Source organism: Paramacrobiotus metropolitanus, unplaced genomic scaffold, assembly GCF_019649055.1.
Source record: "Paramacrobiotus metropolitanus isolate TYO unplaced genomic scaffold, Prichtersi_v1.0 Parri_scaffold0000261, whole genome shotgun sequence".
Classification (NCBI taxonomy): domain Eukaryota; kingdom Metazoa; phylum Tardigrada; class Eutardigrada; order Parachela; family Macrobiotidae; genus Paramacrobiotus; species Paramacrobiotus metropolitanus.
In genome coordinates this window covers 2,129-72,110 of record NW_026570481.1, presented here as the reverse complement: position 1 = coordinate 72,110, position 69,982 = coordinate 2,129, and the positions used below count along the sequence as shown (strand labels likewise).

At 44.6% G+C, this 69,982-nt stretch overlaps 8 protein-coding genes and 1 long non-coding RNA gene across 10 annotated transcripts in view; 4 read left to right on the top strand and 5 right to left on the bottom strand.

Moving 5' to 3' along the window:
* LOC129601666 (uncharacterized) overlaps positions 1–13 on the bottom strand; it is a 1,024-nt gene extending 1,011 nt beyond the window's left edge. The window contains exon 1 of the mRNA XM_055500525.1: positions 1–13. This exon is cut by the window's left edge and continues 270 nt beyond it. Coding sequence (XP_055356500.1) covers positions 1–13 — 13 coding nt within the window.
* A 3,155-nt stretch (positions 14–3,168) lies between these two features.
* LOC129601662 (uncharacterized) lies at positions 3,169–3,944 on the top strand. Its single transcript, XM_055500522.1, has 2 exons — positions 3,169–3,580; positions 3,685–3,944. Exons 1-2 carry the CDS (start codon positions 3,179–3,181, stop codon positions 3,913–3,915), a joined length of 633 nt encoding a protein of 210 aa, XP_055356497.1. The 5' UTR covers positions 3,169–3,178; the 3' UTR covers positions 3,916–3,944.
* A 1,497-nt stretch (positions 3,945–5,441) lies between these two features.
* On the bottom strand, positions 5,442–7,643 carry LOC129601661 (uncharacterized). The gene is made up of 3 exons (XM_055500521.1): positions 6,699–7,643; positions 5,750–6,631; positions 5,442–5,688 (listed from the first exon to the last, which is right to left on the bottom strand). The coding sequence occupies exons 1-3, from the start codon at positions 7,431–7,433 to the stop codon at positions 5,449–5,451; spliced, it is 1,857 nt and encodes a 618-aa protein (XP_055356496.1). The 5' UTR covers positions 7,434–7,643; the 3' UTR covers positions 5,442–5,448.
* An 868-nt stretch (positions 7,644–8,511) lies between these two features.
* On the top strand, positions 8,512–26,524 carry LOC129601663 (uncharacterized). The gene is made up of 2 exons (XM_055500523.1): positions 8,512–8,700; positions 22,339–26,524. Exon 2 carries the CDS (start codon positions 22,355–22,357, stop codon positions 26,522–26,524), a length of 4,170 nt encoding a protein of 1,389 aa, XP_055356498.1. The 5' UTR covers positions 8,512–8,700; positions 22,339–22,354.
* On the top strand, positions 10,139–11,095 carry LOC129601664 (filamin-A-interacting protein 1-like). Its single transcript, XM_055500524.1, has one exon. The coding sequence runs from the start codon at positions 10,139–10,141 to the stop codon at positions 11,093–11,095; it is 957 nt and encodes a 318-aa protein (XP_055356499.1).
* A 5,563-nt stretch (positions 26,525–32,087) lies between the features above and the next one.
* Positions 32,088–37,260, bottom strand: LOC129601658 (endoplasmic reticulum-Golgi intermediate compartment protein 2-like). Its single transcript, XM_055500519.1, has 10 exons — positions 36,990–37,260; positions 36,888–36,930; positions 36,593–36,748; positions 35,381–35,699; positions 34,853–34,908; positions 34,313–34,411; positions 34,219–34,248; positions 33,725–33,792; positions 33,268–33,324; positions 32,088–32,588 (listed from the first exon to the last, which is right to left on the bottom strand). The coding sequence occupies exons 1-10, from the start codon at positions 37,089–37,091 to the stop codon at positions 32,289–32,291; spliced, it is 1,230 nt and encodes a 409-aa protein (XP_055356494.1). The 5' UTR covers positions 37,092–37,260; the 3' UTR covers positions 32,088–32,288.
* Positions 37,261–37,711: 451 nt separating this feature from the next.
* Positions 37,712–43,797, bottom strand: LOC129601657 (cation channel sperm-associated auxiliary subunit beta-like). 2 transcript variants are annotated; one of them, XM_055500515.1, is made up of 5 exons: positions 43,579–43,797; positions 42,307–42,825; positions 41,085–41,541; positions 39,962–40,697; positions 37,712–39,581 (listed from the first exon to the last, which is right to left on the bottom strand). In XM_055500515.1, exons 1-5 carry the CDS (start codon positions 43,698–43,700, stop codon positions 37,957–37,959), a joined length of 3,459 nt encoding a protein of 1,152 aa, XP_055356490.1. In that variant the 5' UTR covers positions 43,701–43,797; the 3' UTR covers positions 37,712–37,956. The 2 variants fall into 2 exon arrangements, with proteins under 2 accessions (XP_055356490.1, XP_055356491.1); XM_055500516.1 differs by having other exon boundaries at positions 37,715–39,581; positions 42,307–42,849.
* Positions 43,798–44,401: 604 nt separating this feature from the next.
* Positions 44,402–45,225, bottom strand: LOC129601660 (uncharacterized). Its single transcript, XR_008692266.1, has 2 exons — positions 45,063–45,225; positions 44,402–44,917 (listed from the first exon to the last, which is right to left on the bottom strand). It is a non-coding gene; the product is annotated as an uncharacterized LOC129601660 (long non-coding RNA).
* Positions 45,226–58,609: 13,384 nt separating this feature from the next.
* LOC129601659 (uncharacterized) lies at positions 58,610–60,725 on the top strand. The gene is made up of 4 exons (XM_055500520.1): positions 58,610–58,985; positions 59,091–59,228; positions 59,349–59,580; positions 59,946–60,725. Exons 1-4 carry the CDS (start codon positions 58,690–58,692, stop codon positions 60,441–60,443), a joined length of 1,164 nt encoding a protein of 387 aa, XP_055356495.1. The 5' UTR covers positions 58,610–58,689; the 3' UTR covers positions 60,444–60,725.
* The last annotated feature ends 9,257 nt before the right edge of the window (positions 60,726–69,982 follow it).

Sequence of the window (69,982 nt, the reverse complement as noted above, 5' to 3'; positions counted from 1 at the left end):
TGGTCTCTCGCATCAGCACGTCGACGGCGATGCTAAAATTCCCATGGTGGAACGCATGAGCCACGTGGCACTCATCTAGTGTATCGTCAGCAAATGGGTCCGACAAGAAAATTCGGTTGAACGGCGTTAACTCGCGTCGTCGATGGTTACACAGAAAGTCGACAAGGAGGCCAGTGTCCGTAACGTCCACGACGCGTCCGTAACGCAGCAATCCATCATCACCCAGAACATCGACACTGTTCCAGCGTAAAACTGCGTCCGGCATGGCTGACGTTGGCCACAATCGACGAAGGGTTTGCCGCTAGAATGCTTGGTTGATGCTCTCTAACGCGTCTGCCAAAAAAAGATGCAAACGTCGGTTAGAGGACATCTGAATGAAAAACACAAATATCCAGATGATACAGGCATTACAGGGCGTCGCATTTCTTACCTGATTTCTATAAAGTCGGAAGTTCTTGGGTCCCCTAACCTACAGCAAAATATAGGGAGAATGGCGCAGTAATTCAGATTTAGAAACTACGGCAAGCATCAGCACGATAATCAAAACTGATGTCTCTTCTCTTGGGAGTGAGTTGGGACTGATTAACATAATGGACAAGATTGACACTAAGTACTCCAACCGACTCCTGTAGAAATACTGATAGTACTTCTGTTAAGCCAGAATACAACTTGCTGTACGTTACGTAACGTAAGGCATGCTTTATACCCTGAGAATGCTTTGTAGAACGTACGTACGGGATGTGCCGTACGTCTGGTCTGTTTTATGTATTCTACTACTACTTCGAAGTAGTCGTTGTTTCTATCTCTCGCTAAACCTGCAGTTAGTGTGGACGGATTAACTGCCAAAGTAAAAAAAGAAAAACAGCGAAAGATAATAAATGAGCAACACGTCGTATCAACAGCACATCACGTACGCACATCGTACATTAATATCCCCAGGGTTAAAATGCATAGCACTAGCGCTTCACTACGTATCGTAGAGTCGTACAGTACGTTGTATTCTGGCAGATTATTAATTTTCCGTAAAAGTCGGTGGAACAACTTCATCTTCGATTCTTCGTTATGCACCACGTTCAGCCTTTTCCATCATTGGTTAGTCAGTCGCAGAAGAGGGATCATGACTACAAGTCTAAAACGTTCTCATGCTTGCCGTGGTTCCTTATTTGAATCACTGCACGATTTTCTATTTTGCTTAGGCCAACCAAGAACTTTGTGACGTTACAAAAATCCGGTAAGAAATGCGACGCCCTCTAAGGTCTGTATCATCTGGACAATTGCTTTTTATCTCGACGTAATCTGATTGAGGTTTACACCGTTTGATGGCAGTAACGTGACAGCATTAACCAAGCATTCCACTATTCCAGTTCCAGACCTTCGTTGTCCGTAGTCGACTTCAGCCATGTCGGACGCAGTTTCCCGCTGGAACAGTGTTGATGTTTTGGGAGACGACGGCATGCTTCGCTACGGGCGTGTAGTGGACGTCGCCGATACGGGGCTCTTCTTCGATTTCTTATGTCCCAAGCGACGACACGAATTAATTCCATTCAATCGACTTTTTCTGTCTGATCAACTTGCTGCCGGTCCACTAAATGTGTACGGTGTGGCTCATGTTTTTGAATTTCGCGATTTCTGCTCTGCTGTCGAAGTACTGCTACCAGGCATCCCTGCCGGACCATGGACGTGGTTTCCGGCCGAACTGCTCAGTTTGAAGCAGTTCGTTCACGAGACGGACAACATGGTGTCACATATTGACTTCCTCCGCACTGATAGTCCACTGTTACAACACGTAGCCGTACTGCGATGGTGGGAGAGCGGACGCTGCTGCACGGACATTTTTCCGCTGAATCGGATCCGCTACAGAACACCGAACAGGTGGTGGGAGACCATCGGTCGGTCGACTCCAACAGTATACTCGTTCCCTGGTTCAGGTGAGAAGCTGTTTAAGCAGGCTGTATGCCAGCCTGTCCCGTAATTTTTTACGTAATGGCATTGTTGAAAGCGCCTTTTGTAAAGCGAAGCTTGCGCTATAAACGATTGCTACTGTACTACGTCTACCGCAATGGCAATTTTGTCCAGTCAATATTTATGGTAATAGTTAGCATCAAAAGAGAAAAAAATAAACGTTTTATAATTTACATTGATAGTTTATACTCTTGCTCGAAGTGTACTGTTTGGCCTGCATCAGCCACGCCAATGCAGCAAGCGTGCATAATGTGGCTTCGCGCGCCGTAGTATATAGTTTGGCGTAACTCTTGAACTGGTATTTGTCGGTGTGTCAATGTGTTAGATATTACGGGACAAGCTTGTACGTGAGCCTTGTAACTTGTTAGGCATTTAGTATCGTGAATCAGACAGTGTGCCCCGGAATCGTTACCGTAACCCCACATTTCAGGGCCCAACTTTTCTCGCGGACCTCGAAGCGTGGATGAGTGGACGTATACGAAGAAATGCGTGGCGTTGCCGAAAGATGGCAGTTCAGTGTCGGCTGAAGAACTCGTTAAAAGCTTGAACGGAGGTTTGGGAAAGTGGGTAAAGGACAGGGAACTGCAAATAGCGTTTCTGGAGGCTGCTGATGGATGCTTGTGGTACATTCGTCGGCAATATACGAAAACCGCAGACTCGCGCTTCTGGGTTAGACAATAAATAAGCAGTGAAGCATGTTGCTTTTGAATTTAAAAACTTTTAATTTACCCTATGCACCTATGGACAGGGGGCCGGTGAGCAGTTTGAAAAAGAGCTCATTGGTCGTCTTTCGCGGATGGTTGCGGCGATTGGGGAGTCCGGCCCTAACCAGATCCTGGGTGATGTCAGCGTCCTACCCGTAGAGCTATTACTGGATGTGTTTTCTTGCTTGGATACTCAGAAGCACACACAATTGGGCGGCGTGTGTGCCGCCTGGAACTCCATCTTGCAATCACCGCAGCTCACCCATAGCATTGCTGTGAAAATCCACGGACGCGATTCTTATGAGACATATTCCGGGTTTGTGTATTCGGTGATCTCTCCCATCTTCAAATGTCTTCGCTCGACCACCAAGCGCATTATTGTGGCGACCCAGGAAGGACAGTTAACTGCCGGTGGCTATCGTGAGATTTTCGACCTGGTCGACTTTGTTGCGCGGTGCACTACCGACGTTCATTTGCGAGCCATCTATTTGGTTGGCGCACGGTTCCGGCTTATGATGGGAGCGACCGTAGAAACGTGCCGCTACACCGAGTGCGTGTGGCATCTGTCGGAGGAGCAGCGATTGAAAGAGCTGAGAAAGAGACCCAACGGATCGCAGATTCGTCTCTGTGATTTCGTAGCTATGCGTACTGGTCCGTATGATTGGATCAACTTGGTCGGTTGTGAAGTTGAACTGAAGTATTTCGGCGATGATATAATGGGGATTGCGCCCATCGTGCTGGTTAATGTTCCTGTCGGGCGACTGAGGACGCTCGATTTGGGCTGCGCGATGTGGGATGTTCTGGAGGCGGCGCTGCCGGCGTTAAGCGGTGAAGAGACCCACATGTTGGCTAAATGGCTGGCTTTACTGGCAAGCAATAGGAGCCCCAGTACTGATCTGAAGCAGATCCACAAGGTAAAGGCGTAAATTACTGATTAATCGAATAAAAAATAATGGTGTTGTTCCATGGAATCTCATTAAAATTCTTCTTTTGATTAAATTGATGAACGTTTTTGCAGATGTTGTGCGCGGTGCAGACGGCTGATCCGCGACCGACATCACACTATCGAGGGAAGAAGTGGTGCATGGATGGGCTGGGAGATTCGCAGTTGGGGATGGTGTCCCGCATCGCGCAGCACTTCTTGCTGGAGTTTGCGAAATGCCACTGCCAGCTTATTCCAGATGATGGGCGACTTGCACAGGATCGCAATTTTGACTGCGTGAAATACTTTTGCCGCAAGAAGATGTGATGCACTCTTTAGAAATACGTGGGCGTAATCCTGGGTGATGGACGTGTGTAACCGTCCAAAACGTCCGGACGTCTGAGACGCCCGGCGGACCTTTTGGCGCCTAAACCGTCCAAAGCGTCCGGGGGCCGCCAAAACGTCCGCCGTAAATTTTGCCCGTCTCATTTTTTTTGTTTTTTCGTAGGTTTATAGCCGGACGTTTTGGCCTGACCGGTAATTCGTAGCCGGACGTTTCAGCCTGTCAACGGTCAGACAGAAACGTCCGGCTACGAATTACCGGTCAGGCAGAAACGTCCGGCTACAAACCTACGACGAAAAAACAAAAAAAACGAGGCGGGCAAAATTTACGGCGGACGTTTTGGCGGCCCCCGGACGTTTTGGACGGTTTAGGCGCCAAAAGGTCCGCCGGACGTCTCAGACGTCCGGACGTTTTGGACGGTTACAGACGTGTTTTAGAATGTTTATTCTCTCGCGTTGAGTGCTTCAAAGTTTCGAACTGTTCTCTTGCTTCCTTGATGCAATAATTTGATAATAATGTCGTGCAATGGTGTTTCATGCTAAAACGTGCATTGGCGAGAAGAATTCTGGAAAACAGAAATGAATAGAAATGAACATCGGCGCATAGAACCAGATTTGTGGCTATTCAATCAACCGACTGGATTTATTGAACAGATGAGCGGAAGGTGGCAGGATGGCACCGTTCCGTTCGATCAGGTTGCTACTTAAGCCGCACTAGATCAACGGAAAAGCTGTAAAGCTCTTGATATGATTATGTGTTATACAGCGCCGTGCTGCGCTGTACAACCACTAAGTGGGCGGTAAGGAACATGTAGCACAATACTCATACGCCACATTAATAACAATTAAACATGTTAAATTGGAATTTGGACACCAACAATAATCCCATTTCCCATGATGGTTCGGTACGAGTACGATTATCAAGATAAAACCGACACTGTAAATCCGGTTGTTCATCAAGGCACAAAAAGGTCAGCCGAAAATTCAGAAGCTCTCAAAGCATGAAACAACATTCTAAGACATTCTCATCGAATTGGTAAACCAAGACAACACAAGAACACCTTAAACCTGCGATGTTCTCCATGCATGACAAACTAAAACATTCCCATCACTCAAGGATTACCCTCTTCATTTATTAAAGAGAACGGCAAAAGTATTTAACACAGTCAGCATTGCGATCCTGTGCAAGATCCCCATCATCCCGAATACACCGACACTGGCATCTTGCCATCTCCATTAAAAGGGCTGCGTGATGCGGGACACCTTCCCCATCTGCAGATGTAAGTTGTTGATCGTCAGCGGTGTACCCTTTGCATAAGAGCCCTTTCTCTTTTAATAATATTGCTTTAATTAGGAAAATGACACTATCGTCGATCGCTCCCGATTCAGTCTGGTTGGAGCCGGTTTGACGATATCATTAGATCGGTTAAACACTGGCTTCATTCAATTCTCGAAAATCAAACGAAATTCTAAAAAATTCTCCACCACCATAGTGTAGAAAAAGCTCCAGTTTTCCCATCAAAAACTGCGGAAATACGCGACGACATCAGGCCAATCAGCGATCTGCAGACCACGTAAAGCACGATGGACACAGCCTGGCCAGAACCGACACTGCAATCGCGCCATTTGCATCAGAAAGTGCAGCGTGATTCGGGACACTTTCTCCAGCTCCAAATCCTGCAGTCCATCCACGCACCAATGCTTTCCGCGACAATACACGGTCTCCCGCGGATCAGCGGTCTGCACAGTACACAACATCTGCAACAAGAATCTCAATTATTTTGTTCACCCGAAGATTTGAGAGACCTTTTCGTTTCACCTGGCGGTTTGAATTTGCGCCCCGTTGCAAGAAATCATCAGCGTTCCCGTGGACGGCCAGCACAGTTAGATATCGTCCCAGCATCTGAAACTGCTCGTCAGTCACCGCCGGCAGTGCATCCTCCAGAACATTCCACATCGCGCTACCCACATCATCCGTCGTTGACGCCCGCCCCGCGATAACACTGATCAGCAGCTTGGGCCGTGAAAATTCATAGTTACTGATTGGACTTCGGTACTCCAGCTGCACTACACACTTGACCAAGGAGATGACATCACACGGACTGCCGCGCAAAGTTCCCACGAAATCGATCAAGCGAAAGTGGCGCTCCGTGAATTTGTACTTGTCAGAGGACAGGTTTTCCGGCAGATGTGAATAGCATTCGGCGTAGTGTACGTTGTCCTTCCCTGATCCCATCAGCAGTTCGAAACGTCCGCCCACCAAATGGATGGCGGTCAGATGAATGCCGGCGTTATGGCGCGCAACAAAACCGATCATGGCGAAAATTGTACAGTAATCACGTTCGTGCAGGATCCGTCCCCGGGATGCCACAATGATCCGCCTGGTCGTGGAACGAAGGCATTTAAAAATAGGAGACGTCAGCAGGTAGACGCGCATGGAATGGCCACATCCCTCCAACAGATTTCGTCCATAGCTCTTCACAATTATAGTACTGGTCAGCTGCGGCGATTGCAAGAGGGCGTCCCACTTAGCACACACGGCGCGCAATTCGGTTTGCTTCAGGGTTTCCAGTACCGAAAACGCGTTCAGCAACAAATCCAGTGATAGTGCGCCGATGTCACCCTCGATGTTTCCATCCGTCGTTGCCATTATCAGTGGAAGACGCTGAATCAGTTCTATTCCGAACCATTCACAAGATTTCTGTAAATATCAAAGGTTTTTTAGCGGCCTTCGCGAAGTATATTAGTGGTCTCCGCACTGCTCTTACCGCGAAAGACACGCCATCCTTTTCCTTGTTCCGTCGAACAATGTACCACAAATGTCCGTTGGCGATCTCAACGCAAGCCGCTATCCTCTCGTGCTCTAGTAGCACCCATTTATCGCTTTGCACGCGTTTAAGTACATCTTCGACGGAGAGACGGCCGTTAGTTTCCGGCAACTGCACGCTCCACATTTGATAATCCTCTTCGCCCACCATCACAGGCTGCTTATCGCGAACGTCAGATCCCATAGAATCGGACAGATACGCAGCTGGAATCGGCCGACCGATTTTCGTCCACCATTGCATCCCCGTTCGGGAACGAGTCCGATTCCGTGGGAAAATATCTACGCACCAGCGTCCGTTGTTCCACCATTTAGCGACGGCCACGTCATCCTGGGAGTTTGGAATACCGTCCGTCAAGTTGAGAACTTCGGCCGGTAACCACATCCATGATCCGGACGCAGTCTCCCGTACCAGTAGCTCCACAGGTTTGGTCAGACCGCGAAGTTTGGAAAAACCGCAAGGTCCGTGACCGTGAGTTATAAGAGAATCGATAAGCGCAGCAACTGATGTATCACGTAAGAAAACCTGACTGAATGGCGTGAACTCGCGTCGTCGTTGGGGACAGAGGAAGTCGATGAAGAGCCCGGTCTTGGCCACGTCCACGACGCGCCCGTAGCGCAGCAGGCTGTCGTCTCCCAGAACATCCACACTGTTGCTGAAGCATACTGCGTCCACCATGGCTGACACTGGAGTGCTCCGTTTGCTGGTGATGGTTCTAAGCAGCTACAGTACTGTAATTTTAAAGTGTGAAATAACTTTTTTTACCACCACTGCTGTCTATCTCAATTAGCGCAAATGACTTTACGGGAGTTCTAGATTGTCCGTTCTCGGATAACGTAAGCGGTTCCGTAAGCAGCGAGTGAATTAAACTGGAGCACTGTAGAAACACTTAAAGGTAAGTACAGCAGCAAAGAATACACGACTCGATCTTCGCCTTCGACCGTTCAACGTGTCACCGAATGCCAAAAACTGATTCAGCATATCGAAGCCGTGAATCCAGCGGGCAAAGTTAAAGTAGAATGGTGACCGAATACGATTGGCCGTGTGAGACCGGGATCACTAGCGTTCACGTCAGTGGCGCTACGCCTGTGGCGCTACGCCTTAGGATTACGTGTCTGTGTTGTGTCTCTTCTGATTGGCTTGAGTTGTGTTAGTGGGCGCGGCATAGCACGTGCTGCACAGTGTTACACACTGTTGAATGGGCTCCACGCTTTACGATCGAGCTGCGCCGATCATTATTGATTTTCTGTTGTCGGAATTTCCAATTAAAAGTCAGCTATTAGCGGTGCGACGTTTCGTGATTACGCGTAGTTCGCTATACTAATCGCATAGCTCACTCCACGGGATCTATTCCGTTTAGGTCTCCGTATCTGGATCACAGTTGGATCTAGCATTAGATGGTAGCAGAGCCGACAGCGGTTCTCTGATTTGATTTGTGTCAGGCAAAGTTGGCCTGTTATTTGACGTGAAACCCGACCAGTAAGGCACAGGTCTATCCGACAGCAAAGCGCAACACCACAAGCGGTGCAAGTTCCTCATCGGACGGGATTACCAGCCTTGGTTTCGGTGCAGTGTCTTCAGCGAAGACCTGTGCTGTTCCACTGCTGTGAAAGAGTTCAAGAGTTCAGTCGGCGGTGTTCTCGGTGCGAGTCTTCAGCGAAGACCTGCACTGGTGTCACCGTTACTCGGCAAGGATTCAGCGAATCCTAAGCCGTGGGCCACAGGAGGCGAAGCGCTGAAAGGGGCGCACGGAAAAGACAGATCAGACTCCTCCAAACTGGAGTAGAGCACCACTACCGTTGCTACGGCAGTCAGCCGGCACAGTAACCGACCAAAAGCGTGCGGCACAACCGTTACGGTAAAACCGGCGGCAGCGCGGGAACGGACAGTGGAAGAAGAATCTGGATCATCTGGATCGATTCTCGTGGAACGGACGAGGAAACAGGTAGAAAACCCGTTATTAATTACGGGATTGGTTAGATGGTAAAATTCTCATTTTTAATTGGTCCGTACTGAGCTGAGCGTAGAAGTAGGCGGAGTTTTGCACGCGGCGCGCATGTCTGGCCGTTGACCGTGACGTCAGGCAGATAAAAATTTTTAACGGAATAACGTGATTGGTCAGTTATCTGAGCTGTGATTGGCCGAAATTTGAACTGAATATTTTGAGCTAGCGGACCAATCAGAAAGAAGTAAACAACCCGAATGGGGATTTTCCGCTGAACTCTAGCTGTAATGGGAAATTTGATTTGAGATAAGATAATTGAGACGAAAAGTGACCTTTTGAGTGGAGACAAAGGAAAAGTGACCTTTGATCGAATTGAGCTTAAAAGTGACCTTTAACTGGAATTGAGCGGAAAGTGACCTTTTAACAGAAATTGAACTGGAAAGTGACCCTTTGAGTTGAGTTGAGTCGGAAAGTGACCTTTGAGACCAGAAGTTGACTTTTGACTTTGAAAAGTGACCTTTACCAAAAAGCTCGAATTGATCAAATTGACCTAATTTTAGTGACCTTTATGATCTGAAAGTGATCAACGGTGACCTTTAACGGAGTTGGAATTGAGTTGATTAATAGTACAGCGATATCAGTAGCTGTAGGATTTCATTCGCTAACGTATTCTGAGCTGTAAAAGCGGTTTCGAAGTTTTGTCCGAAAGTGACCTTTTAGGGCAAATCTCTCGAACTTTTTACCGAAAAAGTGACCTTTACAAAGGACTTAGTCGAAATTTTTCAGTCGAAAAGTGACCTTTAATAAGGACTTAGAAAAATTTCGGAGGTTCAGAGTGACCTTTAGGATTATTGAATAAACCATACAATAACGTGTGTGTGAGAACAATTGACAGGAGCGTCCAAGTTATCCGATCAACATGGACAGAGAACAAGAGGAACCGACATCTAACAGCAGTCAGGGAAGCAAAAGCTCCCGTAGCTCACAGCAAAGCGCACCAAATCCATACAAAAAGGATCTGTACCCGTACTCACGTCCAGTTGGACATGAGCGGAACACTCGAGCGCCCAAGGCATTCGAGAAGAAGGATTCACGAGGCTCTGATAGCACTTATCAGAAGGCGCTCGAGGCGGTCGCCAATCAGGAAAGTTCAAGCGACGACCAGAAGCACACTCCCGCGTCTACGGCGGGAAGCGATCCGATGAACCAGAAAAAGGTCACCGGGGAGGAAATACCCACAGGGAAAGGAGTGGAACTAGTTGGAGCATCACAGTCGGATGCTACCACTATCGGAACTACTGAACAGGATAAAAATGTAAACCTGGTTCAGTCGGAAGCTGGCAGGACAAAGGTCACAGAAATGGAATTGGCTGAACTGGGATTGGATGACCTTTCACTGCACGATAAGACTGTCGGTGATGATTTTTGGGCAACTCCGATGGTCTCAGACGAATCGAACGAGTCATACTTCACGGATGATGAAGCGACAATGAATATGTCCTTCCAGACCGCGATGAAAGAAGCTGACCGTGCTGAAGGGATGACACCGTTTAAGGACATACCCGAGCACCTTATTGAAAGGACACAAACTGGAAAGGTCATCAATGTTAGACCGCCATCACCGAACAGCCCCACGTCAACTCTCAAGAGACGCGTGAAGGAGTTGGAAGAAGAACTCGAAGCCAAGGAAGGCCTAGTGACGAAGAAGAAACAGGAATATCAAAATCGGATAGGATCTCTGGATGCTCGTATTTATGAGCTGGAACAACAACAGGTGGATTTGGAAAGTGCAGCGGACGAATGGAAGATCAAATACGAGCGTCAAAAAGAACTCGCTGAAGAGTACTTGAAAATGGTGGATGACAGAGAAATGGAAGGTCATCTTGCAGTCAGTGACCTCAACGAGAGCATGTCAGAGGAATCAGCCGAAAGGTCACGGCACTTAGCGGAATTGAAGGACGAATGTGACTCACTTAAACTTAAGGTCACCGAAGCGGAAGCCAAGCGAGACGAATACGCGGCCAAACTCGTCGACGTGACCCAACGATTGCTGACAAACACCAACGAAGTGTTTAAGTTGAGAAATGAATTGAAGTTACGGGACGAGAACATTGGAACCCTTCAGAAAGAATCACAAGATCATCAGAAGAGAGCCGATGACGCTGTCAAAGTGGCTAAGGACCTGAGGGAGCTCACAGCCACTGAAGGTGTGAGGCTGAAGAATGAAATTAAGCAGGTGATGGAAGAGAACAAGTCGTTGAAAGAAGATGTTCGAAAGGTCACCGAAGAGAATACCGAGTTGAAAAAGACTGCTAAGACAATTGCCGAGCAAGGCATGAAGTGGGAACATGAGACACACCTTTTGGACGAAAAGGTCACAGTGCTCGAGTTTTGAAGGATAAAGAGTGGCAACAAACGGTCCATCAGAAGACACAGGAGATTATCAGACTGAATACGGAGCTGATTGATATGACACAAACGGCGATGACAAGAGAAGATGAGGTCACCGTGACGAAAAATCAGCTGAAAGCAGCAGCCGAAGAATACATGACGTTGGAAAGGGATGTGACCCAGTTGGCGGGACACATCAGGAAAGTGGAAAATGATACTGAAAAGGTCATTCAAGACAAAACGCTTCAACTGCATCAGCAGATGTCGAAGGTCAACCAAGAGAATCAGAACCTGAAGAATGAGAAAGAACAATTCGATTTAAGGATTAAGCGCCTTGAAGATGAGAATAAAGCTCTTCAAATGTCCAACAAACACAAAGATGAACAGCTCCTACAACACGGAGTTAGAACATCAACGGTGGAATCGCCCCCGCCCAGTTACAGCAAGGCGCATGAAACGGGCACGGGTAAAGCTTCCACTTCGATATGCCGCTACGAACTGGTACTGGCAGAGGAAGTGTCAAAAACGAAAAGGACGGGGAAAAGGCTAAAGATGACAAAGAACCACCATCGGAAAGTTACCCGCATATGAGTCGAGGTGACCCTTCACAATTTCCCCCGCACATGGAAACAAATGTGTTCATCGATGAAGGGCGACGGGACAGACCACCCAGCCGGCAGGAGCGTCCTAGGAAATCCCGGTATGGAAAGGCGAAACGAAATCAAAGTGATGATGGAAGTAGCGAAGAAGACGATGACCAGAGAGCAGAAAATACAGCGGTGCAATTGACAAAAGCACTTAACTCGATGGCCAGGAAAACACCACTCATGACCTTTGACGGCAGTCGTGACACAGTGAGTGGGTGGACACGATTAGTGAAAGAAACACAAAGGACTTACCAGCTCACGGACGATCAGATCATGATTGAGATAGCAAGTGCGGTGAAAGGTCCTGCAAAAACATGGTTTGAAGGGGAAAAGGACATCGCAGCCGAAGATGGAATTGAATACTCAATAACAGAGTGGATGGACAAATTCAAAGATGAATATGGTGATCGAGATGAAGAAGTCTTAGGCTTACGTGAGGCCTATGCAAGGAAATTTGAACTCGGAAAGGAATCGCTGGACCAGTATTATCAGGCGATGATGCAATTTAAAGCAAAAAGAATCATCACGGAGAAACAAGCAGTCGGATTCTTAATTGAAGGATGTAGAGGAGACAATGAACTCTACAAGGCATTGCGGATACAAAAGTGCAAGACGCCAACGGACGTGAAGGACTTCTTCCGACATTGGGCCACCGGCGAAGAGAAATATAAGGCGCCTAAAGGTCAACGTAATCAGGAATACGTGACCATTCGCCAAGGCAAGTCGAAAATGTACCGCAACAGAGAATGGCAGCTGCGCCAAGTCCAGCAGCCGGTTGAGTACCGTGGAGACTCCGGTCAGAGGGTCACCGAAAAGGTGACCTTTATCGACAGTCAGACGGGACAACCGATAACATATGCAATGGTGGCGGCGATACAGGCAGCAGCTCAGTGAGGTACAGAAGGTCAGAATGGTGCACCACAGAAATGGATGAATACCACAGGAGGGAATCAACAGGTCAGGGAACTTCCATCAGGGTCAACAAGGGAACAGAGATTCACGAACTGAGTTTAAGTTCCAGATGATTGACGGATGGGTGGCGAACAATGTGCAGATGTGCCAGTACTGTATGTATGGCAACCACCAGACCCAGGGATGCAAATTCGCCAATACACCACCGGAACAGAACCCAAACCTGTTTGCCTTCAACGAGTGGCAACGACTGTGGGCTCGGTGGTTGGCGCCAAGCAGTCGCAAATGGATATGACCTGATCACGCAATGGTACCAGGCGAAAGCGAACTTTCAGCAAGGTAACGGAACTATGGAAATGGAAATGGGGGCGGCCAAGGCGGCTATCGCGGCGGTGGCTTTGGCCGCGGCGGCTTCAGAGGAAGGAACAGAGGCTATGGCCGCGGAAATTACAGAGGCGGTGGAAATGGCGGAGGCGGAAACTACCAACAGGGTGGTGGCCAGCCAAACGGAGGTGGCCCGGTGAATGAACAACAAGGAAATGTGCAAGGCGCGCAACAAGGCGGGGCGCCGGTTCAGGGAAACGGGCAAGATCAGTAGGCACCGGTGAGCCTACTGATCGACCCGACCCTAAACCACCGGATAAAAGGGAAAGGTCACCACTGCAGAATGGTACTGCAGTGAATGTGACCACTGCGACGGCTATATGGATGCCGTCAGCGAAAAAGCAAAATGGACCGGCTATATGGATGCCGCAACCACAAGAAACGGCTAGATGGATGCCGCCACAGCAAAGAGAAACGGCTATATGGATGCCGTCATCGCAAAAAGAAAATGGAACGGTTATAAGGATACCGTCACAGAATCAAAGGTCACCGCAGAATGGTACTGCGAGTGGAAATTGTCGTGACGGTAGCGCGACACTGCAAAAAGTGCAGCAAAATGAAAGGTCACCGTATTGCAGCGAGAAAGTGCTAGCTGAACGTCGTGCATTACGTAATGCCAAGATTCAACAAGCGCTGTTAAACCAGAAGAAACCACAAACTGATACCGCAGAAGAAGTGGAAATGCACCACGAATGGTTCCGGAAACAGATAAATGGCAAATCGAAAGACCAAAATTCACCACCGCAGAACGATACTGCGCAAGAGGGAAATGAGCAACACGCGAAATTCCGGAAATACTTGGCAGAAAACGACAAGGCGAATGAGCCAAGGTGCGATTGTTACGGGGAACCAAAGCCAAAGTTTTGGAATTGTTCAGAAGACGAAGAAGAGAAGCGAATAAGGCAAGAATGGATTAAGCAGAATATCACCGTCATTAGTAAAGATGAAAGGTCACCTTCTGTTGGAAAAGTCCACGTTAAAGGTCAAGGAGCGAGTGCGAATGCGAAAGGTCACGGCGACAGCGTCGTGTTAAAAGGTCAAGAAACAGACTTGACACTGCGAACAGCGCAGCAAAAGAATGGCGAATTGGCACAACAGAACTCCGATGACTCACTTGTAGATGCAATAACGCTGCAACAGAAGGAAAAGTGGCAAAAAGTGGCCTACAGACCGAACGGCAATCACGGGATGTGGATACCCGTAACGCCGAAGGCAAAGCAGAAAGCGAAAATGTCACAAGACGACTACTGGGACATGCAACAGTTGCGAACGCAATGTGAAAGAAAGCGACTAGAAGAGTTGGTTACCGGGAAACCAGCGCAAGGGTCACCGAACCCAATCCCAGTATTCAATCCAGAGGAATATAAGAAGACATTCGCTGACTGGAATCATTCACGCAATGCTCCACCACAGGATAAACCGCCGAATTATGGAGAAAAAGTCCCCATACAAAAGCTGACAGGTGGCGGATTTGTCATGAAGCGCAACGAAAGGTCACAGGACTTAGCGCAAAATGAACAAAAAGGACGGTCAAATGAGATAGCGCAAACGCAACAGAGTAGCGCAGTTGAAAGGTCACGGGACTTATCACAAGCACTGCAAAAGGATGCCAATGACAAGTCACCAGCCCGAACAGACGGGATGTCTTCGCAAATTGACCCAACGAAAACGAACAATGAAGTATCTGCAAAAGTGATGCAATGGATGACCGAAAAGGGATATGACATGGTTACATATGAAAGGTCACCAGATGAGAAGAAAGATAGCGAAGAAGACGAACTGAAGCGAGCGGACCAAATAACAAGTGAAGTCATTGAGAAGTTGAGAGATAAACGAAATGAAAATCGCAAAGAGGAACTGATCCATCAAACGATAAATGAAGTGACTAAAGGTCACATGGAGAGCACAAAAGCAAATGAGCAAGTGCAGAACGTGGAAAAGGTCATCGGTGATAAAATGGCTACAGAGAAGCGAACAAATAAAGAAAAGCCGCGAAAATATTACGACGTTCGGACTAATGTTCCACATAGGATTGATAAGCTGAGCGAGATACTGAAAGGTCACAGCACTCCAGCAAAAGGACAAGTGCTTCCCGATATGGACCCGGGACCAGTATCGCTTATCCCTGTGAAATGTAAGATTCACACCTTGAAGATTCAAAACGGAAAATTGCCCAAAAGAATTGAAGCATACACACATGAAGTGAAAGTGGGAGATATAAAGGTCAACGCAATGCTGGACACCGGCGCTGAGACGTCGCTGATCAGCAAACCGTTTTGCGAGAAGAATGGACTTCATATGCTCCCATTGCCACCAGATAGACTGGTGAAAATAAACGGAATTAGCGGAACGTCAGGATTCCTGGTGACGCATTACTGCGTAGCACCAGTGACCTTACGAAAGAAGACAAGCGAACATTCCTTCTACGTCCGACCGAAGTGCGACGACGTACAAGTGCTACTGGGATTCGACTTCTTAGAGAAGAAGTTCGTACTGATGGATAATGAAGGCGAAGAAGAGAAAGAAGATGACCCCAAACCAGTCGCCAAAGTTCAAGTCGGAAAGGTCACCGAACTTGTAAAACAGACGGGAAATTCTCAAACGGTTAATAAACGCTAATCCCAGTACCAGAGGCACCGGGAAACGAAAAGAAAAAGATGACGCGAAAAGATTTGTCACCATTTGAGCAGTTGCAAATGATTCAGCAGGAGATCGAAAACACATTAAATCGGACAATGCCGACACAAAAGGGAAGAGAAAAGGTCATCCCAGTACCAGAGGCACCGGGAATGACGAGAGTGCAGCCGAACGAGATTAGCCAACGGATAATCCCGGTACCAGAGGCACCGGAGAAGAAAAGTGAAAGTGGAAAGCTCAAAGAAGTTAACGAAAAGAAAAAGGAACCGCTTGCGCCAGATACCGATGAGGCGATCATATTTCTCCCGGACGGGAGAAGTATGATCGCAGATGAATGTAAGCAAGGAGACACAGAAAAAGGTGTTGCAAGCTATCCCAGTACCAGAGGCACTGGAAATAAAGACGGCTAAAGTGGGGAAGGATAAAAAGAGCGAAAGGTTACGAGTTTTGAAACGAATAGTTGAAGAAGAACAGATGTTTACAAGCGAAATCCGCGACAAGGCACTCGAACAATTGAAAGGTCAACGAACAGAAAAAGAACCAGAGGTCATTGAAATATCCTCTGAGGATAAAAGCGTGACTCCAATCGAATGTGAGGAAGATACCACAGTACAGGAACAGGTTAAACCTGAAGCGAGTCAAAGGACATTAACTCCAGAAGAACGAGCCGGGAGCTGTCACCACGGTTACTTTGAGGATCCGTGCAGAGTGCAACCACAATGGGAATGCGCGGAATGTTGTGAAAATGCCTCTCAAGATGACCCTTCAGAATGGCTAAGATGTAATGCCGCATTAGCAGACCTTAAAGGTCATGCCCAAAAGAAAGCGAAAAGCATCATGCGGACAAACGAAATGTGGAAACCACACATCGAACGGTATCACTGGAATAGATATCGAACGTGGTTGTCATGTGTAGAAAGTTTTATAATTGGAAGAGGCAGATGGCTAAACCATTGGTTGCAACGTGTCGAGAAAGGAATCCAAGATCCTCTCGATCCGGTAGCAACAGGAAAAGAGATTTGAACGAGAGATAGAAGAAATGACCGAGGAAGGAGAAATGTGGGAAGAAGCGAGAGTTGATCTTTTCTGGGACTTCCGTGTGAACCACATGTATAAAGGTGAAGGGAGAACGATCATCTTCCCGGCAGGACTTGGTACACCTGTCTACGAATCACTTGAAGTGTACTACAACGCGTTAAAAGAGGGAAACGAAAAAGCATTCGAGAAATATTGGAAGAAATTCGAGGAAGAAATCCCCAAATTTGACGTAAAAGAAATGCGAGAACTACAGGTAACTCGGAAAAGAAGGTTACCGGGTTTGATGCAAAAGAAAAAGGTGACCTTTGCACCAGATCCAGACGGAGTGGACTACCCAGAACGAGGTGGTGATACGTGGTGCATGTACGAAACGATTCCGAATGATGAATGGGTCACTGAAGAGCTGATGGCAAACTGCATCTTTGTTGGTCCTAAACGACCTAAAGGTTACGAAACAGTTCAACAGGATGAAACCAATAAAGGGAATGTCAAAGAAGCAGAGAAAGAGGAATCAGTTAAAGAGATAGCCGAAGGGAAATCGAATGAAACAGAAGAAAGTTCAAAGTCGGCTTTCGATATTGCGCAAATGTTAACGGACAGAGGTGAAATGTGGAAAAGGTTCAAAGAGGAAGTTGAAAGGATATCGAACGAGCAGCAAAACCCAGCAACTGAGGCAAAAAACGCAGAAAGGTCACTCGATAACGGTGAGGAATGCCCGCCGGTCGAGTTGACCGAAAAGCCATTAACGAGTCGCGAAGAAATAAATGAACTGGAAAAGTCAAAATCGGACGAAGAAAGGTCAAACTCCGACCAATTAGAAAGGTCACCAACTAGAATTCGAGTAGCAAGGAGTCACCCGAGAGTCGCTGCACGAACTGGGCGAAAGGCAAAAGAAGGGGACAAACCCCTGCTCAAAAAATTCGAAAGCGAAAAACTTAGCGATTCGCGAGAAAACGAAAGTGACCTTTCATCAGAAGATGAAGGAGTTGATGAGCGTCCACTCGAAAAGGCGTGACAAAGGTCAAGCCACTGCACAAGAATATGAGAGCAGTAACCCGACTCCGAGTGGACGAGTTCAAGCGATAACTCAACAACTTCGGAAGATTCAGGTGTAAGTGACCTTTCGGAGCAAGAGGATTTAATGGACTTGGATGAAGATGACGAAGTAGATGAGGAAAAGAAAAGGATATTAAAGTCAGAAGATTGAAAGTGGAAAAGCTAGAATGTCGAAGGACGTGATCAAAGTTTACAGCGATCAGCGAATCAAATTGAAACCGTCAAACTGCACACGTGTAAAGGTCAAGATGGGAAAATATGCACCGGCTCAAAACAAGCTGATGTTTACACCGGTCCCACAAGTGGAAACTGAAGTGCAACCGTTGGCAGGAGTGACGGACCACAGGGGAAAATACTTCGAAATCGTTATCGCAAATCACAGTAGCAAATACCGAATCGTGAAGAAAAATCAGCTTCTCGGCTACGTTGAGCCGTACGAACATATGGAGAATGTAAAGGTCAACGCAGGGACAGTAAAGAACGTACTCGAAGACCCTGAGGTGGATGAGACAACGAAAGCTGAACTTAAAAGATAATCGAAAACCTGAAATTGGGACCTGACCTTACCTTAAGAGCAGAAAAACGACGTGTACAACGCGTTTTGGGAATTCTGGAAAGTCTTACCCACATCAAGGAAACCGTATGGAGATGTGAAAGGGGTCACCCACGTAATTGATACGGGAGATGCGAAACCAGTAAATGTAACCCGGCCAGAACGAGTTGGACAGGCCGCGAGTTTATAACAAAGCATATCGAAGAGATGTTGGCACAAGATGTAATTGAACCGTCAGACGCCGAGTGGAGTTTCCCAGTCGTATTGGCAGTAAAGAAAAATGGCGACGGAACAATGGGAACAAGATTTTGCGTCAATTACATCATGCTTAACAAGCTAACGAGAAAGAATAATTACCCGTTACCAAATCCGGATGAGTTGCTCGACGCGTGCGCAGGCAACAAATATTACGGAAAAATGGACTTACAAAGTGGATTCTGGCAGATCCCAATGGATCCAGCGTCAATCAACAAGACGACCTTTGTAACACAAGATGGAATGTACCGATTTAAAAGAATGCCATTTGGCGTATGCAACGGACCAGCAACGTTTCAATTGTGTATGGATAAAGTACTTTCGAAAGCGAAAAGAAAGGGTTGCGTTTTCGGGTATATCGACGACGTGATCTTCGCCGGAAAAACTTGGGAAATTTTCATGCAGAATCTGCGAAATGTTTTAATGAGTCTGGTGGAAGCGGGATTCACGATTAAGCCAACGAAATGCGAATTTGGAATGAGACAAATGGGATTTCTGGGTCATATACTCAGCGAGGACGGAATTCGTATGGACCCGGAAAAGGTCACCGCGGTCTCAGAGTTCAAACGGCCTCAAACAGAAAGGCAGTTAAGGTCATTCCTTGGACTGGCGAATTATTATCGCAAGTTCATAATGGGATACGCACAGAAGACTTGCCACTTGTATGAGTTGCTGAGACAAGATAAACACGTGAAAAAGGACTGGACTGCAGTACATGAAGAAGAGTTCAATAGTTTGAAGAAGTTGTTGTGTGAAGGTCCAGTACTGGCAAAGTTTGACCCCGCGAAACCGACCGTTATTGAATGCGACGCGAGCAAAGAGGGAATCGGAGCCGTACTGTCACAAGATGGACATCCGATCGCGTACGCCAGTCGTGTCCTACATGGAGCGGAGAAGAATTACGGTGTAACAGAATGGGAATGTCTGGCAGTCGTGTTTGCTGTCAGAAAATTCAAGCCGTACATTGATTATGCTGAATTCACCGTAAGGACGGATCATCAGGCGCTCACCAATTTGTTAAGGTCAGAGACGAATAAAGTCGGAATGAACCCACGCCTGACAAGATGGGCAATGGCATTACAAGGTCACCAATTTAAAATCGAATACAAACCGGGAAAATATTGTGACAACGCGGACGCGTTATCAAGAGCGCCAATTGAAGGTCCGACGTGTCACGAAGAAGAATTTGACGAGATTCCGAATTTCGAGGATTACAAGAAGGAGTTTGATACGAAGGAACCGGCAATTGAAGTTGGACAGCTGTTCCTGCAGATGGTGGAACAGAGGAGAACGATTAAAGGTCACTTCAGCTACGGCGAACGAGTCGGCTGAAAACGAAGCAAAAGTGAACCGAGTGAGAAGCTGGTTGCCCGCCGTTAGTGACTTAAAGGTCACCGGACTTGACGCGGAATCTCAAATGCAGAATGGAAAGGTCACGGGACTTGATGATAGAGCGGAGAATAGAGATGACCTTTGGGAAACGGACAAAGTGGCACAAGCGTTGAACGAATGCCCAATCAAACTGTTGAGATTCCCAAAACAGGCGAAAAAGCGGTATAAACCGTTACCACGATGCAAGGTCATCAAGGATTGGAATGAACTCAGTACAGCGACAGTTCGCATTGTCAACCTGCAAGGTGACGAAGAAGAGGTTGATGACTCAAACTTGCAATTGCGGAATAAACAGTTGAAAGATCCCCATCTGGCAATGATCATAGACGAATTGGAACACCTACCAGACGCGGAAACAAGATCGAAATTTGAAGTGCATTACCAGTTATGGAATGGTATATTATACCGAGTAAAGGATAAAATGGAAAACTTGAAAGGTCATATGTTGTACCGTTGTCAATGCGAAGAGCAATAATCCACGCATTGCACGACGAGAAAGCAGCGGGACATCTGGGATTTGAGAAAACATTGTCAGCAATAAGACTCCGATATTACTGGGACAGGATGAGTACAGACGTGAAGAATTACATACTCGCCTGTCAAGGATGTCAGTTCCGTAAAACACCGAGGAAATGTCCACCTGGAAAATTGCAAGAGATTAAAGTGGGACATCCGTTCTTCCGAGTATATGCTGACTTGAAAGGACCTTTGTTACCGACCAAGAAACGGGGATATAAGTACATAGCGGTGTTTATTGATCAACTGACGAAATATGTGATTGCGGTACCAATGAAAACGGCAACGGCCAAAGAATTCGCTAAAGTGTTCGTGAAGCACGTGATATTGGTACACGGAGCACCGCACATCCTGCATACGGATCGCGGACGACACTTTACAGCTGAAGTATTGGCAAAAGGTCACCAATGTGTTTAAAATTAAACACACATTTGGAACGGCGTATCACCCAGAAGGTCAAGGCCAAGTGGAGAGACAGATGCAGACGATTGCTGATGGCTTGGCGCAATACCTAAAAGCGGGAAATGAGCGAAAGTTTAACAAGTATCTCCCATATGTTATTTCGGCGATGAACAGAGTCGTGCACGCCACAACGGGATATTCAGCATACTATATGCTACACGGCAGAGAAATGACAATGCCGGAAGATGTGGTTACAAAAACGAATATACCCGATGATTACGGAACTCCAGACGAATGGGTGGAGACCATGAAAAAGAACTTGACCTTTGCCGAAGAAGTGGCGAGATGTAACATCAAAGACGCATATGAGAAAAATGCGGAAATTTATAATAAGAAGAAATCGGAGCCGAATTTCAAAGTGGGCGATTTGGTACTTATACGACTTCCAAAAGATACTAAACAGGGGAAGAAAGAAAACCAGTCGGATTTCAAGTCGAAGTACGATAAAGTGTGGAAAATTCTTAGCTTCCCGCGAACAAACGAAGCGGAGGTCATCGAGCAGAATCCGAAGAAGGAAGCGGATCTAAAAGTGGTTTCCATTGATCGGTTAAAGCCGTGGCATCCGCCATTACCCGACGAGAAAGATTCGCAACGAACGTTGAACGAAAAAGAAACGGAAGAAGCCGAGCTTGCTTCGAAAAATGGTACCAATCAATTTTTCGAACCACCTCTGCTACCTGAAAGGGAAAAAGTGGATAAGGGCGCAGAGCATACTCCTCAAAAAGAACCTTTTTTCGAACCACCTCCGCTACCTGAAATGGAAAAAGAAAACAAATCTACAAAGAAAAGAGGAAGAAAGAAGAAAGAGGATAAGGATTTCGAAACAGCAGTCACAATCAAGTTGAACGCGGAGGCTGGTAATTTGGCAGAAAGGTCACTGGAACAAGACAACGAACCGACCTCTAAAGTACCAGAGTGTACCTCCAAAAAGGACCTGCAACAATCCTTTTTCGAACCACGCACTGCTACCGAAGATAAGGATGACCTTTCGAAACAGCGTACGGACGCTGAGATGTCAGAGCGTGACCCGAATTTTTTCGAACCACGCACTGTTACCGGTAATGAGAATGACCTCATAAAAAAGAGAGAAGAGGAGATAGAAGCGGTCAAATCAAAAGCTGAACAATTGGGCCGTGATATAGCGAAAGCAATTAACGAGCGGAAAGCCAAACAGAAGAAAAAGAAACCGACCCCTACGGACTTATTGACCCAAAAAGGCGAACCTGAGGATGCAGCCGAGAAAGAACTTCTTGATCGGATAACTAAAGGACGAGAGAACAAATAACCACATAGACATAAATAAGGGGTCACATTAAATTAAAGATAGGAGTTGGGAAGGCAAAAAGAAAGGTCACCAATGTGCAAAAAGTTAACCTTTATTGTTTCGTTTTATAGAAGGTAAGCACAGTTAATGGACAGATTGGAACGACAAAACTCGGATAATTCAGACTCGGAAAGTATTGGAAACCCACTAAAAGCATCAACACCTATAAGAATGGAAGGTGAATACGGCTATGACACGTCATATGGTGAAGGATCGACGTCGTCAGTGGGAACGGCTCAGAACGAACCTGGAACAACCCAAGGAGGTTACTACGGAGGACAGGGATATTACGTGTACCACGATCCAGGACAGCAGACGAATTATCAGGACACGGTTAACTGGGTGCACCACGGCTCACCTGCCGGAACCCAGTATTCGGGACAAGCAACGAGCGCCCCTTATCAACCGTATCCAGGATCGTATACCCCACCGGCGGGACCATCGCAGATGATAATGGGACCGGCAAGAATGTTGATGCCGCCACCACAACAGACTCCACCGAATCGATTTACGGGACATGGAGGATTCAGCGGAATGTTAGCGACCCCAGTACAGTCACAAAGGTCATCTCCGATATTACCGCCTTTTCCGGAGACGGGAGGCTTGTCACTGTCGGACATCGGAGCGCCTCGCATGAGAACACCGCAGCAACTTGGAGCGCAGCGCCCTCATCGTAATTCGCCACACAGAGGAGGAAGGCGACCGAGAGGCATTCTACCGTCATTGGGTCCAAACTTGGACGAGACTGGACCAGATGGTTTACGGCTTACGCCTCCAGGTGAACCGTCAATACATGCATATGCACCGAAGCTTCCTTTGGATTTGAGAGAGGACGACGCAAGCTTAAATATGATTCCGAATAAGGAGGACAAACTGACGGAAAACGACTTGGAAGCTATCCGAGAATTTAATCGAAAATGCCGCGAACTTTATAGAATTCACATGCGAGTTGAAGACGAGCACGCATGGTACGGAAAGTTGATCAGCCTGGAAGCCGTTATTAAACCATGTCATATCGCCCTGAAGGAAAAGACAAAACTGATCGAAAAAGAGCGCAGGGAATACGCGATAAAAGTTGCGTCGATGTGGCAATATCACCCGTCGCTAAATGGTAGGCCATGGCCTTCGATCGTCGAAAAGATCCTTAAGTATCTTAAAGTGTTCCCGGAAACAAGACAGATGCATCCTACCAGCGTCGCGGGACCATCTAAACCCAGAGCTGAAAAAGATGCCCCGGTTGATGAAATGACGGACGAGGACCTTTTGGCCACAAAGCAGAAGATTGATGCCGTATTAACGGAACGAGCAGAAAGGTCACGGGCCAGCTCGGTTGCAGGATCAGGACGTGGACGTACTAGTTCGGTCACAGAACCATCCAGTGGCACCACGAAGAGTGGAAAAAGAGTGAGATCACCGACGACAAGCCCAAAAGAAACCGATAAGAAAGGGCAGCGAACAAAGAAGCCCACAGAAAGCAAAGCAACACCAGCTGAGCCGGCAAAGCCACAGGCCCCGATTCCAGTGGGTAGAAAGAGTGTACCACCCACGCCGAAAGGAACAGAAGGTCAGATTCGATTCCCGAAGTGTAGAAGTTTCACGGCCAAATACACTGGGGAAGATCATAAAGAACGAAAGGTCACTGCACGAATAGTCGATAAGAAAACGAACAAAGAGATCGATTCGTATAATCCCCTCGCGGATAGGTCAGTCAAGGATGCCATTGGGAAAGAGTCAAAAACGATAGTCAATGAGGCGCTACAGTTTATTCCCCCAGAAGAACGTCATAACCCAAGAGTTATCGTTCAGATGATGAAGCACGTGGTATCTAAAGTTGCAACCGAAGAAGATGCATGGATCCGTATCAAAGTGGGCACAGATGATGACCACTTGGCATATACATACACAACGGACGGCAAACTGTTGATCAAAGAGAGAACTCGCTCAAAACCGACGGCGGATCCAGATCCGAAGAAACGATCGTCAGATGATTATGAGTCGGTCCTGAGATATACAGAGGCGACAAGCAGAAAGGTCACCCTCAGACTTTTCGGTGGTAATGGAGAAGCTGTGGAAACCATAACTGCAGTGATAGTCGATCCAATAACAGGAGACCCGGTTCCATATGCCCCATGGGATGTATCGGAAGAGAGCGCTCGAAATGCGAATCAGGCAGCCATAGAACAGTTATGGAATCTGATACCTGAAAGTGACCGGGAAGATGCGGTGGTCCAAGCAAGTACACTCATCAGCATGATGCGGCATCGAGCGGAGATCGATGGAGCACATTTCCGACTCACAAGACGAATGGAAGACGGATCGTACAAAACGGTATTTTACGACGCTAAGAAGAACCCTTTGTGGGAGGTCGCTTCACAGGGACAGCTGAAGGAGACAGCGCACTTGGAAATTCATCCCCCGGCACAAGAAGGCGGAGCCGGAGAGACGGAAGAGGCGCAGGGCACGTCGGCAAATGTAACTGAAACAGGAGGGGCCAGACGTTCGCTACAAAGAGTACTTGAGATTGCCCAAGGAAGTCATGAGCACCTTCAGTGTGATGAACCAAACTGTGCCCATTGTAATCCACCTGGTGACGACGAACCAGAGTCGGAAGACGAGGACCCACCTGAGGAAGAAGGCTCAGACGAAGAAACGGCCGATAAGCATAAAAAGCCCTTAAAGGTCAAGCCCTCAAAAGTCAAACCGAGGAAAGCGCCCAGATTGGAAGAGGCCATGAACCGGGACAAGGTTAAGAAAGGCGATTTTCTCAAGAAACGACGGGAGGAAGAAGGAAAGAAGAAACGACAGGAGGAAGACGATAAGAAGAAAAAGAGCGGTGATGAAAGCGATAGCACAAGCACCGGGAAGAAGAAAAGAGATGAACCGGCGTCTCACGATGTGGAGATATTGGACGAGTCAGTTGGTGAAGTCGAAGAAAGGTCATCGACACCTACGAAGTCAAAGAAAGTTATCCAATCGGCTACAGCAGAGCCATCAAAAACCAAAGGAAAGGTCATAGCGGTGAAACAAGCTGTCCCTATTGTCATTTCCGCGTCCACGCCAAAGGAGCGCAAGGATAAACAGATCCGAGAAAAAGCGAAACGGGAGACGTCGCGTGAATCGGAGGCATCGGAAGTGAGCCTTCCAAGCACTTCGACGGTTAGTGCGAGGTCACACACGGACTCGAAAACGACACGATCAAGAACCACTGAACCAAGAAGCTTAGCGGAAGCTCTGGATAAAGGGAAAAAAGCAAAGAGCGAACCCGTTAAGACCAAAGGAAAGGGCAAAACAGTCACGAAAATCGACGCATTAGCGACGGTTAATTACACTGAACCAGATGGAGAGAGTGAACTGGACTTCACCTCAGACGAAGAATTTGATGGTCCCGATGATGATAATTTGAACACGGTCGATGAAGTGATCAGAGCGTATAATGGAGCTGAAAAGAATTTCACACGAATAAGAACAGCATCGGTGACATCTAAATTTAAAGCAGGCCTGAAGACGTATTTGAAGAAACAACATCGTAGCTTCACTAAACAAAAGTTCGACGTCGTATTGGAATTCGCGCGGAACGCAGGAAAACTTATACAGAAGCATCCGAGTTTCTCGTATGAGGCCAAGTTGTTCAGACCAGCCAGTTCGGATAAAGCGCTGACAACTCCGAATGAAGCGGTCCCAATGCGAGTAGAAAGGGCAATCGCAGGAATGACAAGCCCGTTAGGATCAACAAGCCATCGGATTAGCCAATATACCAACGCAGTTTGGAATGACGGGAATGGGATGATAAAGGAGATCGACACGGCAACCGAGCGTGTATTGCCAAAATTGATTAAACAGAATATCCTTGCTACAACAAACGCAAATAAAGGACACCCGATCCGATACACGAGAGTTGGTCTAATACCACCGGAAAGACAGATCCACTGTAATATGTCCGACAGTCAGGATATGGAAAAGGTCACAGTTTCATCGAAGACAAAAGGCCCAATGGACTCGGAATCGGGAAGTGATGACGATACTACAACAACGGCTCCTTCTAGACCTGCGACAGAAAAAGGTGAACAGTCGAAAGGTCAAGAAACATCTGGAACTACCGCAGAAGATCAACCGAAAGGTCATGAGACGTCAGATAAACGGGAGAAAGAAAAGGTCATGCTCCCGATGGATAAGGCAGCGGCAGAAGCTGAAGCGGATTCGGCGCGCCAGGTGTTTCACAAATCACTGTTCATACCATTAAAGGACGTCTTTGAGTAGGAACGATCGAAATCGGTCGGCGATCTAAAAGGTCAAAAGACTTTGCCGCAAGAGGAGAAGAAGACAGCCGAACCAAAATCGGCGGGGTCATCATCAGGATCACTGGCAAAGCTGAGGATCGACGAGACAGCGACGGCTGACCCAACGGACTCGACATCCTCCCAGAAAAGTAGCGGTACACCGGCAAAGGAGGCTACAGATTACACGTTAGGGCCGGCATTGGACGTGAATAATCGCACATGGAACGAAGTCCAAGCTGCACTCCAGATTATTCGGGAAAAGAAATGCTTGGGACAGACCTGAAAAGACAAGTGGCAATAAATACGAACGGAAGGTCGTCACTTAACATGACTGAACGAGCTCTCAAACGAGCATATAAGGAAGGAAAGTTGGGATGTAAATACAACAAAGACAACAAAGTCGTCTACTACCTTCCGAAACAGGGCACGGAACGAACGCCCAGACTGAAAATGGAACTGGAGGCCCGGAAGATAGCCATCACAGATGTGGCTCTGGACGCCATTGGTGGTACCAATGGCGCGTCATGGAATGACCTTTCGAACTTCATGGCCGTCAATTATGAATTGGGAGAATTGAATATTGAAAGCGATAAGGAGTGGATTAAGAATGCCGTTGAAGCCTTGATCTCGGACGAAGTGCTTCATATTAAGCCAGATGGCCGAATCGATTTCAAGCCGTATAAACCATCGACGAAAGAATCCGAGTGAACTAATCGAGTGTAGTATGCAGCGAGTAATGAACCCTGCATATTACAGAAAAAGCATAAAATAATTTAAAACGAAAAGGAAAAGTGTTACGAAAGGTCAACTGAAAGCAGTACTAGGACTAATAGAAAAGGTCACAGTAGTCAGAAAGTGCTGATAACGTGAGAAAGGTCACCACGTTACAGTGATAGAAAAGGCAGCAGGAGCTAGGAAAGCCTCAGCTCAGTAACGGAATAGGCGTAAAAATGATAGAAAGCCTTAACATGGGAAGGATTAACGTCGAAAAGGTTACTATGATGGATTGTTTTATAATTGCAGATTGAAGAGAAAGATGGCACAAAAAGGTCAAGCCCCTTCTAAACGTTCGGGAATGGCGGCAGACATCGATCAGTTTACGGGCTATAATCCAAAGTGTCCGGACTGCTTAAGGAACAACAAAAAGAAATTCCCTTGCTACACTTGTATTCACAAGCTGGAAGACCCACATACCGTCACGCTTGTTGGGATCATGGAAGCCAAACGTGGGAACTTGGACGTTTTTCGAAATCTCATAAGCGCAAGAAATTACGGCAGCATCCCAGTAGAAGAGCGAATGCTATTCGAAGATCGTTATCGAGAAGCGATCCGAAACAACGAACCTGGCTGGGATGACACCTTGGAGCCGTTGAAGTGTCCACAGACAGACGCGTATCGGAAGAAATTTGAAGAAGACCAAGCGAAGATGCGAGCTCAGCAGATGGAAGACGAAATCCGCGCGAAAATTAATGCGGAAAATAAGAGAGCAAGTGAACAGGCTGCACGAGAGGGGCTGCCCAGCACATCGAGTTTAGTTGCACCTACGGGCATGGCCAGCCTTAACGAAGACGAAATGCAACTTGTACGACAATCACTTATCATACAAATTGAAACGATAACGAAAGATCCAGCTGCCATGTCAGACGAGGTATTCAAAATGCTGTTGCGGGAGAAGAAACGACTTCAAGACGGGTTCGCGCCGGCACCCTACATAAAGAAGGAAGTCGAAAGACGTATGGATGACCTACGTAAATCTCGCCGAACCGAAAGCGATGTGCTGCAGGCATTCAGGAATTTTAAACGGGACGAAGGCTTTATACGACCACGTTCGCCCCCGCATAGAGAAAGGTCACGCGGACATTCACGAGAATATGAGCGAACTTCTGAACGACAGAGGGAAAGGTCACGCGAACACTCTCGTGAGAGGACACGTGACTACCGCAACGAAAGGTCACGCGAACGCTCTCATGACAGAGATTACCGTGGCGGAAGAGGATGGGTGCGCCATGGAGACGAAGTTACAGAAATGAGTATTCAAAGGAAAATCGATACGGCAAAGATTTTGGCGGCGACGAGAGGACGTGAAGAAAAACGGCGTGCGGAGACATTCCGTACAGAGCCTGAAAAGCAAGGGCATCAGGTGCCGATGGGAGTCGCATTCCGGAATCGTAACGTCAGGATGTCAACACCCGAAAGGTCATGGGATAAAAGACGTGAACATACGCGAAATCGAACGCCTGACCCACAGGATAAGAGATGGCAACAGAGAGCCGCATTTTATGCGACCTTTGACTCGGGCGCAAGTAAAAGGTCATCAAGCACTGAACGGGAAGATTCACCCCCAAAGTATCAGCGGGTGGAGTCAGTGGTTCACGTTGTGGATCCAATTGTGAGCGCCGTACAAGAAGATGACGCGATGGAAGGCACTGGCTCAGTTGTCGAAACCGCGTCTCAAGAGAATGTGACCCATCGACGAAACGTGATTTTGGATAGTGACCTTCAACCGGCTTCACCGGCGAGTAATGAACCGTCGCAGCCCGAGTCAGGAGAACAACGTGAACTGGAAGGTCAACGAGAACCGGATAATTATCGCCAGGCTGATCAGCGACAAAACTCCAGATTTGACAACCGACGTCCTGAAAGTATTGATATGGAATACAACACGACTGATATCGATGAGCAAACGGTCGAAATCTGTCGATACTTTGGTATTGAATCGGATTCGGTCGAAGCTAACAAGATCCTCACAATTCTGAGACAGTTGAGCCAATTCCTACTTGACTCAGGTTATGCGAGAGAGATTAAACAGGGAGTGGAACAAGGAACTTTTCGTCGATTATTCATCCACCGCGATTCAGTACGGGACTGTTATCTCCCTATCAGACGGAATGGGCTACACAGTTTGGTGGATTTAAGTTTATTGGATGTACCGCTGGACACAACTGACCCAATCGGGATGACACAGTTCTACTACAGAGACTATCCCGAACGCCAAGAATACGTGGCTCAGTTTGTTTTACGACATGTGAATCCAGCCTTCAAGTTGCTTGCAGCAAGGGCATCGATAGGACTACAGGTGGATCCTAAGGACTATGCCGCAAAAAGGATGGGGCAAAAGGTCTTTGCTGCGAGACTGGCACATTACAAGACACAGAATCAATTAGTGTCTAATACCATGAAGGACGACATTCCACCGTTCTTCCGAGCTCATGTCGCCAAGTTGGGACAACCGATGGAACATATCAGCATAGCGCATACGGCTCGGAAGGCGCTGAAGAAATGTAAGACACGGATGGAAAAGGGCAACTTGACACAGCGCCACGCATCCCAAGTAGAAGAAAGGATTAATAAGATCAAAGATTCTCTGGGAAGCGATTACGTCGAACCGGTGGACGGAATCGAAACTTACATTGATGAATTCTTAGTGAAGAAAAGTGACCGTCGCCCAGACCGTGCGCCTAACCAGATGGGACGACGCGGCATCCGAAACCAACAGCTGCGGGATAATCTCGCCGACGTGCAGCGTCGATTGGCGGAAGACCCTGATAACCGAAGACTGCGACTCGAAGAAAATGACGCACGCCATCGACTTGAGGCGGTTAAGCGAAGTCGCCAAGGTAAAGGTCGTGGCCAGCGCGAAGTTGACCCGACAAAGGTCATGGAAGTTGACTCGACGGAACCAGTTGACCGAACTTCCGATCGAAACCAACCGGAAAGCGCTAAGAAACGCCCGCCGAGAGATGGCCAGGGCGATTCAAATGAAATGGAATAGTGCTGATCGTTAGGATCACACTATTAAAAGGACGTCTACGGCATTTGTCGGTACGTCACAAAGATTAAAATGGTGTTGTATAAAGGGCGCGACACGTGACATGTTAACATTAACTGTATTTGTGTATTTGTTGTTTGCAGCGTTTATAGCACAGAATTGCCTAAAAGAAATCATGTGGAATATCTATTGGGGTTGAAATTGATTCGGTCTATAAAGCCGGCCTCATTAGAGTTGTTACGGTAAACTATGCCGGCACTCTTTTCAAGCGATTCAGTGTTAAAATTAAAACGAGAAAAACTACGGTAATCAAGCCGGATTTCTCGTACTAACGTAAGCCACAAGCGGCGAACAAGAGTCAAAGATTTAAGGTGGAAATTTTATGGGGTAAACTCAATCCGGTAATTAGCCGGCCCCATCAGAGATGCTACGGTAAACTTGCCGGCACTCTGGCCGCTCGAGGCATATTGAAGTTGGATGTGCGACGGAAAAGTCAAACTGTAAATTTTACCAGGAGGCAAGCAAGAAGTGCTTGAAGCCGCAGAAAATCGGCTAAGTTCCTCCATGACCTTTAACAGAAGTTTTGACGAGTGGGATGACCTTTGGGATCATCAATTGCCCAACAGAGTCACCGTATCGGAATTCAAGTCGCATGACCTTTGGGACCATTAACCCAAAACGAGCCGCACATCTCAACGGATCATCTCAACAAAGGATGACCTTTATTAGGGAGGAAGCGAACTACGCTTGTCTTCATTGACGTCCCTCCATGACCTTTATTGGATCTCATTTTGAAGTCGTACGAATGATACGCACCATATTCCAAAGAGTGAAGCAGTATTCCTAAGTCGTACTTGATACGCACCTGATTCTCAAGCGGATTGTGATGAAAGTCGCATTACGGATGCGCGAAATTGCTCAACGGAGCGGAATGGGCCAATGTGCGGAAAACGGTGGACAGGACCTGTGACCTTTACGAGTCAGAAATGGAGGATCCTAGTCTACATTTGGTTCATACTTTTGTTGATCTGTTTAACTGTTGATCTGTTTTATGATAGTATTTTTATAATTGGATCTCTTTATTCACATCGTATTAAATGAAATTGTGCCTTTATGTAATTGATGTGATAAAATGGATTAAGAGAATTTGATGTTTTTGAGCACACACAGACACCGGCGACCGTCGTCTTCTCGTGGATTCGGGAGTGTGTCCAGCCTCACAGGAGCTCGGCATCCCCCCAGAGGCATGTGAGACCGGGATCACTAGCGTTCACGTCAGTGGCGCTACGCCTGTGGCGCTACGCCTTAGGATTACGTGTCTGTGTTGTGTCTCTTCTGATTGGCTTGAGTTGTGTTAGTGGGCGCGGCATAGCACGTGCTGCACAGTGTTACACACTGTTGAATGGGCTCCACGCTTTACGATCGAGCTGCGCCGATCATTATTGATTTTCTGTTGTCGGAATTTCCAATTAATTAAAAGTCAGCTATTAGCGGTGCGACGTTTCGTGATTACGCGTAGTTCGCTATACTAATCGCATAGCTCACTCCACGGGATCTATTCCGTTTAGGTCTCCGTATCTGGATCACAGTTGGATCTAGCATTAGAGCCGCTTAGACCGGATTTGCGGCTAAATGCTCTATCCGGAAATTATGCGTGCATGGTAATGCTGTGACTGTGTTGTACACGATCCGGTCTCACGTTATTTGGGATGAGTTCTTCTGAATGTACAGATATTTGCACAATTATCTCGCCTGCACTGTATATTGAATAAATTGTCAGTTTTTAATAGGTAATAAAAACAATCTAAAATTTTTAACACGCGTACAGCTTCGTCCAACACTAACCATGAAAACAAAGCTACACACCAATTAAAAGTCACCCCCAGTTGGACAAAATGAATAGATTTAACCAAAATTTCTATCACATTTCCTGGCTGATACCGACACAACATTAGAAACCCAGCTCAATGACAATCTACAAATTCTTGACGGTGGACGGTGCGTAGGCGGTGAAGAGCGCATTATCCTGGACGGTCTGCTTGCTGGTCGGCGAACTGGGATGGAGATCCTTGTCGGGGAGAGAGTCCTGTTTGTAGAAGGGGATCTTTCGCTGGGAGAAGCGTCCCATCACGCGCTGCACGATCACTTGGATCAGCGAGCTGACGATGCCGGTCGTGGCGAAGATCCCGCCCACCACGCCGCAGACGCGCACCAGAAAGTGCAGAATAGGCACCGGCTGCTCACTGACGCTGATCTTCAGTGGGTTGATGTCATACTGCGATGCAAAACATGCAACCACCATTAGAGAAGGCACTGTCATACAGCGAAGTAAAACAAAAATTTATTTTTATTAGTTGATTACTAAATTTTCGATTATACATTTATGTAATGATTAATCGTTCACTCTAAACGATTAAATAACAGAAAAATAAACAAATAAAAAATAAAACAATCGTAAAAAGGAAAATTAGAACAAATAAAATTAAAAAATTCAAACATAAATCGTTGTTTTTGACTACTGCAACGAACGAAAATGCGCCTGACATAATGAGTATTATTCAGAACCAAGTTATTATTACTTTATTTCTTTATCAACACCTGAATCTTATTAGATTTTTATTTTTCTGCTGTTAATTACATTACTGTTTCTCCTACTTTTATTTTTTAGTGAATTTTCTAGCAACAATTTAAAAAATAAAAAATTCAGAAAAACCCGAATTTAAATTTAGAAAATTCCAGGCGCATAGCACTTTCGTTTAAAAAATACGTGCACGTAGGTGCGTATCGACGTACATCAGCAAAATTATTACGGAGCAGTAATCCTAAACATCAACGATCAATTTATTTTTAAGCGCATGCAAGCCGATGATAAAAATGTCATAAAGGACTTAAAATGATAGCGTTAAACGTTGGCAAATTTCTGGGCAAGCATTTGTCGCTTCAATTTGGCTAACCTTGATGAAAATCCCCGGAATGCCATGACTGCCTGTTGAGTGATTCAGAATCCGCTCCTACAAAACAGAAAACCGTCAGCCAAGCTTAAAGACCGAATTTGTTCTTCTTACTGTGTTTTTTCTCTCATGGAAATACACATAAAAAACTAGTAAATAAAAAACGCTAATTAATAATAAAGACTTTCAAATAAGAATAATTAAGACGACTGAATAATCCATAAAAGCGAAAACAAAACATTCACCAGTAAAAGCTTTCAAGCATCTGCAACTAAAAAAGCAAAACTATTGAGTAATCAATTGAAAAAAAAAATTTAGCAATAACAACTCTAAAATAACAAAAAAATGCAAAATAATAATCAAAAATTCTCAGAATATTTTCTGAATACAATCTCTTTTCAACAACCGTAAAGAAATAGGAAACTACGTAATTTGCGCATTAAATGCAGCATGATCTTACCATGGACTGGACGCCGTACTGATAGGCCATGGCCGAGCCCGCCCGCGTGGACACATCCGTGGGAACAACTACGTATGAAACATTGCAGAATAAATTTCATGAAAGTTAACCCAATAAATATACGACAGTTATTTCCATTTATTGATGAATTTCAATTATTGGGTTATTATTCTTTTACTGCACTTTCTGCACTATTCAAACAATTCAGTACCAACCTTATTAAGTTACGAGTTATCGAAAATATTTAATGCAGAAACGCGGCTCATGTAAACGCCGAAAATAATATGCACAAGTTAAAAAATATGTATTAAAATATGGAATTAAAAAATTATTATTCAAAAAATTATTATTAATATGAATTAAAAAATTATTATGAAATTAAAAATTCCGATAATCTTTAATTTAAAATTAGCTGCTAATCTGCATGTAAATTCACCAGAGACACACCGGAATAATAGAAATCGCACCACACATTTTAATGAAATTCACCGTACCTTTCAGATTGTACTGATAACTTATGGAATCTGTACACAGCAAACAATTAATATAGAGCATTATTTTCCATCATTCCAACAAAGAAACACCCACGTTTATTGGTGGTTTTCTCCTCGCCATCCAGCGGATTAATAATGGCCACATCTTGCGCACCGAATGCAAACCGCTCGATTCGATGGGAGAAATTCGTGTCTAATTAATGAACACACAACCATCCCCAACAAATCAACAAACACATCTGAATTCCTTTCTAAAACATTTCTAATCAAAATTTTTCGAAACATTTGCAAATATTTTTACATAAAATTATTCGCAACAGAGTTTCTCTAATACAAAATTCGCAAATATTTCTTTATACAAAACCTGTGTCTAATTAATAGAAGAACTTTGTGGCTAATGAATAGATGAGCAAAAACATTAATAATTAAACATATCAAAATTTTTATCTTTTTTTTAAACATATCAAAAATTTTTTAATTTTTTTTTATTTCAAAAAAATTCAAAATATTTCCATTCTAAATTTTCTAAAACCATTCACAAATTTTTCCCAAAAAAAATCTGTATGAAATTTCAGCTACCAACTGTGTCATGGGCCGTACTGTAATTAAAACCGAGAAATTCTGGCAAACGCACCTGATTCGGAGGTAAAAAGACTGATATGCGCGTGCAGATCACCGCCGTGCAGCGCCCTGCAAATAACATCAACAATATACTTCTATATTTAATTCTGAAATAAATAAGCAGCACTAATTTATCCGAAACACAACTGAAAAACAATATCAATTCCTTTTACGTGATCGTAAAAAGTAAGAAAAACCAATGCAAAAATTATGACAACTGAAAAACAACACGAAGAAAAGCAGCGAGCATAAAACATAAACTAGTAAATCAATTCAAATCAGATTTTTCGAAAACAACTCATGGGACATGGATTATTCATATTACAAGAAATCAAAGATAACAATTGATGAAATCAATGAAATCCATCGACTACTGAAATTTACCGTCACTCAGACAAGTATGGAATGATTTTATCTAAAATAATAAATTAAAATTCAATAAATGAATTAAAAAAAACTGTTAATATTATTAATTAAATTAATGATTAAAAATAAATTTGTAACGGAATTGACTGTACGTATGCCGATTTATTGCACATACTTGCCAGCCAGAATGTGGAAATTCCCGGCCATCTTCTTGACATGCACCACCCCGTAGATGCGGCAGGCGTCGTGTCGCAAATTGCCCCGGAAGTGGATTTTGCGGGCGGTGGGCAGGGCGACGGCGCTGCGGTAGCCCTTGACCCACAGGAGCTTGTGCAGGGCGTGGTACTCCTCGGAGATGTACTGGTTGACGTGCCGGCGCATCTGCCAGGCCTGCTCGTCCTCCTCACCCAGCTGGAAGTACGCCGGCTCCTCGTTCAGCCCGCCGTCCATGTCGATGTTCTCGTTCACCAGATCGACAATGTCCGCGCCGATGGCTTCACAAAACCGACGGCTTTTTGTACAAATTATTTACGCCAATTCTCAATTACTATGTTACAGTTTCTGCGCAGTAAATAAATACAAAAATAAAATAAACGCAAAAATCAGAAAATGTTACTGTAAATTAAATTATCCGAATGAAATTTGCAGGACATTTTTATTTTTTGTCCGCGCCGATGGCTACCAAAGAAATGGTTCGCATATTATTTATTTACTTATAGTATCACCTATTTTATTAATTTCTTATTATTATCATCATTTAATTAAGTCAATAATTATCTTGTTACAATTTCTGAGCAGTAAATAAATAAGAAATCATAAAACACAAATAAAATAAACGCTAAAATTAGAAAACAATTTTCAGTACGAATATAAATTGTCATAACATTTTGTATTTTTTGTCCGCATCGGTGGCTAAAAATTAATTTTTTTACGAATTAACTACGCCAAATTACTGACAGTTTTTCTCAATTTCTACTCAGCAACGCACGCTAAAATGGGGCAATCCTCGATTCGAATTTTAGCGATTAATATCTTCTTTAATTTTTATCTTCTTAATTCTTAAAATTCAAAATTTCTGATTTACAATTTCATAAAATGTCAGTCCAAGGAGGAATGCTAAAATTAAAGGCGAATTCCTTTAACGCATTTACTAATAAAATACACTTTTATAGGGCACGCAGAAAACTGAACAACTTCGACAAATTTTGTAGTTTTAAATTACTTTCAGATTTATACCAAGAAATAAATGTTTTATTCTGTTGCAAAATTAACTGTGCGAAAATGCAGAGGGAATTTGCACAGACGAGTGAGCAGACGCAATTTCCAACGCACTTTTTTTAAGAAAAAAATACTAATAAATTATGCTGCATCCGAAATAAAGTCTTACCTTCGCACGCGCTGGCCACCGTCATATCAATGACCAACGGCAGTTTGGTGCTGTGGTCCGTATCCACCGAATATCCATAATGGAAATCCGGTTCGCGATAATGGAGAAATTCCACAATCACCAGAAAGAGAATCAGAAATGTGCAGGATACCGTCACTGCAAACAGCAACACAACATCACCCGTAACTTCTCTGTACTATCGCCTCCACTTAACGCAAACCAATACAGGGAAATGCTTGATACAACACAGATCAATAAGCGAAAAAAGGACTTCAGTTATTTTTTGAATACGCACAGATTGCTCCGAACTTTGTCGGTTGCTGAAAATCCGAAGGAACCTACAAACAAGAAAATAGCACTCTCCTGGAAATCCGCAAGCTCGCCAGGATTATAATACTTTAGGAAAGACGTCCAGAGAAGCGATCTTCTGGATGGCATCCACACGGTCCGCTGTTTCGGATTCGGCGATTTTGCGCCGTCTCAATCCGTCATGCTCCATTCTGCAGATTCACGAAAAACACATCCAGACGCAAACATCAGTCCAGATTATCCGAACAGCTTCAAGTCTGCCTTTCCAATAAAATGCAAGCAAATGCCAAAGAAAAATAAGAAATCCAAGAAAACAAACCCAAAAGCAAAATTGCAAAATTCCAGAAAATGGAAAATCGCAAAACGAAAACACAGTGAGCATTTAAATAAATCAAGGTGAAAAAGCCCTAAGGCGGTCGCCTTGAGATTTAGAGAAGGCTTGTCGGAAGCCTTTCCAGGGCGGTTAACTTAATGTCTGCTGCACAAAATAATCGATTATTGAATTTTTCTCCATTAATTACCACTTACCAGTATCAATTTTTTTCCCTCTTTGTCTATCCCGGATTATTCGTTTCTTGTGAGCTTTTCTTAAAAAAATTCTGATGGTTCATTTTTTTATATATGATGCAGAGTGAAGGCAGCGCAGTCAGTTCTTGCCACTCGCTGGTGCATGCAAGTGAATAATTTGCGCGCAGTTAATTAAATTCGACTGTTTATTCCACTGTTTTTTTTCACTTTTCATTTAAAAAAAGGACGCACAGAACGACTATTCAGATTTATTAACAAAAATTTAATAGTTATTGCTTAACGCTGAATCAAATAAATATTTCAGAACTGCATAAACCGCACGGAATATTGCGCCATAAATAATTACAAATTCTTCCGAAATGCGTTTTAATTTATACTACGAGTATCACCAGAAATACGTCTATTAGTTACGAATCCAACGCAGAATTTACCAGAAATAAAGTACAATAGGGTGTCGCTTGTTTAATTGCGTTTACGGTAGAATCAGGGGAATACCGCTAGGCACACCCATGACTTTTACAATCGGCTCATTTAGCCGCCGCGTCGACCAAGGGAATCCGGTCGGGCATGCGCTGCGCCGTCCGCCGGCGCCGGTCGACCAGCGTCGCCTCGCCCAACGCCGTGAGGACGACGAACAACCACACACTGACCACCAACAAGGTCACCACCTGGCAGATCTGCCCCAGGGGGAAGGCCAACGGGGCCTGGTACACCCACAGCATCCACTCTGTCGACAAGGTGCAGTAGGAACTCTCCGGCAGCGCACTGGCCCGCAGATGGAACAACCCCGTCCCGGTGAAGCGGATCGTGCTGTTGGAGGCCACCAGGATCCCGGAGGTGTTCCCCATCCGGGCGCGGAGGAGGTCCAGCGTCGTGTGGCTGCCGTCCGGGAGGACGATGCTGAAGGCCGTCCGGTTGTTGAGCTCCTGGACCAGGACGGGTTCGCTGGGCGGGAGGAGACCGCTGGAGGTCCCGGTGTCCAGACGCAGCTGGAAGAGATGGTCCCCGGAGAACGGGAGGTACACCGCCTGGGTGAGGCACTCGGAGTTGGCTAGTAGCATGCTGCGGCGCATGTCCTCTGTGCAGCAGCCGTCGCACTGTTTGTACACCACCGGAAACTGATCGGGCGCGGCGAAGTCCGTCCGCACCGGTTGCGACACGTCGGCGTTGTATACATTCGGGGAACGCGGGAAGTCGATCCCGTCGGCGTCCGAGGGCGGGCGGTAGTTGACCGGAATCGGTCCGAGAACTGGGTCGCCGATTTTGTTCGTCAAGGTGGCGTTGACATACTCTGCGTCGCTCATCCCGTCCGGGAAGACGTACCGGAGTCCGGAGCCCTTCAGACATCCGCTGACAATGTTCAGGACGATTAACTGCCGCCGGCAAGCGGAACTGCCGGAAGTCATGGTAAAGGTCACGGTGGTCGACCAGAAATCCGCCTGGCTCGTGGTCCCGACTTCCTCGATGGTGTACGTGAGGTCATAACCTCCAAAAGCGGTCTCCGAGGTTCTGGAGGTAATGTGCAGCCGCGGGGTGGCGGTGCGGAACGCCAGGATACGGTTGGGAAGTCCCCGGTGCTGCCGGCGAGTGAAGGTCGGTTTTAGGGACACCACCAGGGTCGCGGTATCCCCGCGGTCAAGGTAGACGTTGACAATAGACTGGGTCGAACCGTTTAACGTCAACAGATACGGGCACTCCTCCGCGCTCTCCCGGAGGACCCATGCCGGAGCAGTGGGATCCAGGTTCGATATGGACACGAGCCTCCATTCTCCGGGACGTAGGTCCACCGTGGAGATCCAGGCAGGGACCGGGGTGAGCGCCCATCCCGTGGCCGGGTTTAGTGCAGTGACGATGAAGCTGCCGCGCCAGAGGAGCCCGCCGTAGGGATCCCATTGCTCGGCGATGAGGGTGGAGTAGGCCGCGACACGGATGGACCAGTCGGCACCGGAAGTGCTTAAGGCAAAGGTCACGGGTGCGGTGACGTTGGTAAATGTGAGGGTTAGGTTCTCCTGTGTGGATAACTGGCCCATGGAAAGGTCACTGGCTGAGGCGAGGAGCGGTGAGGACTGTTCAATCTGGAGAAGGGATCCGGCGTCGGGAATCGTGGTGGAAACGAACGTTTCCGGGAGGAAGTCCACAACAACACCGCTGTCTTTACGACAAAATTTCAGTTTTAACTTAGCGTATAACAATTTATATTAACTGAGTTCGATTATTTTTATTACGAGTGTAAGTTTATCCTTCACTTTCCTTTTCATTTAATTTAATTTTAGTTTTTCGATAACATTTTTATTACTATTTTTTATTGCTATGTTGTTACTCACAGACTAACTTAATTTTTTTTCTTTCCAAAAATTAAAACAAATATAATACTTGAAAACGTGATTATAACATTATTAAAACTTTGTTTAACTAAATGCCAAATGAAGAAGTCAGTTTATTAAAATAATTTTAAACATAAGTTTAACCGATTCTTTAGTAGTCATATTTCTTTTAATTCTAGCAAAGAATGAAATGCAACGGCAGATATACCATAATCGCCGGAGCTGGTGGAAGCATTACTGACATGTCGGAACTCATAACCGACAAACTCTTCCGTCAGCTGTCGCGTCCCGTTCCCGGTATCCCACTCCAGTAGATAAAACACCGCCGATGTCACCGGGATCATGGCGAATGCCCCCGGGAGCACCACCTCCCGCTGGACCTCACAGCGCGCCGCGCCCCCGTTTGTCATGCCATCCAGCACGTACAGCCGCTCATCCGGCCCAAAGGTCACCGCCTGGTTCCCGTCCACTGTGCACCCTACCGGAAACAGAGCCCCGCCAAAGGCCCCGCCCACCATCACCCCGGCGGGACTCCGCACCGCCATCTGCGTGCCCCCCGGGGAGAACGTCACCTCCGTAACCTCCCGGTCGTGGAGGAGCTGGAAGCGGGCCCCGTCGGCGCTCATCCACAGCTGGTTCCCGAGAAGGTAAAGGTGCTGAGTGAGGGGATGGGCCTGGAAGCGGCGCGGCTGGAAGGTGTCCGGGAAGGTGGTCAGGATGCGGCCGCTGGGGAGGGAGGCGCGGAGGTCGGAGAGGGGTTGAGCGAAGAGGCTGAAGGTGCCGTTGGCGCGGTACAGGGTGTAGTGGAGGTTCGTGGCGGGGTGGACGAGGCTGGTGATGATGGCGGCGGGGTTGGAGCGGATCGTGGTGAAGAAGGAGGTGCGGGGTGCGGAAGGGTCGGAGTCGTTTTGCGGCCGATAGGACAGCAACGGCGTAATGAATTCCTGTGCATTTTACAACAATTAATTTTATTATATTTATTCGATGTTATTTCTTGACTTTGTTAGTTCTCTGTAGTTAGGAATTTAGTTTTATTTTTTTATATTATTTCTCAGTACTACCTACAGGGTGTAACAAATTTTTTTATTCCAACGAATATTAATCTAATGCGAGAATACGTATATAAAAAAAATAATTAACAAAATAAAACACTTAAAAACAATTAATTACCGGGTTAAAATAATTTAAAGAAATACAGGCCGGTACAGAAGTGCTTTCTAAACAAAACTGCAGTTTGAAAAATTACTAAAAATTGAAAAAATTATTTTAATGCTAAAAGTAGTTAGAAGGAATGAAAATTATACTAAAAACTAATTAAGTTAAGCATGTACTTGAAACGGCGGAACGACCACTCCACTGACTCCAGCCGCATTCTTAAACGCCACTGTACTCCCGATCTTCGACGGACTGGTGCGTATATAGCAGTACTCCGACGCCGTGGCCCCGGCATCCGCCGCAAACCCATCCAACACCGCCGCCCGACTGAACAGCATCGCGCGCGGCGCCGCATCCGTCCTCTCGTTGCCCGTGGGCGTGGTTACCAAGCGGTCGGTGACGTAGGCGCCGCATGCTGTGTGCAGAATGATATATGCCGGCAGCCCCGTGGCGGCGGTCAGGGTACAGTTACTAGGAAGAGTCGCCACCTTCCGCCAGCCGGTGAAGATCAGAGCGCTCATCGACCAGGAGACGGAGAAGTACACCCGGAGCGTCCCGGCGGCGGTGTCCGGGAGGGTCCGGATGAGGATGGTGATCTGCGGATTGCAGGGATTGCGGATGGTCAGCGCTTTGCTAAACAGAAACGCAAGGATCTCAATTAGCCAGGGCCATGGTACATGGTTAATGGTACTAATTTCGACCACATCGTACGCAGTTTTCCACTGCATTATCGCACTGTATATTTTCAGAACATAGGAAAATCGTAGAAGATGGGCGCAAGGAATTTAGACCCAGAAAGCGTTTGAACCGTTTCGCGACATTCACATAATATTACTGAGCTGTGTTAAATGAATCTTTTTGCCGGCACTGAAGACGATACTTCGAGTAATTTTGGTTTCCGTATAATGACTAAAAAATTTTATAATTTTATATATATTTACTGGTGTATGACGTACCGAATACGTACGCGTACATTCGTGAACGGAATGGCCACCTAAATTATTTCAGTTACGTATACGGTATATGTAATTCTCATTTTGAAATAATTTTACATTGGGAACATAAGTGATTGTGATTCATTGGACGATTTGACTATCTCGTTCGTGAATGTACGTTTTCGGTGCCGGTATACAAAAAGCGATCACAACATAGAAATTCTAATTACTGTTATTTATAACATACAAGGTAACAATGAATTTTGGCAATACTTTACTGTTTATGAATAAAGATCACCTGTATGGCACTGTCTTTAGTGTCAGCTTTGTTATTTAAAACATGCGTATGATTGCATGCGCGCGCTCCTAACGGCTCATCTGAAGTACAGCTTTGCAAATTCAATAATCAATAGAAACATTTTTAAATTCCTGAGATGGGTGACCAGACGTCGTTGTCGCTTACCCGCCATCGGCCGTCTGCGTCCGGAAATCCGACACACTCACCGGGTTCCCCCACAACCAACTCAAATACGCATCCGAATACGGATCCACCACGGTGAACCGGGTCCGCTCCACCTCCACCGTACTGTTCTTCCGCCGCACCCGCACGGTGACGGTCCACGGGAGCCAGGCGGCCCGCCGTCCCACCGCGAGAACCGTCCGGTTGATAGGCACCGCCCACACCCCGTACTCTGCCAACGAGTAGGCCTGCCCACGCATCAAGCTTTCCCAGGGCGGACTGCTGCCGTTATCCACACGCACCCACGCGTCCAAGGCGGCGACCGCCGCGCGGCTGACCTCCACCTGCCGCGGTTCTAGGGGATCTAAGCGGCCGTCGAGGATGTAACACAGGAGGGTGGTGTTGTCGGTGTGAAGAAGCAGGGCATCCTGTGGCGCTGTCGAGAGGACCGAGCTGTTCCAGAGGCAGCGCAGGACGTGGTCGGGAGCGAGGCTGTAGGGCGGAGCGCCAGCGCCAGGTTCGCTGCAAAGGCGAGCTCAGTTGGCACTGCAACAAGGGTCACCGTCGCGGCTAGTCTGGTACATACAATCTATCACATTTTTGACAAATGTACGGTATGACAGATACTCAGTTTCTTAATAGACATTTTATAGACAGATACTTAATAATAATGGAAAAATTATAACGTAGTTTTCTTCAAGTGTTTAAGCAAATGGGACGCACTGTTGAATTTCTTTTTTTCCCATGGAAATGTACTTACCAGCACAATACACAGCAAACATTAAACATTAGAAGTAATAAGTAATTAAATACAGTAAGGTGATTTCGAATAAAAAATATTTCAGTTGCAATTATTCATTTCTGAAAGCGGTCGTTATTTAGCAGCGCACTAGTGCGGCTTGTTCTTTTTAAAGCATCTCAATGTTCTCCTCTGGAACTACGTATACTGGTATCTGATAAATAAAGCGAAGGGTTTCCAACACAAAAAGCATCGATGTACCCAGTACTGACAATACATGAACCGGAAAAAATGACAGCTGTACCGCCTGTACGGTGCATGAACAGAAACCGAACAAAACTCCCGATGTGCAAAAAATTCTGGATGTTATTGCCTAATTCATGCACCTTTGCGCCACTGTCTATCGACTGCATCACACAAAATCAATAAAAGCCCTTTTAAAATCGTTGGGACGGATTGTCTCTTCAAAAGCCAGCTAGCTATACCAGCTAGCTGCACTGACAGACACGAACACAAAATTTCAGTTTTATACTTACTGTTGATCTAGCAGCGTATCAGGCGGGTCCATGTATGGCAGCGCCAAGAATCGGCTTTTCGTTTCCGCACGAAGTGCGAGGCAGAGTGCGCACGTTAATCCCAATGCAATACTAGAAGACATTTTTCCAACTTTTCTACACTAAAAATGTACTTAGAATACTTGAGAATCGAAAACTCGATGTGAGCATAGTGCAAGCAAAATGCACGAACTACTTGCATTTAACGAACAATCTCAACACTGAAGTTAGGTTGCTATGTAACTAGGCACCTCCCATAACATTACTAACTGCTTCAGTCTCCATTCGTCTTCAACTACTCGTACCCATGAAAAAGACCGTGCTTATTTTTTTTTATTCTGAAATATTACCCGATTATAGTTTTCTGATACAGTTAAGTACTGGATCTGAATTCTGCAGTAGGAGGAAATGAATAAACGTAATCGTTATTTGCTCATGCAGACCCCATACGCACGGCCGTACCCAGTAAATTTTACCCATTTGTCTGTGGAATTCTTAAAGCAGAAAAGTGCGACCTCCGAGTAGATTATGGATCTTTTTAAGTCTTTAGGCGCAAGGTTTTCCAGGAGACTGATGCACCCCGATTGAGTTCCTTGTACCCAACGTATCAGTGTTGTTATTAAGCGTCTGTGGCGGAACGTATATATAAATTTTATTTATTACAGTTCAGTGCAGGTCTGCTGGGGCCAACTCTGACATAGGAAATAATAACCGTTGTGGTTTACCCTGTGCGCTTCCAAAAAGGACAGTCCTGAACACTTAAATGGAAACTACTGAAGGTTTTCTGGCAAAAGCATCAGCAGTATAGTAGCGCAGTTCATTTATTCCAGCCCTGCCGCGACAAATTCCATAATGATAAGCTTAAACAGATAAACAGAAACTTTGCTACGATTGCTTTCTAGCAAATGGCAGTTACGATTATACACACCAGTAAAGAAAACGAAGATTTAGATATGCCAAAACAAATCTGTTCCAGCTTTTGGCTCGAGTTCGCCATGAGACTACCGCACGGCATTTGCATTTCGTGCAGCATCTGGCCAGCAGCAAAAGAGTCCCAAGACCGTTACCCAATATTCCAAAGGGAAGTAGCAGCAGGACAGTATATGCTGTCGTAGGATCCTTGGTTGTCTCACAAAGCCGTATGCGCCTAGCGTACGCATTCTCGATAGTATAGTTGACAAGCGGAAATCCGCAGGTATCAGTGCGGTTGTCCATTGGAGGCACCGTGACCTTTAGATGGCCAGTGAGAATGATGTCTCCAGCAACAAGGTGTTTTTAGCCTCCGCGTGAGGAGGCGAGCTGGTCAGTTTTCATGCGAGACCTATAAAATAGGCCAAGGTCAGCGTGAAAGAACACCATATCATTATTATCGGGCAGCTGCTTTCAAAACAAAACAAGCATATCGTGGCACACTGTATAAAAACTGAACAAAATGGTTGTGCGCCTCCGACAGAGCTGGCGCATACAATTTAGCTAATTCGTAAATTTTCGAATTCCCAGCACTGTTTAGGAACATTTTCGCATGGTTTCCTTTTACTCTTTCAGCCACAAAAATTTCAGGAAAGCACAAATTAAGAGTACGGATATAGTTCAAAACTTAATCCCGACATAAATAATAATGTTAATATGTTGCCAAATACCGCGGAAGCATTGACCCGAAACTGCCTGTTGGCTGTTAATACAAGCTCAACCTCGGCCTCCGGCCTCGGTTGAGAATTTTTAAAACTGAAGAAAATAATGTGGTAGTTTTATAAAGATTTAGGAAACGGCATTTAATTGGATCGGAAAGCGGTTTGTTTTGGATTATACAAACGGTATATGTATACACGTTCTGTTATAATTAACGGAACGTGTATCGGTAAGAGGTTAGACGAAGTGTATTACGTACTGAAGTAATTTACTGCGTGATTTTCTGTTCCGCCAATGCATACTTATGTAAAAAACCGACTAAAAGGCGACCAGCAAAAAAAACGGAACGTGCATACATATACTTCAATTTATTGAGGTGCCATCGCTAAAATCGTCGTCAACAAAGAAGGTTGAGCCAAATAACATATCAGCCAAAAATGTTATTAATAACATATCAGCCGGACACCACCTCCGTCTAACCGCCGACAGTCACTGCCCCTGTGTCTGACCGGCGAAAATCCCTATCCCTCTGTTCTAACAGGCGAAAATTCCTGTACTTCTATCTGACCGGCGAAAATCCTGTAGTTCTATCTGACCCGCGAAAATTCCTGTACTTCTATCTAACCGGCAAAAATCCCTGAGATCTATCTGACCGACGAAAATCCGTGTACCTCCATCTAACCGGGGAAAATCCTTGTACTTCTATCTGATCGGCGAAAGTCCCTGTACTTTTATCTAAACGGCAAAAAACCCTGTACTTCTAATGTACTCGCGCGAATTTAAGGGATAGTAAATTCCCCTGGACCGCCCGCACTAGACATCGGTTTCTTTGACATCAAAGAAGCCGACGCCTAGTGCAGGCGGTCTGGGGCAATTTTCTGTTCCTTAAATTCGCGCGCGTACAGTACCTAATCGGCAAAAATTTCTGTATTTTTGTCTGACCGGCGAAAACCCTGTACTTCTATCTGACCGACGAAAATTCGTGTACCTCCATCTAACCGGCCAAAATCCCTGTACTTCTATTTGATCGGCGAAAGTCCCTGTACTTTTATCTAAACGGCAAAATCCCTGAACTTCTATCTAACCGGCAAAAATTTCTGTACTTTTGTCTGACCGGCGAAAATCCTGTACTTCTATCTGACCGGCGAAAATCCGTGTACCTCCATATAACCGGCGAAAATCAGTGTACTTCTATCTGATCGGCGAAAGTCCCTGTACTATTTAAACGGCAAATATCCCTGTACTTCTATTTAACTTGCAAAAATTTCTGTATTTTTGGCTGACCGGCGAAAATCTTGTACTTTTATCTAACCGGCGAAAATCCTGTACTTGTATCTGATCAGCGAAACTTCCTGTACCTCCATCTAACCGGTGAAAATCCCTGACTTCTATCTGACCGACGAAATTTCGTGTACCTCCATCTAACCGGCGAAAATCTCTGTACTTCTATTTGATCGGCGAAAGTCCCTGTACTTTTATCTAACCGGCAAAAATTTCTGTACTTTTGTCTAACCGGCGAAAATCCTGTACCTCTATCTGACCGGCGAACATCCTGTACTTCTATTTGACCGGCGAAAATCCCTGTACTTCTATCTGATCGGCAAAAATTCCTGTACCTCAATCTAACCGGCGAAAATCCCTGTACTTCTATCTGATCTGCGAAAGTCCCTGTACTTTTATTTAAACGGCGAAAATCTCTGTAATTCTATCTAACTGCCAAAAATTTCTGTATTTTTGGCTGACCGGCGAAAATCCTGTACTTCTATCTGACCGGCGAAAATTCCTGTACTTCTATCTGATCGGCGAAAGTCCCTGTACTTCTATCTGACCGGCGAAAATTCCTGTACTTCTATCTGATCGGCGAAAGTCCCTGTACTTCTATTTGACCGGCGAAAATCCCTGTACTTCTATCTGATCGGCAAAAATTCCTGTACCTCCATCTAACCGGCGAAAATCCCTGACTTCTATCTGACCGACGAAAATTCGTGTACCTCCATCTAACCGGCGAAAATCCCTGTACTTCTATTTGATCGGCGAAAGTCCCTGTACTTTTATCTAAACGGCAAAATCCCTGTACTTCTATCTAACTGGCAAAAATTTCTGTACTTTTGTCTGACCGGCGAAAATCCCTGACTTCTATCTGACCGACGAAAATTCGTGTACCTCCATCTAACCGGCGAAAATCCCTGTACTTCTATTTGATCGGCGAAAGTCCCTGTACTTTTATTTAAACGGCAAAATCCCTGTACTATTTAAACGGCAAATATCCCTGTACTTCTATTTAACTGGCAAAAATTTCTGTACTTTTGTCTGACCGGCGAAAATCCTGTGCTTCTATCTGACCGGCGAAAATCCTGTACTTCTATCTGACCGGCGAAAATCCGTGTACCTCCATATAACCGGCGAAAATCAGTGAACTTCTATCTGATCGGCGAAAGTCCCTGTACTTTTATTTGAACGGCGAAAGTCCCTGTACTATTTAAACGGCAAATATCCCTGTACTTCTATTTAACTGGCAAAAATTTCTGTATTTTTGGCTGACCGGCGAAAATCTTGTACTTTTATCTAACCGGCGAAAATCCTGTACTTCTATCTGATCAGCGAAACTTCCTGTACCTCCATCTAACCGGCGCAAATCCCTGACTTCTATCTGACCGACGAAATTTCGTGTACCTCCATCTAACCGGCGAAAATCTCTGTACTTTTGTCTAACCGGCTAAAATCCTGTACCTCTATCTGACCGGCGAACATCCTGTACTTCTATTTGACCGGCGAAAATCCCTGTACTTCTATCTGATCGGCAAAAATTCCTGTACCTCATTCTAACCGGCGAAAATCCCTGTACTTCTATCTGATCTGCGAAAGTCCCTGTACTTTTATTTAAACGGCGAAAATCTCTGTAATTCTATCTAACTGCCAAAAATTTCTGTATTTTTGGCTGACCGGCGAAAATCCTGTACTTCTATCTGACCGGCGAAAATTCCTGTACTTCTATCTGATCGGCGAAAGTCCCTGTACTTCTATTTGACCGGCGAAAATCCCTGTACTTCTATCTGATCGGCAAAAATTCCTGTACCTCCATCTAACCGGCGAAAATCCCTGACTTCTATCTGACCGACGAAAATTCGTGTACCTCCATCTAACCGGCGAAAATCCTGTACTTCTGTTAGACCGGCAAAAATCTGACTTCTATCTGACCAACGAAAACCGTGTACTTCCATCTAACCGGCGAAAATCCCTGTACTTTTATTTAAACGGCGAAAATCCCTGCACTTCTATCTAACCGGCAAAATTTCTGTACTTTTGTCTGACCGGCAAAAATCCTGTACTTCTATCTGACCGGCGAAAATCCCTGTACTTGTATCTGATCGGCAAAAATTCCTGTACTTTTATTTAAACGGCGAAAATCTCTGTACTTCTATCTAACTGGCAAAAATTTCTGTATTTTTGGCTGACCGGCGAAAATCCTGTACTTCTATCTAACCGGCGAAAATCCTGTACTTCTATTTGACCGGCGAAGATCCCTGTACTTCTATCTGACCGACGAAAGTCCCTGTACTTTTATCTAAACGGCGAAAATTCCTGTACTTCTATCTAACCGGCAAAAATTTCTGTACTTGTATCTGACCGGCGAACATCCTGTACTTCTATTTGACCGGCGAAAATCCCTGTACTTCTATCTGATCGGCGAAAATTCCTGTACCTCCATCTAACCGGCGAAAATCCCTGACTTCTATTTGATCGGCGAAAGTCGCTGTACTTTTATCTAAACGGCAAAATCCCTGTACTTCTATCTAACTGGCAAAAATTTCTGTATTTTTGGCTGACCGGCGAAAATCCCTGTACTTCTATCTTCGAAAATCGAAAATTCTTGTAAATGAAGCAAAACGGCGAAGCTAACTCTGTATATAAATAATACTAATTATAAGAACATCTGCATGTCCTGTCCTGCTATCTTCGAAAATCGAAAATCTCTGTAAATGAAGCAAAACGGCGAAGTTAGCTCTGTATATAAATAATAGTAATTATAAAAACATATGCATGTTCAGAACCAGGCTACCAACCACGTTAATTACTGTTACATTAATCAGTCCGTTTTACGTTATGCCTTTCCGTATTTTTGTATCTCCACTTTATCCAGTATATTAACAGTATTAACTAACGGTACAGTGATCTTTGGCTTAGAAGTGTAGTTTTACCTCATGCTGTTAGTCAGCGGTTTTCGTTCGAAACGATTCGCATTTCCGCCAATCCAATTTTAATTTCTAAAGGTAAACCAATCAGCGAAATTCATTTCGAACGCGGTTCGTAAATCGGAGGACGAAAAGATCGAAAAACGAAAGTCGTTGACGCAGACTACACGATTTTAGGCATTTTTTGAGCTATCGTGTAAAAATTGGACAAAAAAACGGCTCAGTTAGTTGCGAACGGTGTAGGAGGAGTGTACTTTTTTAACGATAAAATTTGCATTCCCGTAAAATGAACCAGCCGACAAGGACAAACTGAGTATGTGGCAGTGTGGCTTAACAATAATATGCATATGTTCGTACATTGCCATGTGTCAGCGGTTTAGGTTCGAAAATTACGCATTTCCGCCAATCCTCTGTTACTTTCTAATGGTCGACCAATCAGCGAAATTCGTTTTGGAGCCGTTTCGTAAATCGAAGGACGAAAAGATTGAAAAACGAAAGTCGTTGCCGCAAACTAGATGATTTTAGGGATTTTTTGAGCTATCGTGTTAAAATTAGTGTCGAACGGTGTAGGAGGAGATGTTGGCCGAAAAAACGGCTCAGTTAGCTTTGTATATATAATACTCTGCATAAATACAAGAGTCATCTTCGGCTTCATTTACACAGATAATTATACGAGTATAGACATATATGTACATACATCGATACGTACATGGCGCCGATTTCGTATAATAATTTATGTATGTAATAATTACATGCATCTGCTGTCCCACTATTTCATACGTGTGTTCAATAAATTAATGCAAATAAAATATTAAAATTTAAACTATCTTCTTCTCGAATGTAAAAGTAATGTACATACAAGAAGTAAAATAATATTATGAGATTTCTACCTCTTGTTGAGACAATCCTGTTCGCTTATCCAAACCAGTGTTGAATAGCAATAAACAGCACAGATTCTTTACGGATGGAAAATAGCGTTTTGCCGGTGCGAACGTCCACGTCGTACGACGGATCCAGAAGGGCGCGGATATCGTCCGCCCAGCCACACAAACAAATCAGATTGAATTGCGATTACATACGTGGTGGCTTCGAATTTAATTTTGACCGTAAGTCAATCAGCTGTCTCCGTACAAAATGAAGACTTCTAAACCGACAGCTTCATGGCGGCGTTCCTTTACAGTTTAACAATACAATTGCGTTAACTGAATCACAGAAGATAAAACTGTATCAGCACGCTTTGTAGTAAACATGAAGCGTTTATACAGTCCATTTCAGTTCAAACTTACTGTAGTAAAAGTGGTTGTATGCGTACAGTGCTTTCTGTACTACCACTGCACTCCGATTTTTAACCTGAATGGTTGTATGTGTCAATGTGAACGCACATAGCCGATGATGTCTCATTGTCTGTACGGTTGTGTATAAGCTACGCCCTTATTTTCACCTAGTGAACCAAAACCAGGAAACGGGCTGTATGCAAAATTCCTTTTGGCATGCACAAGTACAAGTACTACCTAATACAAGTACTACAGAGTACCTACACAGGTACTACCTATGTGCATCATCGGAACATTCGCTACGTAATCGGCAGATTGGTGCGCTACGTAATTGTACGTCCACCGGCAATGCTGCTACACGTGACGGAATCGACAGCTAATCGTAACACAGCCGGCTAAAACAGACAGTTTCAATATGAACAACTATTTACCACCGTAAAATTGCATAACTTGTCACCACGCGCTCAACCAGGAACAAAACCAGGCAGACGTTATTAATTGTGGCATGTAAAACAGGTAACCGTATCAATGCAACGAAGAAGCGTGCACGGATGCAGCAGGTTGGGCTAATAGTCGCAGTTTGCTTGTCTCGGTCGCCATAGGCGCATGTACTGACGTAATACTCGTATGATTACCATTCGTACAACTCTTTCTATGCAGTACTTCCTGACAATTGGTACTTGACAGTTAAAGCACCCGTGCGTTACAGTTGGCAATAAAATAAAACAATATTTGGAGAAGTTCCCGGCAATACACTTAAGTTGATTTAAAATATCATAATAAAGAATCTGAAAAGCTGGCGTATGTAATATCATGCATATTTAATGCTGCATATGTATCGTGCATATGTGCATATGTAACGTTGGCGTATGTATTATGGAAGAACGCTCTCGGTACAGTAGAATCGTACATATAATTATGTAGATTATTTATGTGCGCGGACATGAGTTAAATCCACATTATGGAATAGTAAAACTGTTTACTGGTACACGAGTTTACGGTACAAATTTTTTCAAACGATTTCCATCCAGATCTTCCCAAGCGGATGTGAGAATGAGTCGGAAACAATCCGGTCCCCAAGCTGTATAAAATTTCGCGGCTGCAGCATGCAAGAAAATACTGTAGACGCATTTCTCAACCTGAGAGAAAAGCGATGACCTGGTGATGTTAAGTCTTATAAACACAATATGTGATGCCACGGAGATGTTTTTAACGCTGGAATATCAGTTTTTCTAACCTTAATTTACCTATTTCAAGCCGGTAATAAAAAAATCTATCACTGGATTACGAGCGTCATTAAGGAACAATAATTGACGAAGGGTGATAAACACGCATCCAGCAATCTTCATCGTATTGCAACCTTTACGCGCTCGTGTACACAAATTGCGATGATACGGTGCAGCTTGTTGCGGCAGATCGTAAAATCTTCCCGTTGTCCTTCTATCATCGACTAGTATAAAATGCGCAGAATCGTCTAATTATTGTGTGCGTCTGTCGATTGATGCCCTGGCCGTTAGTGCCCAATAAGCTTGTTGTAGAGCTGGCAAACCGTACTGAATTTCAATACGGTTACGTACGGTTTCAGCTTACGCCTCTACGGCTACGGTACGGTTACGGTAGAAATAACCGGATTGACCGTACCGTATACCGTATACGGCAGTACCGTATACGGTTCGCCCATGTTAAAACTTGAATTTTGGCTTCCGGTTACGTACGGTAAGCCATTTCCTATACGGTTACGTACGGTTTTACCGTACCGTATACCGTATACGGTAGTACCGGGTACGGTTTGCCACCTCTAGCTTGTTGTAGCGCTCATTAAGACCCCGTTAAAGACAATGAGCATAATAAACAGGCTGATCTGTAGATGATGCAACTGTTCCACCACCATCCACATATACGGATAACGGTCCGCGGTTACCATAATTATGTACTCGTAATTATGACAATCGTGAGGTACTTTACCATTTTTATACTTCACAAGCATACAATCACTGTAATATACTGGAGCGCAGCAGAGGATCTCTATATTCAGGATCGATATCGTGATTGATTCCCGTCCGTTATTTCATAGGTTTACCAAGAAACTTTTTTATAACTTTAAAAAAGTAATCGCAATTTAGTCGCAATCGCATAAGATCTGTCCATTTCCGCACGCGGAAACTAGGAAGACCTTTGTTTATGGTGAAGACATCATTCTGACTGGACACCTAAAGGTCACATTCTCTACAATGGACAACCGCACCGATTGATACATGTGAATTTCCTCGAGGCAGTTAAAGCACCGAAAATGCATCCGCTAGGCACTTACGGCGCTGTGAACCGTTGATGGACAGACAGTGCGATAAAACGATAAGCCACCACGGCGTATAGTTTTATCACGCCCTCTTGATCCAAATTAATATTGTTTACCTATTCGGTTGTCTGCAATATAAAAGCGGTAAATTAAGCGTGCTGTACGGAGTACTGGCTTCGCGGGATGTCTCAGAATTTTTAAGGGGCTCAGTGATACATACATACATATCCCTGAGGTTTTACATCATAATCTTTCTATTTATGTGGATAATGGAGGAGAATTTTGCCATCATGGGGAATACATACATTGATCTTCCCACTGTTTGTAATGAGGTTTCAACAACCGCGATAACAAGCTACTGTAATTGGGCAGAAACGGCCGGGGCACAAAGAAAACAGGCGAACACAGGGATTAGACGTTTATGCTTATTACCGTAATTATCGAATTTGCACCCCTTGGGTTGCAAAAGTTCAAACGTCCTAGAGGAGGGGGCTTATTTTGAGGAGGAAGCGTGGGGGTAATATTTTTCAAACAGTTTGTTTCACAGGGAGCTGTTATTTTTCAATCAACTGTGCATCCTGTTCTATAGCTACTGAAACTAAACGCAGTACGTAATTACCGGTATTCGCACTTTCACAACCGTGCGAGCAGCTTTCTGAAGCATAGCACCACATTATCTTCGTGACCGTTTATTGTTTGTTCATTAAATCGTGATGATTATGTAGCAATTTGCGGTAGATCTTCATTTTGTGGCGCTTTACATTTAATAACGCCCCCAGGGCGGTAAATTTGGTCAGAGGCGCTATTTTTCAAACGGGTGGAGGGTGACGGGTTGTTGGGGTTCAGCCGTGATGAAGGTTGCTGCGATGCGTGCTTACTAACCAATGAAATCCTCGTCATTTTTCTGCCTAAGTAATACTCATAATCCCAGTCTAACGATGCACTGTTTTTCTTATCGGCGTAAAGACAGTGAATTCGTAAACTTTGTAATCCGAATCCAAGTTTGAGTAATCGAACTCCGAATCCAAGGTTCAGCGCGGGCCCCAACAACTTTGTATACCTACTCTAGTACTAGTACTTCTACACTTCGACTTTTTTGCCCGTATAATGTTTTTACTCGTATCTGCAGTATCCCGCCGTATCCCACGGTATCCTCTGCGTGTATTGACCTAATTTATTCTCCCAATTTTCGGCCTTCTCTTTGTTGTTAACTCACCTGGGCGATGTAAATAACCTGTATAACCGGATGGACAGAAAACGTTTGCCATGCTTCGCTGCGTCGATTGCCCATGTTTACTTTGCGCATTATTAAAATGTTTTATTAAAAAAAATAATATGTTGCAAACGCGCAGTTTGCTTATCGAAGCATGTGGCATTTTAAAGCTTCGAAATTTATTAATAACAAGCTTTATCGTTTTTGGTCCACGCGAACTTCTTTGGCCCGAGGATACCCGGGTAACGAAGACGTCAGTATTGGTTATCTTTAAAATTTGTTCGGCTCGTCTGGAGTCCTTAACAGCTCCACTTGTTAGTAGAACTTGGCAAAACGTTTTCAATTTTATAAGCACTCAGTTGTAGAAAGCCTTTTGTCGGAATTTACAAAGTTTTTTCTCGACCTGACTTTTGTTTCTAGATGACCTTTAGTGCCGCAAATGATGCTACAGGACATTCAAATCGTATGAAGTACTTACAGATATAAGACGCCTCTAGGCTCTAGCTTAACAGCTGCGGAATCGTATTTGCAGTGTTGACATAACTCTTACTGACGCTATAATCAAACTTAGACATTCTTGGAGTATTCTTAACCTTGCAATCGGAGCATTCTTAACCTTGCAATTAACTTTCATTTCGTAAAATTAGTAATACAGAAACCAAACACTAGCTGCTGGCTACGACGCTGGCAACATATGCAGTTTCTCAGTAATTGTTGCATTAGCCCCAGTAATAATTATTATGGTAATTATATGAGTATGTCGGCCAGTCGCCTTCTTCGCAACACGGGGGGAATACGTGGCACAGGCAGCGTACCGAGCGTGGATGGCCAAATGCCGCGTTGTCGTCGGCACGGCGGAGGCGGGCGGCCATTGCGGTCTGCTGCAGATAGGCCAGACCCGTGGAGTCCATGGTGCCAGTCAACTGGGCCGCCGTCGGGTCGCTGAATACGGCCAGGAGAAGCAGAAGGGAGATCGCAGTGAGGGAGAACTTCATGATGCTGGCTTTTAGTACAGTGGGCGGAGTAATAGTATTACAGTGGCAATAACAGAATACTACTAATTCGAACGATTTAACTACAAATTCCTGACTCCTGCTTATTTGATCTCGCATATGACACCAGAATTCAAACCTAACGGAGGTAAGGTACAACTATACCGCGCAAAGTAAGCAGTTCGGTCTGTATGAAAATTGAGAAGGTCATTTGCATGCATTATTAGTTGCTACGCACAGAAACTGCATACGTATGGTAACAGGGTGCTAACAGCCCGTATGAAACTCTTGACGCTAAGAGTTATTGTGGATGACAAGCAATTACTTTTTAAAATAACAGAACGGTTAGTAATTTTTATTTTTATTCGACCCGAGCGCAGCGATGGTCTTCTGATTAAAAATTGGTCGGGAGCGAGGCTGCACGGCGAGGCCGCCGGCGGCATGGTCGCTGCAAAGGTGAGCTCAGTGCGCACTGTAACAAGAGTCACAGTCATGGCACGTGCAAGTTGCCACAATTTTTATGAATGTACAGTTTTACTTTGCGACATTTTTCACAGTAAAAACTTCATCGCAAAAAAATACGCACCACTCAAAACTCCCTGTGAACACAACCCGTATTACTAATTTACTGCTGTTACAGAGCGTGCTCTGTACAGTGCTGCGGCGGAGCCTTTTGGGAAATCTGCCGCCTTCTATTATCCTTCTGTTGCATTAACAGCGAAAGACGAAATAGATTGTTGTATTTTATATGCTTTTTAGTACTAAGCACCAGTAATAGGTGCATTGTAATTGGTTTTATCCCTGTCTTGTCGACGTGTGTTTTGCAAATTCCAGTACTTATTCATCGGCTAGGCAGCACCAGAAGCCGCTTCGTTTCCATTCTACTAATAAAAAATGATTCTGCTACTGGATATTCAGGCTGTGGTGCCATCAAACGGTTACTTTCGTACTGGACTTCCGTAATGGACGGAAATCGATCACGATGTTGGCCTTGAATATAGAGAACCTCTGCTTTGCTCCAGTAGAATACAGTTATCGTCTGCCTGTGACGTACAAAAAATGGTAAAGTATCTCGCTATTACATAACCGCCGACCCTGATATGTATATATGCTATGTGGATAATGGTGGAACCGTTGCAGCGTCTGATGATTATCCGGTTTATTAGGCTCATTGTCTTTAACGAGGTCTTAACAACGGGACAACGAGCTTATGGGGCAGTAGCAGCCAAGACATCAAAAAGACAGACGCACACAATAATTAGACCATTCTGCGCGTTATATCGTTACATACTAGTCGTTGATAGAAGGACAACGGGATGATTTTACGATCTGCCGCAACAAGCGGCACGGTACCATCGCTATCTATGTAAACGATAGCGTAAAGGTTGGAATACGATTAAGTTTGCTGGGTGCGTGATTAACAACCTTCGTCAATTATTCCTTAATGACGCTCGTAATCCAATGATGGAGTATTTTTATTACCGACATAAAAAAGGTAAATTAAGGTAAGAGAAACTGATGTTCCAGCAGGAAGCCACCGTGGCCATATCATACATATGTGTTAAGATCATCAGGGTTATCGCTTTTTTTCAATTGACAACGTTTGTTTACAGTATTTTCATGCATTCTAAAGCCACATGGTTCTATATACGTAGTCTGTGGAACGGATTACCTCCGACTCTTTGTCACATACACTTGGGAAGATCTGGATGGGTATGGGTTAAAAAATTTTGTACCGTAAATCCGTGGACCAATAAACAGTTTTACTATTTTAACATATGGATTTAACTCTTGTAAGCGCACATACAGTATATACTCGTAACTCGTACATTGTACTGCAAGGAGAGTGTTCTTCACCGAACGATATTATGACATTAGTTAATATGTATATGAGATTCCTTAATTAATTTGATTCCACCTAAGTATATTGCCGGGAACATCTCCAAATTTTATTGTTCAGGCTAGGTCGCCTTAACTGTCAAGTGTCAGCTATCAGGAAGCATGAAAAAGGGTTGTACGAATGGCAATCACACCAGCATTACGTCAGTACTTGTGCCTGTGGCAAATGGCAGTTGAGGCAAGTGCACTGCGACTATTAGCCCAACCTGCTGCATCCGTACACGTTTCTCCGTTGCAATGAGCCGGTTACCTGTTTTATATGCCACAATTAATAACGTCTGCCCTGTTTCGTTCCTGGTTGAGCGCGCGGTGGCAAGTTATGCAATTTTACGGTGGTAAATAGTTGTTCATATTGAGATTGTCGACCGTAGTCATCTGTGTACGATTAGCCGTAGATTCCGTTGCGTATTTCGGCAGTGATGGCGGATGTACGATTACGTACATCATCCTGTCGATTGGCGATACAGAGATAGATCCGACGATGCGCATAGGTAGTACTTGTGCTTGTACATACCGAAAGGAATCTTTGCATATAAACGTTCCATGTTCAGCACTAAAGGTGCCGACACAATTTCATAATTTTACCATCTGAGATTTACAAACTAAAGCATCCGTAGCGTTAAATTGTATGTAATGGACGCTGCTACTAGGCTGTCGATTTAGAAATACTGTCTTCGGTTTGAACCGAGAAAACTTAGTTACGGTCAGATTACAGTATATTTGAAACCGCCCCATGTGCGCTAACTCTGGATTGTTAAGGTTGTACTGTCAGATCCATCGCTGGGATTACCTGATCTATCAACTGTCTTGGTGTGGCTGAGCGGACAATATCGACGCCCTTCTGGATCAATCGTATGACGTGAACATTCGCACCGGCAAAGTGCTATTGTTCCGTACGTAGAAATTACCATCTACAAGAGGTAAAAATTTTCTATATATTCTGCGTTTTTTATGTACTTAAATGTCAAAGCTCGTATTACATTCAATGTGGATTTCAATTTTTCTGTTCATTTTGCATTAATTGTGCTTTAATTTGTTAAAGACACACAAGTATGCAACAGAAGTACAGTATATGTATATTGTACAGTACACGGTACACGTATACGAAATCGGCACGATGTACAATTTTGTCCATATATATATACTGTACGTAAATATTAATAGCAGTGAATGTGCCATTGTGGCAGATGTGGTGTAGTGACAATTACTCCGAACGGAACGCCAGCAGAACCTTCGCACTAAATACGTGCTACTTGTAACTTTTATAAGATAGAATTTTCGGGACAAGCTCGTACAATATTACAGTATAGGCAGTTTCGGTTGAATGCTTCCGCGGCATGTAGCAACATATTCAGCATAATTATAATGTCAGGATTAAGCCACGAAATTTCATTACATTTCATACAGTGTGATGACATAAGTTATTTTATGCTTGAAAAGCAACTGCCAGAACGTGTAGCATCCATGCACGCTGATATTGGGTCGTTCTGTAGGTCTGTATAGCGGCAGTCCAGCTCGTTCTGCAGAAATTAAGCACACCTTGGTGTATGTGGTGACGATATCACTCACTGGACATCTAAAGGTCACTGCGCTTACAATGGACAACGGCACCGATGCCTGCGGATTTCCTCTAGGCAATTCCAGCGTGGAAAGCGCGTCCGCTAAGCACCTACGGCTCTGTGAATCATTGATGGACACCACCACAGCATACAGTTTTATCGCGATGTTTCCAGTTGGGATTCTGGGTAACGGCATCGCAATTGTAGTCCTACTTGCCAGATCGTACAATAAATGCCAGTCAGGCAACGACATTAAAAAGACCGCATGCGGAATTCCCGTGAACGGTTGGAATGGCTTTGTCCTAACGTATCTACCTCTTCGGGTTTTTTATTTGTACGTGTCGCATATCGTTAACATATTTATTTATACGTATGGCATATCGTATAACTTGGCAGGGGCTACAAAACGAGTTTATTTGTATTCGAGTTTATTTTTAAGGTGCAACCGCTTTTTCCTGCTTTGGACATCTCACCGCCTGGCGGCGGTTGTAGGCTGCTTTAGTGAATCATTGCGCCTAGCACAATACCGGACGGTCCTCATATTTATTGACGGTTTTCTACAGGACGTATGTCAAGGGTGAGTAACAAAAGACCGTTCCGATTCCCTGTACACGAGCACGACTGCTCTAGTTACTTGAACATATGCAGAACTTAAACATGTGCAGACTGCAGTGTTCATGTTTTATGCTTATTACAGGTTACTGGCTGCGTACGCTCTTAACCGTTATCTTGCTGTTGGTCATCCAGCACTTTATCTGAAATGGCAAAAGCGCTCAGCGCCACGCAGATATTTTGTCGCAGGATTCATTTGTTTCGTCTTGTTTATTGGTAGCGCAGGGAGTGTTGTCCTGGTTCGACGGTTTCGATCAGCCTTTGGAGCGACACAGCATGTTATACATATCTGGAGCCAACTGTATAGCTGGATCCAGGTATCGAGTACCGTACTTACAGTACATCATTGAGATCTTCAGCTACACTCTTGTTGCGAAAAATTTGGGCGTTTACTTAATTAAAAAAGTTTCAAGAATATTTTATACAATCGTTTCGTTTTTGTTTTGTGAGCGCGTAAGAGGCAGAAGATCGTCAGGCATTTAAGAGAAAAATAGAAAACGCTATTTTTGCAAAAACAGAAAAAAAAACAGAAAACGCTGTTTTTGCAAAAACAGAAAAAAAAAACAGAAAACACGGGGATAAGCAAATTTCGTTGATGTATCGATAATGATGTATCGATTTTCAAATAGCTTTTTAGTATGGAACTATTGCGTAAACTCAACTCATACGGGTATTGTTTCAGAGTTGCCACCAGTTGACCTGTGCTACCACAGTTACTTCTTGTTGCATTTTCACGTGGCGCCGCCTTGAACTCCGTCAACAGCAATTTCCTCGTCCCAGTACGGCCGTATTACGCGTCGCGCCGCAACCCTGCCGGCGTGCGCAGAACCATGTCGTATCGGAAATAATCCTTATTATTAGCACGTTTTTCTATTGGCTGGGGAATGGTATAGATCTCGCGTGGTCGTTCGCCTACATCGGTAGCAGCTCGTTGTGCTTGTGGCGTTATCCCTACACGCTGATGCTGAAATGCCAGCCAATCACCGATCTGCTTCGTCACATCGACGTGGCGTCCTCTTTTATGATTTACGGTAGCACGTGGATCATTCCTTGGTTGTGTCCGCCAAAAGAACCAGCTCTCGAAAACCTAGAGCTGCGAAACATTGTGCCCACAACTATGTCGACAGCACGCATCCAGCCGAGTAGCAAGCTGCACGACCAGGATGAACCGATGGGTTAATACACAGCGACGACAACCATACCACACATTCTAGCGAAACAGGAAAATGGCGGACGTAATACGTCACGGGTGGCATTGATTGTGGCACTATAAAATTTTCCAGCTTTCAGTAGTAAGAATTTTGGCTTTTTATTTCAGTAATTTTTTTGAGGTGAAGTGTGATACATTGTACAGACACGTTCAGCACCGTGCAAAAATGTTTACTTATTGAAGCAAGTGGCATTTTAAAGCTTCGAAATTTATTAACAGGCTTTATTCGTCTTTGCTCCACGCGAACTTCTTCCGCCGTATGTTGGTCGGGTAATGAAGATACCTGTATCAGTATTAGTTATTTTCCAAATTCGTTCGGCTCGTCTTGAGCTCTTACACCTCCACTAAATCCACTTGTTCGTAAAACTTGGCAAAATTTTCTTAATTTTATAAACACTCAGTTGTAGAAAGCCTTTTGTCGGAATTTCCGAAGTCTTTTCTCGACTTGACACTGGTTTCTTGATGACCTCTAGCGCCGCAAACGATTATACAGGATATTCAAATCGTATGATGTCTAAGACACCTCTAGGCACTAGCTAACAGCTGCGGAATCGTATTTACAGTGTTGACATAACTCTTACTGGCGTTATAATCAAACTTGGACATTCTTGGATATCGGAGCATGCTTAACCTTGCAATTAATTCTTATTTCGTAAAGCTAGCAATACAGAAACCAAACATTGGCTGGCTACGATGCGGTGAAAAAACATAGGAATTTCTCAGTAAATATTAGCCCCAGTAATAATTATTATGGTAATTATATGTGTATGTCGGCCAGTCGCCTTCTTCGCAACACGGTGGGAATACGTGGCACAGGCAGCGTACCGAGCGTGGATGGCCAAATGCCGCGTTGTCGTCGGCACGGCGGAGGCGGGCGGCCATTGCGGTCTGCTGCAGATAGGCCAGACCCGTGGAGTCCATGGTGCCAGTCAACTGGGCCGCCGTCGGGTCGCTGAATACGGCCAGGAGAAGCAGAAGGGAGATCGCAGTGAGGGAGAACTTCATGATGCTGGCTTTTAGTACAGTGGGCGGAGTAATAGTATTACAGTGGCAATAACAGAATACTACTAATTCGAACGATTTAACTACAAATTCCTGACTCCTGCTTATTTGATCTCGCATATGACACCAGAATTCAAACCTAACGGAGGTAAGGTACAACTATACCGCGCAAAATAAGCAGTTCGGTCTGTCTGAAAATTGAGAAGGTCATTTGCATGCAGTATGCGTTGCTACGCACAGAAACTGCATACATATATGTACGTACGTATGGTAACGGCTGCAGTGCATATAAAATTCATGATGCTTCATTATGGATAACAAGGAATAACTTTGCAAAAATGCATAATGTTAAAATCTGTTAACTATGCGACTCAATTAAAGGTCTTCTTGTAAAATGTCTTCTTGATGGTCCAGATCAGAATTGTCTGTCTTTCCGTTCGTCTGTGATATAATGATATTAAGAGACAGCGATATATACTGTACGTATATTCTCAAAACTATTAATTTTAAATGTCGTAAGCCGCGCCGCATGAAGTCTCCGTGTTGTATACAGAACGCGTTTCTCGAGAAGTCTCATTATATTTTAAGGAGCTCAATGATACATCAAGTATCATTGAGCTATTACACACTTGACCATCTGTCTTATTTATGGGGATAATGGAGGAGAATCTTCCCATCATGTGGATCTTCCCACTGTCTTTAAAGAGATTTCAACAACCGCGACTACGGTGTTAATGGGCAGTATAACGGCCAGAGCATAAAGAAGACAGACGTAAACAGTAACTAGATGATTGTGCTTATCATACCGGTAAAGGCGTTGCCGTAGAAAGGTTTTACGATCAGCCGTGATGAAGGTTGCTGAGATGCATGCTTACAAACCATTGTCATTTTTCTGCCTAAATTTAAGGGATTTGGCCCGGTACGTAGCATCAAATTCGTGTACATCCACAGGAACTTTCCCTGTCGCGCACTCCCAAATACTTTTTTGCATTGCTTTATGGTTTTTTGTAGCCAAAAGAGTTATATACGTATGTATGAAATCCGTTGGTGCGCGCAACATCCGGTTGCGGAGGGTAACAAAATTCGACAAAGTTTAAATGCATTCCGGTGTATCAAAAGTCTCATTATAAGCCGATCGCCTTCAAATTTTGCACGTAAATGCGCATAACGGTGAAGATCGTTCTTACACCGATCCACTGTTCTAGCACGTTTTTCAAATTTTAAAATTCATTTTAAAATTCGAAAAAAATCGTGGAAGTCTGGATCCGTGTAAGAACGATCTTCATGGTTATGTGTACAGTGTATTTATATGCAAAATTTGAAAGGGATCGGTCCATAATGAGACTTTTGGTACACCTGAATGCATTTAAACTGTTTGGAATTTTTCTAACAGCCCTAACTCCCGCACCGGATGTTGCGCGCGAAAACGGATTTCACGCCTCTGTATACAAATCATTTTGCTACACAACAGCAAAAAGAAATTCAAAAAAGTGTTTGGAAGTGCGAGAAAGCGAATAATCCCGCCAGTGTACTCGAATCTGGTGCTATGTACGAGCCAAATCCCCTAATAATTCTCCGAATTCCAATTCAATGATGCAGTGTTTCTCCTTACCGGCGTAAAAGCAATGAATATGTAAACTTTGTACCGGCGACTTTGTATACAGAACTGTACACGTTAACTTTTTTTGCGGTATATTGTTTTTACTAGTATCTGCAGTATCCCGCCGTATCACACGGTATCCCCTACGTGTACGTCATTAATTTTATTCTCACAATTTTTGGGCTTCTTTTTGTTCAACGCCGTATCCCCTCGCATCTGTGCAGTATCCTTTACGTATCGTATATGTATCCCATTAAAAACCCTAAGAAAACAAGAACCTAAAACCCTAAGAAAGCTTTAGATATCTAAGAAAATTAGCGGGATACATGGAGGATACACGAAGGATACTGTGAGCCTGCGAAGGTATGTGGGATCACACGAAATGCTAAGAAGAATGAGAACATTAACAACATTAGCAAAACGTGCAGAATACGATGTTTGCATGCGTACCACTCTCGAAAGCCACAATATCTCACAGTATATGAGAAGGAGAACTAGCCGGTAAAGTGGACAGAACTCATAACGCGATGGAATGATGGTGGTGGTCTTATCGGTTGTGCAAATACTATCGCTACAGTTTACTCCACATATCTTTCATTTGTTCTGCTGAATTCAGCTTTGGGGGTTACAGTATAAAAAGGCGCAGCATCACGTCAGTTTGGAGTCAAAAATTTCGTAATTTTTTTCTGGATCTTTTGAGATAATGGTTGAGTGATTCTGTTACGTACTTCACAAAAAATGGGTGGTAGAACTGACTAACCCACACACGCATAAACGGAGATCAGTTTGCAACAAGGAAAACAGCCAGTGCGCACAATATGTTTTAAAACCGAGCCATCAACTTCTTTTTGTCGTACATTGTACAAGTATAGTACTCATACACTTATACGAAAGCGACACCATATACAATTTTGTCCCGTAATTTCAATCGCAATAGTTCAGCAAAATATACGGTATATCCCCCCTCAGAAAAATTTGATTTTGTGTTTGAAGGCAGAGTAGGCATTGGGAATACTTAAAAAGTATTTTCATCGGCAATGGCCCAGTGGGCGTGGTTAAAAACAAATTTATGTGCGGTAAGTAATGTCAACGGAAGTAGGCAAGGCTGCAGTAATAACAGGCAATACAATAGCCGCGCCTCGGAACATAATTTTTCAATCGTATAACCAGCAGTGTGGGAATATGTACAGTACGTTACAATACATACGGTTTGTATTAAAAACTCAGATTGTTTTCTGGCCACGCCCACTGGGCCATTGCCAGTGAAATTACTTTTTTTATGATTACCAGCACTAAATCTGTATTTGAGCAAAAAATGAATTTTTTGTGAGGGGAGTCGGTGACCGGGCCCTGGTTAGTTGTCCCAGCTAAGAGTTAAAAAATTTTTTACCTTCTCTAATTTGTCGCGGCAGGGCTGGAATAAATGGATTGCGCAGACGAAAAAATCTTGGGTAGTTTCATTTCAATGTTTTAAAAATTAGGATTGTTCTCCTTGGAAGCGCATTGGGTAAACAAACAACGGGTATTGTGTCAGAGTTGTCACCAGCTGGCTTGCGCTGCGATCATCACACTGCTGCATTTCCACGTGGCGTCACCTTAAATTACGCAACGAGAAATTTCAGCGTCCCAGTCCGAACTCCGCCGCGCCGCAATCCTGCCAGCAATCACACAATCTCATCGTATCGGGAATAATTCTAGTTTTTAGCACGCTTTCTTACTGGCTGGGTAATGGCATAGATCTCGCGTGGTCGTTCGCCTACATCGGTAGCAGTACGTTGTGCTTGTGGCGTCTTCCCTACACGCAGATGCTGGAATGCCAACCAATCACCGATCTGCTTCGCCACATCGACGTATCGTCTTCTTTTCTGATTTACGGTGGCACTTGGATCATTCCCTGGTTGTGTCCATCGAAGGAACCAGTTTGCGAAAATCGAGAAATGCAATCGCTTGTCCACGTGGCGCGTATTCGGCCGAGAATCAGACTGGACAACCAGGATGAACCCGACGAGCTAACAATGAGCGACGACAACCATACCCGACATGATGGCGAAGCAGGCACCAAGAGGCGGAATATACCATAATTTTTCCCACCATATTAATTAAGCAGCTTCCTGTTTTTCTACTATAACATTTTTAAAATATGGAATGACGCGCTCTCCACCGTGCTTTCTTTAACGATACGCGAACCATTCAGATGATATTATGAATAATTTGATGAGAAGCTTGCAGAGAATTTTTACGGAGGGAGGGGGGGGGTGAATTTTTACGGTCGGAGTGACCGGTCGTATAGAACCTGATTTTAAAAGTGTGACTTACATTTGTGATAGTGCAGATTCACTGCAGAAAAGTATGTTATTAAACTATGCCAAATCACTGCGTCGGTTGCACAGGCGTACTGTGTACAATTGTACACTGTACAATACTGTACAAATCACAATGCATAGAAACGGTCATCCGTCATAATGTATCGTTAATCAATGACCGTCATAGTGTATCGTTAATCAAAACGGGAATGATGACATTATTATGGGTTTTTGTTACTTGTGTAATTTCCGTCGTCATGGGTGCAACATCAGGTATTGTCGTCAGAAAAAGTGGAGGAGTACAGTAGTTAAGCAAGTTAAGCATAGGCAACAGTAGAAATTAATCAAGCAATTCTGTAAGCTGTAAATATAGATACTATGCAGCTGTGATATAGATACTATAAATACTGTAAGCTGTAAATATAGAAGTATGCAGTGTATGTAAGTACTTGTTGGCAAGTGGCATTTTGAAGCTTCGGCATTGAGAAAGAAGCAGGAGTAGTCTTTGGCCAACGGGAAATTTTCCCACTGTAGGATGCACGGCAGCACGGGTAATGCAGGATCGTTACTAACTGTATTTTACAAAATTACGTTCACGAAAAGTAGAGGCACATGCGAGTACAATCCGGATCCATAGTTACCATAGCATTAAATATCGTTTTGTGTCAGAACATATTAGTACCTCAGATTAAGAAATTCTTTTAAGAACGGTATTGTTTTTGCATCAGGAAGAGCTGATTTTGTACAGATAGTATGATCTCCCATAAACTCCAAGATAGTAGTATCGCAAAATATTTCGCCCATGCGCCGTTGGGGGGTACCGGTGAGATTGTAAAGTGTAAAAGCTTGACCCAGTCACCGCCATGGACTACACATCGGCAAGTCCGTACATAATACGGGCGCGTAATTAGAAACATTGTTGCTGAACGCAAAAGAAACATCCAAATAAGGAGCTGCAATGGCATGGCAATGAACTTATTGTCTCGTTGTGCCCCATGAAATATACACCTAAAAAATCCCGTACTGTATACAGCACGTCATACGTTAGGACAATTAGTGTACGTATCTCGGGAATACAAAATTACGGAGTGGCTATTTTGCCGCAGCTTTTGCCACCACTTAGTTTCCCACTTCTATACGGACAAACGGAAGGACAAACAATGTTAATGTGGAGCAAGGGGATTTTTACCCGAAATACCGTCGGGTGGAACAGTTTTACAAATTAACCATTATGTTGTGTCTAAAGTAATTCTTGTCATCCACATAAAGTGCCATGTTGTTGTTGTTGCATAAATGTACAGAATTTCCTATGGGCTGTTACCATATGTATGCAGTTTCCGCGCGTAGCAACGATGACCTCCTCAATGTCAGGCAGACCCAGCTGCTTAACCCGTTGACGGGCATTGGCGTCAGGGCGCAACATGGTGTTCAGAATTTTTTTCCAAGTGATCGCGAACAGTTAATTGATATCCCTTTGCATAATTAGCAACAAGGGACCTTAAAGCAGCAGTAACAACAGAACTCAAACTTGTATCTTAAGTTAATTACAAACTACAGGTGTCCAAAAATGACCAATTTCGGACTTTCTGACCTCTCGCAGATCTTGCTAATTAATTAATTAGTGGATGAGTAATTAAACCGGAGATAAATCTGCAAGGTACAAATGACAACGCTTTATTCAAAAATGTCCAACGCAGATTCTATAAGTTGAACCATACATGACCGCAGTCCGTCAAAAACGTGTTTTGCGTGCCAACACCAATGCCCATGAAGGGTTGTGAATACACGGGCGGGTGCACTTTCGACAGATTCTTATCACTACGTAACCGGAATAATTTAATATCGGTTCGGACGCCAAACATGCGCCATGCGGTTTGGTTGTAGGAGGTTGGCAAAACATGGGGTTGCTGAACACCACCCCGGGCGGTCGGCATGGTAGACGAGATTCTAATTCTACCGTCAGTGTATAATTGTAGCTCTGTAACTGAAATGGCAGCACAACACTGCTTTCTGCCGCGTTCCACCTTCGATACCGAATACCGATGCACCGCTTGGGCAAGCAAAGCGGTGAAGCCACGTAGCCTTAAAAAACATGCAAATTTTGAGTTTTGACCAGTCTCGGGCGACTGCGAACTGTAATGATAATATCAGTGATGTTAACGTTTCCGAACAGCCTTATATAGGTCACATCCGGTCACTAATGAATTTCGTTCGAAAAAGTGCTAGTGACAACTAATATCTGGTTCGGCGCCAATCGCCTTTGCATCTGAACCATTTCCGCCGCTTTCCCCATACCGGCAACTGCGGCCACATCCAGGAAACGTGCAAAGCCAAACAATGCACGCAGTGGGAAGGTAATTCGGTGTGTCAGAAATGCAAGAAGTGCAATGTTAAATTGCACAAAGACTGCTTCGTTTAGTACAATTGGAGAGACTGATGAAAGTTTTGGGAAGGATTAGTCTCAAAATCGCTTGTTTTCTACGTTTTTTATATGTAGCAGTGGTCAAAATGCAACAAAACGGGTTTTGGCAGTTTTTAATTTTTTACTGACCATTGGTCAAATTGTTGACCACTTCTATACTTCTGAGTACTTTTTTTGTGCTATTTGATGAAGTAAGTGCTTTTACTTTATTCCTGTTAGCCTAATTGTTACAAAAATAAGCATTTATATGCTGTAGACCGTCTATGGGCATTGGCGTTGGCAAACACCCTAGTCACCACCGCTGACCTATGGTCAGCACAAGCTCACAAAAAATTCCCTATCTTAATTGATTTTTTTCATCGGTAAATCCCGATTTTCAAAAGAAAATTCGCACTCCTTCGGGTACCGCCCGCTGGAGGGTTAATGTTGTGCGCGTTGTAGCTGCGCTATAGCCTATACATTAGTTGGTTTTTTTTCTGGTGTTATATGCGAGATCCAGTAAACACGATTAAGGAGTTTGTAGTTAAATCGTTCGACTTCAGTAATATTCTTTTATTGCCACTGTAATACTATTACTCCACCCGCTGTACTAAAAGCCAGAGTCATGCAGCGCCAAATCGGTGTCATCTCCATTCTGCTTCTGCTGGCCATGTCCAGCGACCCGACAGCGGCCCAGTTGACCGGCTCCATGGATTCAACAGCCCTGGCCTACCTGCAGCAGACCGCAATGGCCGCCCGCATGCGCCGTGCCGACGACAACGCGGCATTTGGCCATCCACGCCCCGCGCGCTGCCTCTGCAACGTATTCCCCGCGTGTTGCGGGAACGGTGGCTGGCCCACCTATAATTATTACTGGGGCTAATATGCCAGTAACTGAGAAATTCCTTATGTTTTTCAGCACCTCGTTGCAAGCCAGTAGCAATACTGTTTTTTTTCTACTGTCAACTTTTTCGAAATAAAAATTAATATTGGTGTTTGCACGTCTAAGAATGTCCAATTCATGTTGCCGAAAAGGGTTAGTGTCAACTATGCAAATAACGATTCCATATTCATCTGTGCTACTCGTAAGAAGAGATGTCTAACATATTTCAAATAATATAAAGATATAAACGTACTACGCTATTTTCGTCGCTAAAGATTAACGATCACTATTTTAGAAACAACGGCCATGTCAAGAAAAAAACTCCGAAAGTTCCGCCAGAAACCGTTTTATAAATTGAGTATATACGGAATCAACAACGTTGTGCAAGTTTTAACTTTTACGAAGTGGTTTACACTTACGGCCCACAAACGGTGTTTACGCCTATGTACTCTATTATACAAATCACTTAGCTATATAGCGTCTTAAAACAAACCAGAACAGGGTTTGGAAGTGCCCCAAAGTGAAAGGTTTCGTGCATGTACTGTACACGAATTCGGTGCCATCACTGCCATGCACCAAGTCACTTCCCTAAGTTCCCTTAAATAATTCATCTCCCAGACAGCTTAAGATGATGAAAGCCACGAATTACTCAAACTGCGCAAATTAGAACCATAAATGCGTCCTCATGCGGACAAAAGATGCCGACTTTGGGGGATACAGTTTCAGACCCATAACGCTTTCCTGGCTTCAATTTATAGTCACTGCGATTGTGCGCCAGTTTTTGATCCCCCAATTAAAACCGATGTGATGTGCGCGCGCCGACGTTTTCCCGTACTTACTTTAGACGATTATGACAAAAAAGTGGCAATACTTACCGGAAAACAAAACATTTATTAAAATATTAAGTGATGTAAGTCTCAATTTTTGAGGAATATTGAGCTATTCTGGCATTACTGGTCAGAGAAAAAGGATTTCGAACAAGCTGCCTGTCTCGCTGCTGCCCATTTCAAACACGCAGTCGTCATACTGTACATACGTACATCATAAAACAGCAGTAGCACTTTACGTAACATGCTCAATATCATGCCTTCGTCCGCTCTACGATAACAGTGCCCAGTAGTAATATGCCTGTCTCGACCGGCATTTAGATGTGGGACGCTGATAAGAGCGTCCCGGGATGACGTCCCGTTTTTCAAAAATAATTTAGAAAATTCTGAAAAAATTCCTAATGACCTAGAAAAATTCGTAAAAATAGGGTAAATATGTGTTAAATAGAGAAACGTGTTTGAACATGAAAGCTTGAATGCAACGGTGGTATTT

Excerpts from the sequence above, each read along its gene's own strand:
- LOC129601662 (XM_055500522.1), top strand. The coding sequence starts at position 3,179 with ATGATGGGAGCGACCGTAGAAACGTGCCGCTACACCGAGTGCGTGTGG. Across the intron at positions 3,581-3,684 it reads ATCTGAAGCAGATCCACAAG|ATGTTGTGCGCGGTGCAGAC; the intron begins GTAAAGGCGTAA and ends ACGTTTTTGCAG.
- LOC129601658 (XM_055500519.1), bottom strand. The coding sequence starts at position 37,091 with ATGGAGCATGACGGATTGAGACGGCGCAAAATCGCCGAATCCGAAACA. Across the intron at positions 36,931-36,989 it reads CTCTGGACGTCTTTCCTAAA|GTTCCTTCGGATTTTCAGCA; the intron begins GTATTATAATCC and ends TCTTGTTTGTAG. Across the intron at positions 34,412-34,852 it reads TCTTTTTACCTCCGAATCAG|ACACGAATTTCTCCCATCGA; the intron begins GTGCGTTTGCCA and ends TTCATTAATTAG.
- LOC129601657 (XM_055500515.1), bottom strand. The coding sequence starts at position 43,700 with ATGTCTTCTAGTATTGCATTGGGATTAACGTGCGCACTCTGCCTCGCA. Across the intron at positions 40,698-41,084 it reads TGGTCGTTCCGCCGTTTCAA|GAATTCATTACGCCGTTGCT; the intron begins GTACATGCTTAA and ends TAAAATGCACAG. Across the intron at positions 39,582-39,961 it reads CACCAGCTCCGGCGATTATG|ACAGCGGTGTTGTTGTGGAC; the intron begins GTATATCTGCCG and ends TTTGTCGTAAAG.
- LOC129601659 (XM_055500520.1), top strand. The coding sequence starts at position 58,690 with ATGGACAACGGCACCGATGCCTGCGGATTTCCTCTAGGCAATTCCAGC. Across the intron at positions 58,986-59,090 it reads CCTCTTCGGGTTTTTTATTT|GTGCAACCGCTTTTTCCTGC; the intron begins GTACGTGTCGCA and ends TTTATTTTTAAG. Across the intron at positions 59,581-59,945 it reads AACTGTATAGCTGGATCCAG|AGTTGCCACCAGTTGACCTG; the intron begins GTATCGAGTACC and ends GTATTGTTTCAG.
- LOC129601663 (XM_055500523.1), top strand. The coding sequence starts at position 22,355 with ATGGACAGATTGGAACGACAAAACTCGGATAATTCAGACTCGGAAAGT.
- LOC129601661 (XM_055500521.1), bottom strand. The coding sequence starts at position 7,433 with ATGGTGGACGCAGTATGCTTCAGCAACAGTGTGGATGTTCTGGGAGAC. Across the intron at positions 6,632-6,698 it reads AGGATGGCGTGTCTTTCGCG|AAATCTTGTGAATGGTTCGG; the intron begins GTAAGAGCAGTG and ends TGATATTTACAG. Across the intron at positions 5,689-5,749 it reads GCGCAAATTCAAACCGCCAG|ATGTTGTGTACTGTGCAGAC; the intron begins GTGAAACGAAAA and ends TTCTTGTTGCAG.
- LOC129601664 (XM_055500524.1), top strand. The coding sequence starts at position 10,139 with ATGGTCTCAGACGAATCGAACGAGTCATACTTCACGGATGATGAAGCG.